At 33.3% G+C, this 72,089-nt stretch overlaps 4 protein-coding genes across 9 annotated transcripts; 2 read left to right on the top strand and 2 right to left on the bottom strand.

Moving 5' to 3' along the window:
• Positions 1-18,092: 18,092 nt before the first annotated feature.
• LOC120270582 (mediator of RNA polymerase II transcription subunit 30) lies at positions 18,093-23,945 on the top strand. 5 transcript variants are annotated; one of them, XR_005539628.1, is made up of 6 exons: positions 18,093-18,490; positions 19,382-19,459; positions 21,984-22,100; positions 23,209-23,216; positions 23,481-23,543; positions 23,659-23,945. XR_005539628.1 is itself a non-coding variant. In XM_039277637.1 (5 exons), exons 1-3 carry the CDS (start codon positions 18,170-18,172, stop codon positions 22,080-22,082), a joined length of 498 nt encoding a protein of 165 aa, XP_039133571.1. In that variant the 5' UTR covers positions 18,093-18,169; the 3' UTR covers positions 22,083-22,100; positions 23,209-23,216; positions 23,481-23,945. The 5 variants fall into 5 exon arrangements, 3 of the variants coding, with proteins under 3 accessions (XP_039133571.1, XP_039133570.1, XP_039133572.1); XR_005539627.1 differs by having other exon boundaries at positions 23,618-23,945; XM_039277637.1 differs by having other exon boundaries at positions 23,481-23,945.
• A 16,264-nt stretch (positions 23,946-40,209) lies between these two features.
• Positions 40,210-43,509, top strand: LOC120270458 (nuclear transport factor 2A-like). Its single transcript, XM_039277466.1, has 2 exons — positions 40,210-40,591; positions 43,315-43,509. Exons 1-2 carry the CDS (start codon positions 40,295-40,297, stop codon positions 43,384-43,386), a joined length of 369 nt encoding a protein of 122 aa, XP_039133400.1. The 5' UTR covers positions 40,210-40,294; the 3' UTR covers positions 43,387-43,509.
• Positions 43,510-44,416: 907 nt separating this feature from the next.
• LOC120270456 (calmodulin-binding transcription activator 4-like) lies at positions 44,417-53,574 on the bottom strand. Of its 2 annotated transcripts, XM_039277464.1 has the most exons (13): positions 53,376-53,574; positions 52,766-52,891; positions 52,544-52,659; positions 51,923-52,011; positions 50,082-50,127; positions 49,125-49,185; positions 48,657-49,058; positions 48,175-48,308; positions 47,285-47,767; positions 46,011-46,663; positions 45,290-45,869; positions 44,875-45,168; positions 44,417-44,799 (listed from the first exon to the last, which is right to left on the bottom strand). In XM_039277464.1, the coding sequence occupies exons 1-13, from the start codon at positions 53,383-53,385 to the stop codon at positions 44,695-44,697; spliced, it is 3,099 nt and encodes a 1,032-aa protein (XP_039133398.1). In that variant the 5' UTR covers positions 53,386-53,574; the 3' UTR covers positions 44,417-44,694. The 2 variants fall into 2 exon arrangements, with proteins under 2 accessions (XP_039133398.1, XP_039133397.1); XM_039277463.1 differs by having other exon boundaries at positions 48,657-49,185.
• A 6,992-nt stretch (positions 53,575-60,566) lies between these two features.
• LOC120270457 (CBS domain-containing protein CBSCBSPB1) lies at positions 60,567-64,796 on the bottom strand. The gene is made up of 14 exons (XM_039277465.1): positions 64,574-64,796; positions 63,769-63,946; positions 63,549-63,681; positions 63,305-63,475; positions 63,017-63,095; positions 62,814-62,927; positions 62,661-62,727; positions 62,055-62,160; positions 61,833-61,891; positions 61,488-61,597; positions 61,269-61,411; positions 61,100-61,185; positions 60,933-61,022; positions 60,567-60,828 (listed from the first exon to the last, which is right to left on the bottom strand). Exons 1-14 carry the CDS (start codon positions 64,693-64,695, stop codon positions 60,643-60,645), a joined length of 1,644 nt encoding a protein of 547 aa, XP_039133399.1. The 5' UTR covers positions 64,696-64,796; the 3' UTR covers positions 60,567-60,642.
• Between the last annotated feature and the right edge of the window lie 7,293 nt (positions 64,797-72,089).

Raw genomic sequence — 72,089 nt, 5'->3', positions numbered from 1 at the left:
AATGATTCTCATTTCTTGGGAACCATTACTCTCATCCAAACATGCCCTGAATTTACATAGCCAACCTACTACTACTCCTCCTCTAGATGTGGAATGGTTGAGAAATTCTCATTCAAGTAATTTGCTCAAACATATTATTAAAGTGGAACATCCTTATCTTTAGCAGTTTTAATCCGTTTCTATTGATTCTCATTAAGATTAAGATTGACTTTATATTCTTATTTTTGTTATATTAGTTCCTGATTAGAAAAATACACCAAAAGGTTTAATGTCCACAATTAAACGTAGATTTGATTTCCTTCACTTATAATTTAATCAAGGAAAATATAGGGATATAACATTAGATCCGGCAATTAGTGTTTGATGCCTAAGTGGACTTGTGGTTTCAATTAACTCATACCATTTCTCTTGTAGATGGTCTCTCTATGTTTTTTGTTAATAATGTTTTTCATATTTTACTTTTGTAATCCAATATGGTGATTAAGATTAGTTATATGTATTGGTACTGTTTATTTAAATATATTAGTAATTTGTCCCATTACTAATATATATATATATATATATATATATATATTGAGTTTTCTAAATATTGCATTAATTAAGGTTCAATTGACTATTTCAAACACGTTTAATTTTAACAATGAGTGTTTAAGATGATAAATAAAATAGGCTATATTAAATTATTTTTTGTCTACATCGTAAGAAATTTAGTAGTATTTAATTGTTGTGTTGTGCCGCCACATATTTTGTTAATAACTTGGTTTACATTGAATGAGAGATGAAAATAACTTATCATGTCATGTTTGTGTCGTACCTAATCATGTCTTAATCATTTTTTTTAAATTTTTTTTTTTGCAATATGACAAGCCACCCCAAACACACCACACATACATTAGGATGGAGTCGAACCCTAAACCATGATAAAAGAGTATAGTTTATAATTTTATTAAACTAACAAGTGACCACATATAGATACATGCACAAAAGCAACAAAGACATAATAAAATTAAACAACAATCAATGCGATCACAATAATAAACGATCCCAAGATTCCCAACTATGTAAATGAAAAACATGAACAATAAAAAAATACAATGCTCCATGTAATAATAACTAAGTAGGATCATTCTTTTATACATAATTTGGGAGACTGCAGCTTGATAAGTATTTGAACCGTTTGGTTATTTTTTGAGGTGATTTTTTATATGAAAAAAAAATCTACATTAACTTCTCTCATAAAAAATCAAAATAATTAAATTAATTTTTATCAAAAAATCCCCTTTTGAAACTATTTAAATAGCTAAAATTTATATTCCAAATATTTAAATTTATATTCAAAATATTTAAATGGAGAAATTATCCCTTTTTTTCATAAAATTTATAATCCAAATAATGACCTTTTAGTGAATCTTGTTAAAATTTCAACAAGAGGAGGATTTTTTTGAAGGAGAATTAATTTTTTTTAATTTAAAAAAAAAAAAGCTAAAGCTGTTTATGAAAAAAAAAAACCACCTCTATTTTATGCATACATGCAAGTTTATGTTTTGCATTAAAAATTTTAAAATTATTTTTTATAACACTATTTATTGAAAATGCTTACTATTAGCAAGGCATCCTTTAAAGGGAAAAATACATTAAAAAAAATTACGAATATCTACAAGTCCTAAACACTTGTACAATTGTTTATTATACTAAAATTTCACAAATAAAGATATTTATGTAAGAAATTTGTGACATATAAGTAAGTAATAAGCAAAATAAATACCCAAATTACCTATAGAAAATAAATAAAAAATAATATCGTAAAAAGAAGAATTATAATATTCAAGATAGTTGTATATCAAACACATATCGGAACCCCTATATATAGTACAATGTTAATATAACGAAAGGATATTAATGGAGGAGAAACGCATCCACATTTATAATTCTCAACGCATCGATCATAACAGTTTTATATAATTTTGCTTATTTATATTAAAATTTATCTAAAATTGACTTGGCACTAACTCCATACAAACTACATTAAATTAATTGCCCCTAAACTTGGGAAAGGACAATGATTCTAAGCAAGTGGCTCTTATATGTTAATCTTGCTTGGTGGATTCAATCAATGCAAGCAATTTAATATGCAAAATGTCATCATAATAACAAATTAAAAAAAAAAAAAGAGGGCATTGAATTAACATCTAATGATCACTTATTTAAGCCATCATGCTGTTCATGTTGAACTAATTAAATGAAATGACACCAAAGTGTCATTATATTATTCTAATCTCATTAATATAAAATTATAACATAAAGGCATATTATATCAACATGTTTAGAGATGCACAGATGAGGACTCTTTGCTACAAATAGATAAAATAGGACTATTAAATTCAGCTGTCTTTATAGTTTTTGTTTTTTAATTTTAATATTTCTTTTTTAAAGAAGGGTCTACAAGGTGGATTGGCCTAGGCGTAGATGACTAAGGCCAATGTCTAGGCCCTATGATTTCTTGGAGCCTCACAATTTTTAAATTTTCTAAAAATTTAAAATTTATATTTAAAGTTTTTTTATTATTCTTTTTCAAAAATGTAAAAATTGTTTATAATAATATTAAATTACATAAATTTTATATTATCAAGACCAGGCCCATTATTAGTTGGGATGCAACAATGCATGATTTTTTTAATAAAAAAGTTTATATTTAAATTTTCATTTTATTATTATTATCCACATAATTGTGGGTAAAAATCTTAATTATTTTTTCTAAAATATAAAACTTATTTTATTTAACTGACTTATGTGGTTTATACTATTTATTTATTTATTATTTTTTATGAACAAGTCACATGTTAGTGCCATGCGTACCTAATTTCTTATAATGTAATTAATTATTTAATAAAAATAAATGAAAAAAATATTATTTTAGGTAGGGCCCCATTTTCACTAAAAGTGCCCCATTGCATTGCCAATCTCTTTATCCAACCGGTGGAACCAGCCCCTTCATCCCTTCCAGCCCCTCCAGCCGCTAAGCAAAAGAGGAGAAGGATGGCCACTAAGCTTTTACTACTGCATGACAACGAAGGATCAGATGATTCAGATCTATGGCGAAGCTTCGACTAAGCTGTGGAAACGAAGGCTTTATTTGGATAAGTGAATAATTTATTAAACTTTATCTGATTTTTATCTGATGTTTAATAACCTTGGAGATAAAGTTTAATAATTCATTAATAACCTTAGAGATAAAGTTTAATAATTAACTCTGATTTTTAATAAGAGAATAATTTATTAAACTTTATCTGATTTTTTTTTAAATAAGGAGGATAAATACTATAGTTACCATGGTTATTCTGTAATGAATTACTATAAATCCTTTAATGAATGCAATGTGAATTATACACACGCATGAAAAATTTTGGGTTTTAAGTTATACACAATGGTCAATATTTGAATGACTTGCTAGAATGGAGGAAACACCATAAATTCATACCAAGCATACTTGTAACTATGAAAAGGAAAAGGAAAGAAAGACCAAATGTTTCTCGTGGGTTAACAGAGGTTAAGTCTAACTATGTTTGCAAAATGCCATGAATCAGGAGATCCCGGTGCTTGGATGCGCCAAACCACTGGTCCTCTTTGTTTTGTATATATCTTGTTAGCATGCTGACTTTAGTGACCTACAAATAATGGAAAACACATATCAGATCACAATAATCTCTGTGTATATATATATATATATATATATATATATATATATATATATATATATATATATATATATATATATACCGCCAAACAAATTTTCTTACTAACTTGATCTAATCAATTGACTAGACTTTACCTGTTTAATTGTTACGATGAATGAATTTTTTTCCTACATTTTGTTTTCAGCCCCCTATCAATAAGTCCTGGTTCCGTCTCTGCCCCAGTCTATAACAGTGGATGTTAATGATGGCAATTTGATGACAAATTATCTACAAACTTTAATTCTCTCAGGTATGCAAATGAATTTATCATTGTCACTATATATTCGGATTTTTGCATAGCACATGAATTACAAGTTTTTATTTATGAATTATAGAAAATATTAATTCATAAAAATCTTATGTTTAAATTTCTTGTTGTATGAAACTAACCATAATGATAACATATGTATAAGCACTCTAATTAAAGCAATAGTTATTTGATTCTGTATTGTAGGCCATTTCTAGACCTACTAAATGGGCCAAGTGAGTTAAGCCCACTTATGGGTTATCTTATTTGCAAGTTGAGTGGCGCGGAAAAAATTTAATGATATTTTTATATGCATCCGCTTCGACATGTTAGATGCATGGGTTCATATCCCTAAAAACTAATCTAATTATAAGGTTGTCCTACCTCTTTTAAGACGAGGAATATTCTAGTACACAATTGATGTGGGACCAAACTTGTATGTAAGTCCATTACTAGCTCCACCATCCAATCTTTAACATCCTCGTCATGAGTTACAACGTGGGTGGGTCTTTTCCATGGTCCGAACTCTCAAGGCCTTAGAAAAATCCCTATCATATGCTTGTACACCAAAGTGGTTCTAATACCACTTATTAGATGGTTGGGTCCATATTTCAAAAGACTAGTTTGATAGAAAAAGTTGCCCAATACATTATAAAGGCCAAGAACACTTTATTGCACAACTGATTGAGACTAAGTCTGTTAGGGCCCATAATAAAGGATAGTGAGTAGGTATTTGTTCGCTTGCTGATATAAAATTGTTATGAAATCTTTTAGTTCTCTGTGGACCTGCTTTTATAAATTTCTTCGTATTGGTTCATTTAAAATTTAAATTTATAGATTTTGAGGTGGTATACATGCAAAAAAAAAAATTTAAGTTTGATTTAATTATTAATACACCTCTAGAGTCTAAAGGATATAAGGAAAAAAAAAAAACACTACGTGTCTACTCATGGGAAGCCTTCACCAAGATAGCACTATTTAGTGCAGCAAATAATAGTATAGACAAAAATAAAAGAGAGTAACCGTATGGTTATGAAAAAGAAGTCCAACACACAAACTAGGGAGCTAGTTTGGAAACAAACGCCTTGCTTCCTCTTTACTTGGAATCTAGTGTAAATTTTCATAGCCAAGAGCTAACATTGCAACTGAGGTTGAGATCATAGTGCCCTCGGTAGCACTACACACTTGAGACCTTTCCACCAATCCCGCCTCTAGAAAAGCTACCTTCCTTGCTGCATTTAACACTTCTCTACACGTTTTCCCCCGCAGTGAGGATGTTCACTACTGCGACTCTTGTCCACCAACATGTTTATCCAATAGACTCTATACGTCCTAAGGTCTTCTCGTGTTGATGATATTCCAGAAGTTGAGATAAATGGTATATGCTCTTACAATGCATAAACAAGTACTGACGTTACCACCATAAACTCCATGCCCAGTGGTGAGGGTCAAAAAGATAGATGAGGGGAGGGCACCCTATAAAAAAGCTCAACACGAGATGTTATACCCCCAAAACAAATACGTGTATAGTTTGTTGGCATCTCTTAAAAAAAAAACTAAACATAAGAAAAGGACTTTAGATAATAGCCCTATATGCACCATCTATATGCCCATCCTAATTGGATCCATAGGTCAAAAAGAAAGCAAGGTAACATATTGTTTATATATAAATAATGTAACATATGTCCTAATCGAACCCAAATCCTAAGTTAATTAAAACATTTAAATCATGGATATGTTTAGAATTAATTTAAACATCCTAATCTTAATTTTAATTGATTATTTGGTTGTCTTGGACTAGAATACCAATCCGAGGCAAATAAAAAAATAAAAATTACAAAATTGCCCTGAGGATTTATCTTGAGGCATAAATGCAAATTACAAAAAATACATTTGTGAACATATCTCAAAGCAAAATACAAATTACGAGATTGCTCTTGAGAACACATATCTCGAGGCAATCTCAAATCTTAGGATAGCCCAAACACACATCCCAAGGCAATCCTAAATTTCATGTAGCTTGAGAACAGATCTCTAGGCAACTTGAGAAAGTGCAAATCCCGAGGCAAATTGGGTTAATTGAATTAAAAAAAAATTAAATTAAAAATAATAATAAATAAATAATAAAATAAAATAATAAATAAAATAAATTTTAATTTAATTTAAAAAAATCAAAATTTGAAATTTTAAATTTTTGATCCAATCGCTATCCAGTGGTGAGGGTCGAAAAGATAGATGAGGGAAAGGTTGAGATTGAAGATGAAAACATGACGAGTCTTTAAAAAGGAAAAAAAATTGAGAAGAAAAAAAATTCGGAAGAGAAGGAAAAAAAAAGGAAGAAAGGGACGAAGGAGAAGGTGCTGATCTCTCCCCTTCTCCCCATATTCACATATACATACATATATAAAAAAATTTCTCGTTGCTGTCGCCGTTGCTTGTCACTGCTGCTGCTTGCCGCTGTCGCCATCGCCATTGCTGCTACTATTGCTGCTTGCCGTGCTCATCGTTGAAGCTGCCGTCGTGGTTGAGTGGCTGAGATAATGCCGCCAATCATACATGATGCTTTCGTTGGCGTCGCTGTCACCGCTTGACACCGTTGTTGTTGTTGTCGCTGCTTGCCATGTTCGTCGTTGAAGCCGCCATCGTGTTGAGTGGCTGAGATAATGCCACCAATCATGCTTGATGCTATTGTTGCCGTCATCGACACCGTCGCCTATGTCGCTGCTGCTTATCATTGATGCTGCTACTTGCTGTTGTCATGCTGTCAACGTTGTTGCGTTCATTGTTGCTGCCAGTGTTGCTACTCATTATAGTAGTCAAAATAGAATATTGAAGTCTTTCATGCTGCTGCTTTTTCTTCATCTTCAGCGCCGTTTGAGAAGAACAAGATGGACGGAGGTCCCATAGACTGCGACAAGATCGGTGACAAAGCTATGCTTAACGGAGGGAAGGAGATGATGCGGAAACTCATCAAATCTTATGTCCTCGTCTCTGGTCTCTCAGGCCTTGGTGCTAAGACTGCCAAGAATTTCGTACTGGGCAAGACCAAGAGAATCCAATAGTTCTATGATGCTTAAAAGGCTTGGACAAGGAAAGATGCTTGAACTTGAGTGTAGGCGATTCGATGAGTGTAACCTAGTGCAAAAGCCACTAGTCCAACAACCATACTGTAGTTTCAGCATGGAAGGTCCTGATGAATTTGTCACTGCTGATCACTTCAGTTGTGTGCTTGATGCTCTTAACAAAGGCTCAACAAGCGATGACAAAGCTAATAATCACACGGGCAACAACTTCAGTGGCTAGGAGAGCAATCAAATTGAACTCCCAGAAAGCTAGTTCGCATCTCCTGTAAGAAGCAACATTTCTGCAATCATACAATGATGAATAAAGTTTTTAGAGGATATCACACCAAACATGCAACAGAGAGGAGGTTTCTTTCTCCAATTCCTTACTAGTGCAGAGGAGGTTTGCTACACTACACGGAATGCGAAAATTTACCCATTAATAATGAAGCAGAAATTTACATGATAAAAGAAGCAGTGGCAGTTGATATTTTAGATTAGTAGTAAATAAATAAATAAATAAATAAAAGTCTTATTATCATGAATGACACCATTGATATTGTAATAGTCTACTCTGTTGCCTTTTTATGCATGCACACGTGCATGAGATAAAAAAATTGAAGCGTGTATACAAGCATGATAAAAAAATATATAAATAAAATGAATGAGAAGCATGCATTCTTATTATTGATGTTGTTTGTTAGCATTGTTATGGGTCCATGCATGGTGACGTTTTAAGTGGCAAACAAGAAGTAGCATGTTTTAAATGATGAAAGACCCATGGTCTAAAAATAATAATAATAAAATAATAATAAATAAATAAAAAATGGAAAAAATGAGAACCATCCCATGGACTTTTGTATATGCATGCATGTACTTACGTGGTGAAGGGATATACATGGGAATATCTTTTTTTTAAAAATTATTATTATTATATGTAAGCATGAACGCACCCACCATTAAAAAAATGAGAAGCATGTATATATAAAAATAAAAAATAAAAAATAAAAAAGTCCCACCATGCACAGGACAAGCATGGATATATATATATATATATATAAACATTCCAATATGTATATATCCATTAAAAATATGGGTGGAGAATAATCATTTTGAGTCGACGACAAAATATGCTCAATTTCGAGACGCAACAAAACATGCGACGTGGTAACAAGGCACAAGTAGCGGTGACTCATTATAAAAAAATATATACAAATTCTAAGGAAGTCATGAGATATTTATTTCAAGACGGCAATGAGGCATGCAACGCAGTGATGAAGCACAGGCAACGACAATGATATAAGGTATATATATATATATATAAGTGATGTAATAAATATGTTTATATAATAGAATAACTAAATTTATAATTCACAAATTTTTCTTCCCTTTTACTTGTACTTTTGCCCTTAATCGGAGATTCCTGAGATTTTAATCTGGGGTAATTAATAATAGAGGCTTTCCTTTATTAGGAATGGAAGAACCCACGAAACAAATATGATATTTGTGCTTCGATGTGTCGTTTGGTGTTTTCTTCAAAGACATGATGCCAGACGCGTATTTTCGATCCCACACATATCTATAATCCCTAACACTGGACACTAACTCTAATCTTGAAGACCAGAACTCATATCTATAATCCCTAACTAGTTAAGGCTACCTTGGGCAACCTTAGCCCAACTTAAGCTTGTTTATCTTTAGTTGGTTGTAGTTTGAGCTACTTAGCTAGGTTTATAGAAAATTATTGGTTGGTTAAACCTTTTAAAATAGGTTTCAACTTGTTAAGCCATAGCTCTTTTTGCATCGTATTTAGAGCTAATTTGCATTTTATACTTGTTATTTGGGCTAAATCAGTAAGTATCTCTTTTTTTTTAGGTGGAGAGACCTCTAGTAAAGGCAAGTTACCGGTGGAGAAATAGAAGATTTCTCCTATTTTTCTAGCCAAAAGTTTAATAAGGTTTAATTTTATATAATTATATATAGCTATGTCATTTAATTTCAATCCTATCAAGGGCTTGCTTATCCTGTTTTCTCTTTGTAAGTATATGTGAAATTCTTTTGATAATTTGATAATGTGTTTTCAATGTGAAATGGGAATGTGTATGTGGCACTTGAATCATATTTACAAAATATTCCTTTCATATATACATTGCTTATAATTGCATGATGGTTTCTTTGGCGACGGGGAGCCTAGAGCTCCATTTACTGTAGTGGGGGTCCTCATGGTCCTACTTATCAAGAGTTGGTGTGGGTGATCGGTTGATCTGAACCCATTTAGGAGGCCGAGAGAAAACCTAATGAGAAAACTAGTGGATCGCCTCCAGTAAGGCTGAACCTTCGTCATTCACAGTGTGTGTGGTCTCAGTGGCCAACGTTAAGGGTAACAACCCTAGTAGGTTTGGACTTAGCCCCTGCCATGACTAGGACCAAGCCAAGTTTTTTTTTTTTGGCAAACCCTCAAAGTTGATTTATGAATCTTTTTTCCATGTTCTTGTTTCTTTTCAATATTTGGAGTTCAAAAGTATGTTTCCTTGTTTGTCTTGATTTTTTAAAACATAATTATTTATTCTGCTACTTGCATATCCACTTGCCGGGTAACTTTTTTACTCATTGCATTTCCTTTTCTTTTTTTTTTTCAAGGCTGCACTCTAAGCATAACGTGTTATTATGCTAAGTTTCTTCAATATATTGGATCATTTGTCTTGTAGCTTGACTTTTTGTTTGGTCTTGTAATGGGGAACCTACAAGGGTACTTTGGAATCTAGTATTTTTAAACTTTGTCGTGTGAGTGTTATGTATTATCTGTACTTGAACTTATTTTCTTCTGTAAATTCTTTGACTACTCGATGATTTAGAAAATCTTTATGTTTTGTACTTTTATATTGTTTTATAGAAGAACTATTCACATGTTATCAATAGCCTAGAGATATTTTGGAATTGTGAATTTATTCATTACCTACTTCAGGATATTGCGACGGTTGCCACATACCTGGCTTTAGGTCGGGGTGTGACAACATTAGCTTAATAGGTTCAAGATAAGACATAGTATCAAATCATTTCATTATTTCGTCATTTTGGAGAGAGTGGTTTGGTTGACATAGAGGACATGGAGAAGAAATTGGAGTTTATAATGGAAAAATAGACTATTTTCCTATGAAAGATGTTTTTAATATGGGTGAAACTAGTTTATTTACAAATACAAACTGATCATTCTCTTGCAACAAAGCAACTTAAAGGAAGAAAACAAGACAAATAAAGGTTTATAATGTTATTTATTGCAATGAGGATGACTCAGAAAAAAATCTTTTATGAATTAGTGGAAGGTGTGCAAAGCCATGTTGCTTGAAAAATATTAATAAGAATAGGTTGAATTGTCAATACCGTGCCAAGAAAAGAGCATGGATGACTAGCGTGCTTTTTGACCAATATGTTTGTTGGTTGTTCCAGAAAATGCATGGTAGAAAATTTTTTGTTAGTAGTGGATAATTGTCCAACCCATCCAATAAATATTGAAGGACTACAAAATGTTGGCTTTTTTTTTTTTTTAATCTTTGCCTCCTAACATGATATCAAAAATTTAACCATGTGATACTAGGATAATAAGAACTTTCAAGATGCGCTACTACATGAGATTTTACTGTAAGTTATTTGAAGGCTATAAATTGCGACAATCTGATCCAGAAAAGATTAATGTTTTAGATGCCATCAGTTATGCAATCTCAGCTTAGATAATAAATGTTCAACAAGTGAGAATAGAAAATTGTTTCCAACACTGAAAAATTCTTCGGGGGGATGAATTAACTTCAAAAGAAGGTATTCAAGAGTTTGAGAAAATGATTAATGATCTCTATTACCGTAATAAAATGGACGCCAATCACTTATTCAATCACTCAAGTGAAAATGATAAATGTTTAAAGGTCCAAAGCTTAGAAGAAATTATGGCTAGTGGTATTGAAAATCCTATTAATGGTGAAGTTGAGGATGATTCAATACCTTAAAAACTATTCACATGAAGGGAAGTACTTAAAGCTGCAACAATGCTTCACAATTTTTTGTTGCAGTTCTAGAACATGATATTGGAGGTTTTGAATACAATGAGAAAAGATAGAGATGAAATCCACCCAAATTTAAATTTCAAGAAAAAAAATAAATATTTGTTTCATATTCTACCAACTTGGCATAGTTGTATTTATAATAAGTGTAATCACCAGAATGGTCCCTGTACTCTAATCATATGGCTCCTTTAGTCCCCCTACTATGATTTAAGCCTTTTTAGTCCCTCTACTTCATGAAACAATGCAATCAAATTCACCTGGGCAACGAACGTCTTCTTCCCATTTGTTCCCATGCTATTGACGTGGCATTCTACCAAATAATTTAATAACTAAACAATGATAAAAAAAGACCCAATCTCATCCTCACGTGAGACTTACTAGCGGGTTCGGACCCTAATCCCCCATCCGCAACCCCTCTGTTGTCCTATCTCCCTCGAGTATGTCGTCCACTTCAACTGTCCCATCTCCCTCGACTTTCCCTAAACCAAATCCTCTGCACTTATCCTCATTGTGAGCAAACCCTAATCAAAACGAGTGTTATCCCACAGTCGAGCCACTGCTACGTTGCACCTACAATCGACAATTCCTTCTCCTCCGTGACAGCTGCATCCTCCATTTCCTCCTCTATCATTGTTACATCCTCCTCCCTTGAACAATCAGGTCTTGATATTAACAAGCTTTCCATTCCCGTTTCTCAAAGCCGACAACTTTACCAAGAGTGGAGATCATACATGCAAGTGTTTATTTTGTTGGCATCATGCTTACATGGAAATTAGGCATAATTTATGTATGCTTGCATGGAAATCAAGCATAAGAATGTTTATGTATGGTTTCATACAAGGGCGGAGCGACAGGGGGAAGGGGGAGGTGGCAACCGCCCCCTGTCACAGGTGGGATCAATAGATCCCGCCTTGACCCCGCCTACCCATTCCCTCCGGCCTTTCTCCCTTGCCCCTCTTCCTCCCGCCGGCCCTCCCTCCATGGCTCCTGTGGCGGAGCTTTTTTTTTTTTTAATTTTTTTCATTATGTTTTTGAGTTCAATGATTTTATTTGTTTATTTATTTATTTATTATTTTTCATTTATTAGATGTTTTGCGTGGTTAAGTTTGTTATGTTTTTGATAGAGTTTGTTATTTATTATTTGTTTCATGCCAACTTTGGAAGAGTATATTATTATATATCACCATGGTGGGACATTAGTAAGAGAAGGGGATATTAACTATACCAATGGAGGAGTTTAAGAATTTGATGTTGATCCTAACAAAGTATGCCATTGGAATTTGTTAGGAGATGTTAAGGAATTAGGTTATGATATCAAGAAAGTTGTGCATTTGTTTATAAGGATGGTGATTGAGAAATTAAACAAATTTGTGATGATGCGGCCATTGTTGGATTGAGTGATCAACTAAGAACACATAGAATAGTAGATGTGTATGTTGAAACCATGGATGCTGAGGGTAATAAAAGCTTTCCTGATACCTTAGTGTCTAGTTCTGATGATGATAGTGATGATGCTAGTAGTGAGGCTAGTAAGGATGATGAAGAAATGTTGGTTGATGTCCCATTTGTACATCATCTCTCAAATCTTGATGATAAAAGAGAAGAAGCTTGGCAAAAAATAAAGACATATGTTGAGATGAAAAAAGTAGTATAACAACATGGTCAAAGTCATATAGGAATGAAGATGAAGGGGTGGGACATAAATTACTTGAATAACTATTGTGCAACCGCAAGCATACAGTTTTGCCAAGCAGTAATTAAGATATCGATCCCACAAAGACCAAGTGTGATTACTAATCTATTACAACAATAGGCTATCTAGGCAATTGGAAGATGTAGAGATGGGAGAATAAAAAATACAAAGCAGGGGAAATTGCACAAATGAGGAATGCAAAGGAACAAGGGTGTGGACTGTAAATCAAATTTAAGTAAACCTAGGCTTGGGAACTCATCACAAAGAGTAATGAAAGATGTGTTTGGATCTCTGCTAGATTTGGGTAGATCAATTGAAGGGTAATAATCCTTAATTACTTGTCACTCTCTTTCAAGAGATAACAAGTGAATTTAGATTGAGCCAACCCCTACTTTTGTAGTAGATGAACTCTTTCAAACCCTATTAAGCTCAATGATTAAACAATAAACCCTCAAGAAATACTCTTCAATAATTTAAAGGTTAACTTAAGAATTTCCAAGACCTAGAATAACCTTTTAGTTAATCTTAGTCCCTATGATAAAGCAAGCAAGTGCTTTCACACTCCAAGCTATGCAAACACAAATTAAAAGCCAACTCAAAGTAATCTACCATTAATTATAAAAGATCCTTACAAAAGAAACAACCACATCAATCTTTACAACTTTGAGCTAATCCCAAACCTAGAGAGAAGTTCTACACTTGCATGTCTCAATTACAAAAGAAAACAGGAAAAGTAAAAACCATGCAAGAACACTACACGACAAGACTTAGAAAACCCCCTTTGTTGCCCACAAAGGCTTGATCTTCAGGTCCCCAGCCCTTTTCTTCTCCTTTTTTTCTCCTTTCAGAGCCTTCAGAATCCCTTTTTCTTATCCAGACGCCACCCTCTCTCTGCCCACCTTCCTCTCTAAAAAATCCTTTCTTAATGCTTTTATACGCAATGTCAAGAGCTGGGTTCTAGGTACTTTTATAGACCATAGATGTGCCAGTTTACTTGAAGGGTTATGTATATTAGAAAAGCTAGCCCACCTGTCAAGTCTTGTCATTTTTCTCCTTGCCTTTGAAACACCCTTAGTTTATCAAAAGTTTTGGGTGAGCTCCAGTTTCCTCCATGCAAAGTAACTAAAAGAAATAGTTTATACAAAAAGGAAGAAGAATTCATTACAAATGCTAAAAAATGCATGATTAATAAAGGATCAACAACTAAATGCATGATGATAATTATGCAGTTTTTATATACAAGGACAACCTGGTGAAGTAGTACAACCTGCCAATACTCATGAAGGTCCTAGTACAACAGGAGTGGGAGATGAATTAGTTGTTAGTGGAACGGTGACAAGATATGTGAGTGACTACATGGACTCCTCAGACCCTAGCAGTTATGATGACACTGGTGAAGGGTTAAATGCAAATGATGCAAGAAGACATAAAAGTAGGCAAAATTACTATAAGCCTAGTACCCCCTAAGAGGATGTCTACATTGGCCTAAAGTTTAAGGGCTTGAAATTATTTAAGGCAAAACTTGTTGAATTTCTACCAAAAAAAGGTTTTAAATTTCAATACATAAAAAATGATGCAAAGAGAGTAATGCCAAAGGTAAGGTGCAAAGGGTTGCAAATGGCTTATCTTATGTTCATAGTGCAGTGCTAAACGTATGTATCTTGTAAAACTTTATGTACCAGAACACTCATGCCTCAAAGGGACCACAAATAACAAAAGGGTTACAGCTTGAGTGGTGGCTAAGAGATTTGGAGAAGTTATTATTACCATGACTTTTATAAAGCCAAGGTACCTTAAGGCCATGGTTAGAAAAGAGATAGGTGTATCCATTTCTTAGAAAGTTTATAGAAATGCCAAAGCAATGATTGTTAAAGCAATTGAGAAGCAATTCAGAGAAGATTTCAATGTATTAAATAATTATGCATTAGAGTTAAAAGGGATTAATCCTGGGAGTAATGTAATTGTGGTATCGGAGAAAAAGAACTTTGCTGAATTACCTGTCTTCTAGAGGTCAAGAAGCACAATGGTTAAAAACCTTGATGAATTACCTATCTTCCAGAGGTCAAGAATTACCTGTAATTGTGGTCTCATCCACACAGTGAGGTCTCTTTTGCCATTAGTAAAGCATAGGATGTGTGCAAGGCACACATCTATGAAAGATAGGAGAATAAGCACAGTGGAAAAGAACTTCAGCTTCAGTTTTGGAATTCTACAAGAACAACAAATCAGCCAGAGCTCAAGAAGCAATTAGGCATCATGAGGTAAATAAATGGAGGATAAAGGGTTGTGGATGAGCTGCTAGAAAAGTGGCTCATTGTTAGTGTCAAGCTTTTTTTAATGTTATTGTTAACTGTGATGTAGTGGCCAATAATATGTGTGAAACTTTTAATAAGGTAATTGTAGATGCTAGGAGTAAGCCTATCATATTTATGCTAGAAGATATTAGGCAATATGTGATGAGTAGGGTAGTGGTGAAAACAAGCTATGCATTAAAAGGAAGAGAGATCCATTAGAGAGATAGAATAGGAGCCAGACAAAGCTTCCTAGGTATGGCAGGGTCATGAAGTGTACGCTTAGCCATTGTGAAGGTTAAAACAAAATTGGTTGTCCACAAAAAAAATCTGTAAGTTTCTCATTGTCTGTGAGTTTATTTATTCAATGGTCCATTTTTTAAGAGACTAATCTTAATTTTTGTGTTGAGATATTTTCAAGTGCAATCATCAAACTGAGTCACAACCATGCAAAGCAACATCTACATCAGGTAGGCAAAGAAGAAAAAAAAATGTTGATGCTACTGGAAAAGCACCAATGGAAACTATAAGTTTGTTATTATTCCTAACTCAATTAATTCAATGGTCTCATTCTTTGATGTTATTAATATTAATACCTGTGTTTATATCTGGTGGGCAGAAAGGGAAAAAAATACTAAAGTTGTTGGACAAGCACCCAGGGAAAATAAAAAGCTAGGTGCTGCATCAACAAGGAAGGACATAACATGGGGTGTTGTTCATGGGCCAATGCAGATTCTAAGAGTAATGAAAAAATTCCATGGAATTTTCCGCGTTCTATAATTTCTTGGTTTGTGTGTTTTTCAATGTTTGTGTATGGCAATTGACATTTGTCATGAATCAGACACAATTTTCTTGAATTAAGTTTCTTGGATTGTTTATGTTCTTAGATAGTATGTAAATGTTGCTCAGTACTATTGGAATAATAATTGTGTATGTTGTATGGCAATTAATAGCTTCAGGGATCAGTATTGCTTAATCTTGTTAATATACAATCTAGGGTGCTTATGCTGGTGGTATAATTGTTGGAAGGGATCGAAGTGCAACATAGTTATGCATTCGTGAATGCTGCAGAATTACAAGTACAAATTGAATTTGATTTCAACCTAAATTGAACACAATGTTTACTTATTTTGTTGGTAATTGATGTATTTTTTCTAGTTACCATGCTTAGGAACAAGTGCAGAAGATGCAAGCTGAAATGGAAAGACCAAAAGAACAAGGAAGTTAGCAAACCTCAACATCAATGGAGTTCCTTGAGTTACCAACAAAATTGAGTGTAACAGTCTCTACACATGAAGGAAATCCTTCAGTCTGAAGCAATGAGAGACTTTGTCAATTGTACTACCCAGGGAAGCAATAGTCCTTTTTTTTTAGGTTTTTTTTTGGGTTTAGAAGTGTTATGTAGGAAGAAGATGACATGCAAGGTTGTTTTTGGTTAACTGCATGTCAATTTTTAAATGGGAACTGATCTTTGGTTTGATGTGAGTAACATTATGAAAACCACAATGTTTTGTCCATTTTTGCTTTGTTAATGAAGATGAAAGAATCCTATGTATCAAATTGTATATTTATTAATGATTTGTTTGAAAATACTCTTGTTTACATCTTGATCATATGGTGCTTATTATGAACAAGTGCCTAACTAATACCATTTTCAAGATGAGATTAACATCAACACAAATAAACAAAAATAGGGTAAATGTATCATTCATACATCAAAAACATATATTCTTAAATAATCCACACATTCTTCTTAAGTTTCCATGTAATAGTCAAAATTATGTAAAAATTAAAAAAAAAATAGTATATCCCACCAATTGAGGGGAAACAAAACAGCTGCAACGATTTTCTTAAATTTTAATCATGACAAAATAAGTCCTTCTATGTACAATGCATCTTCACTATTGGTAGAGTTGTCGTCTCCTAGAAATCAGACTGGAAAGCTTTGCCGGTGTCAAGATCAGGTTGTGCAAGGGATGGAGGAGGATACAGTGATAGCGGAGGAGGAGATGGAGGATGCAGAGGTCGCGAAGGAGGAGGAAATGTCAGTTGCGAGCATAGCTCAGCAATGTCGCAACTGTGGGATAATACTCGTTCTGATTAGGGTTTGCTCACAATAAGGATGAGGACAGAGGCTTTGGTTGAGGGAAAGTGAAGGGAGATGGGATAGTTGAAGGGGACGACATGCTCAAGAGAGATGGGACAACAGAGGGATTGCGGATCCAGTGAGTGATTTGGGTTCGAACCCGTTAGTAAGTCTCACGTGAAGGTGAGATTGGGTCATTTTTTTAATCATTGTTTAGTTATTAAATTATTTGGTAGAATGCCACATCAGCGAAAATAAACAAGAAAAAGACATACATTGCCCGGGTGGACTTGATTGCATTGTTTCATGAAGTAGAGAGACTAAAAAAGCTTAAATCATAGTAAGAGGACTAAGAGGGCCATATAATTAGAGTACAAGGACCATTCTAGTGATTACACCTTTATAATACTAAAAAATTATTAATTTATTATGTTGGTGGTACTATAGATTTACATACTTATTAATTTATTAAAATTATTCAATTTGTAAACTGGTCCAATCGGGATGATGAAAAATATTATTTTAGCAAAGTTATTAACTTATCAAGTATTAATTTATGGAGAGCTCTTGCTTGCTCCTAAAAATTATTATCTTATTAATTTATCAAAATTATTAAATTTGTAAATCAGCCCAATTGGCCCTACTTGTATGCAATTTTTCACAAAAATATATATATATATATATATATATATATATTTTATACATATACATTTTAATAAAATTAAAATTATACAATTGACGATGATCATACACCACTTTGGTGTACCAATTGTATGATGGGCCCAGGCCGTGGCCCAGTTCAACCCACAGAAAACGACCACAAGCAGATCAAGCTAACGGGCCCAGGAAGTTGTACTGAACCAAAGCCCATTACTTCCAATTAAGCACAGTGCTGGTCCATTTTTCCGTTAATCTCCTCCGCGAGTCCATCTGATTGGAGGCTTCCAGCTCCGATAGCAGTCCAGAATTAGGGTTAGGGTTAGGGTTTCGCTTCTCATAGGATGGCGGGGAGGAGCAGGCAAGAGCTGGGGGTGGACGGGCAGAGGCATCTCGAGGAGACCATCGCGGCGGCGTTCCAGATCCTTTCATCGATGAACGACGAGCTCTGTAACCCTGCCCTCTGGTCGGCTACCCCTGCTTCGGCAGGGGCATCCAGCGGTGACGTCTCCACTGACTCCTCTCAGCCCCTCGAGATCGGTTCTGGTGGTGCGGCCGGAGGTGGTGCTGGCGGTGGCGGAGCTCTTGAAGAGGCCAGGCTTCGTTACAAGTCCGCTGTCTCTGCTTTGCGAGCCGTTATCACTGCTATTCCTACTTCCTCTCAGGTATACTCATTTCGTGTTTGTCTCGAATTGCAGCCCAATTCAATCAGCAGAACAAAATTTCATTTTGATTAAAGCTGAAATTTGCAATCGAATTTGGTTCGAAATTGTGAAGTTTAGGTTTAACTTAATTTTTCGACAATCTGGAACCGTGAAATATTGGAAATAATAATTAAAAAAAAAACATAGGACATTGCAAAGTTGAGCTTGTTTTTTCAGTGTTCTTTATTCATTAAAAACTGTGAAGTTTTGAGTTGAAGGGAAATCTACGAGAATTTTTATTGGTTCTGAAACAGCATTTGAAAAATTGAACTTTATTCACTAAAACTGTGAAGCTTTGGGTTGAAAGGAAGTCCATGAGAATTTTTATTGCTTCTGATGCAGCATTTGAGAGATTGAATGGGTTTGAATTATTTTCAGCAATCTAGGAACTAGTCATCACTGGTATCTTCTATGAGGGAATAGTGAAGAAACTTGGGATGAGCTAATTGCCATCCAAGATAGATTCATTCTTCACGTGGGGAACAGAGCATGAAGGATTATAGTATGTAGAGCATTATAAGAATACTCAAAGAGAGAATATAGGCCAAGCTTTTGTTCTTTTAAATTGTTCCATGTTAAGCTTGCCATTGATTTGGCCAGTTCTTGCAGTTTTTCTTTCTGCACCAATTGCATAGTTGTCTACTCTTTTGCTAAGTATGATTTAGGGAAGTTTGGTGAATATTATAGATTTGGATCCAATATTATGCTTTAGAAAGAAAATTCGTTTGAGCATGATTCATCATTAATTAGGTGTTATAAAAGATAATAATACTGTGAATTTTGACATATATTGTTTGTATGTTTTACTATATGGTGCGGGACATGGCGAGTTCAATTTTTCTGGAAATGCAGGAGGCTGGAGTTCTGGAAACAAAATTGGACCAAGCTGAAACTGACAGATTGGAAGCACGTCTATCTGTTTTGAGAAAGGTATGTCTTGCATTTCCTCTTGCTTTGTGCTCCTTTTCAGTTTTTGTTAACTTGATGAAAACTTCTCTATCTTTGAGTATAATTTGGTTTTGTGAATATGGTGTTTACTGGCAACTGAAGAAGCTTTAATGGTCTTCTCTTCTTTATGTGAGTACTTAAGCCATTGGCTTTTCCATGGCACTTATTGTTTTTTTTAAATGTGACTGTATCTTGTGTAGGACTGTCATGAGTGTTTTTATTATTTCTTAAAGTTTCATTTGTATTTTCCTGTTTTTTAGAAGTATTAAATTGGTGTTTTTTTGTCAAACTTTTACTGATTGAAATGTTGGTGGGTGCATATTAGAATGGAATTTGCACTTAAAAAAATTTGACATGACTCTTTCCTTTCTATTTTACATTCTTCCAATGACCTTGCATACAAGATTTTGATGACAAAGAGTAAAAGATATATATAGATATTGTTGCAATTGGTGTCAGAAGTCTGAATATCACATTGTCCTTTTGTTGGAAGGCAAAATGCTAAAGAGGAGACATTTTTTTGTAAATGAACCTAGGTCAATATAGTCATCAGACTGTCTTTATCCAAGATAGCTTCAACTTAGTTTGTTTACGTGCAGGCTTAGTATTAAAGACCAAGTTCTCCCTGTGCAATATTGAACCCAATGGCTTTTGATATAGATGTACTATGCCGAAAAATTCTATTCTATTTGTAACTTGAAAGGATTGATTGGATGTCTTGAGACATAGGCATGTGCAAATGCTTTCGTAATTCTTGTCCCATGCGAAATTTAAGGTATTTCTGATTGAAAACAAGATAGAGAAATCTTTCAAGATGGTCTGGGCATATTCACCTATGAAACATCAGTACTCATATGGTTGCGGGCTTTAAGTTGGTGTGGTCAAATGCGAGAAGTAAAGATCTGGATGAAGATAAAAAAAAAATGACATGAATGTTAAGAATGTAACAAAAGAGAGAGATCTAATTGATAGGGCAAAGTGAAGAGGACGTCTCATTTGATAAACTCTTATGTGTTGTTTAATAGCTTAGAATGGGCTGAAATGGAATTCTGGTTCTAGCTTTTGAATTCCCATGCCCTTGTTTTGGTTATGCATCAGTAACTGAGGATCAACATTGCATATTTTTTATGAGAATGTTGTTTCCCTGGAAAATTGAGAAAATCAAATTTTGCACTTGCTTACAAATTCCTTGGAAATAGATTACTAGCATTACACTAGCAAGATTTTAGGAATTACTCCTATAATTTATAGGCATCATACCTAAACTTGGTTTGCATCTCAGAAAACCAGGAAATGAAGATAACTTTCCTGAAAATATTCATTTGCTCCATCTTTTCATCATTTGTGCTCTTTTTATAGACTTGTATTACATGAACTAGAAAAAAAAAAAAGGCTCATAAATTCTCACAAGAACCCAAGAGACGCACATGGAAACCAACAAACTTAAACTCCTTAATAAATTTAAAACTCCTAAGACAATTAAAAGACTTTTGACTTTGACTGGAGGCTAAAAGGAACAAACATGGGTTTTGGTCTTTGGTCTCTTTTTTTTAACAAGTCTTCAAAGGATGGTTCCATTTTGCGTCAAACTTACATGATGTTTTATTCAATCCATAAATGTACACTAAGACCCTTTATAAAAAATAATTTTGCATGCTATTTTACTAATGTATTTATTTACAATAGGATCATTATAGAATCTTATCAATTTCACATTTTTATATTATGGTCTTTTAGACAAATGCATAATGAAGTTGAGTTATGTATATTATCCATTCAAAATAGATTTTTTGTGCATGTACTCCTCAAATACGTACTTGCATATATACCCCTATAAAGCTCATATATTTGTATTTATGCACCCATAAACACTTTTCTCTATTTATATTCCTTTTCAAATAAAATACATACCTTTGTAAAATTTATAATCATATATGTATGCCTTTACAATACTATGTTCTTTTATTTTAGATTTCTTGGGATTGGAGAGTTCTTTTTTTTACATTCATAAGTATGAAGGATGATATTCATTACTTGTTTTGCTTGAAATTAAAGTCTTATATGAGTTTCAATAAGATTTAAATAAGGAATACAGTTGGTTATTTATAAATATAATTTTAAATTTTCTTTAAGACTATATTAAGTGTTTTTTAGTTGTATCACTATTTTTATTTATTAATTTTAAATAATTTTTTATTTTGGCAAAATTCACTCCAATTCTAGCATGATCCAATCATGAAAATGGAAGCGGCCTTGTTATTTCACGTATCAAGACCAAACAGTGGAATAGGAATGTTCATTTTATCTCATTTTCATTCTCTTTCCATTTCAAATTATCAAAAATGCCCTAAGTAGTTCTTTGGAAGATCAGCTATTTGTTCCCACTATATATTAACATTTAAGATAAGGCCAAATCAAGCATTTCTTGTATGGTTTGTTGTTGAGAAATTATGTGATGTATAATTGCCTTGAAGCTTTTACCAACTAAGCTATCCTTGAAAAGCAGGAACTTGCGATCAAGAACAAACACCTAAAGCTTCTTATTGATCAACTGCGGGATCTAATCAGTGATATATCGATGTGGCAAAGCCCTTGTTCGGTGTAAAACTTGAGTCTGCTTACTGTAAGTGCCAACTGGTTTCTTGTAATTTTGAAAGTTTGCTCTAATGGACAAGTGGTTTATGAAAGGACCAACTAAGTAAATTGCTGTTGTTTGATGCATTTACCCATTTTTTCTTCATCTGTGAACTGGCTCATTTTATGCTTTCATAATCATTGGGAAGATTATTCTATTTATTCGACATCCTTATTTACCATTTCAATAGCAATTACTGAATTTCTAATTCTAATCTACTCAATTTTGAGCACTCTAGTCATACGAAAACTTATGGAATCAATATAGTAATATAATTTGTTTTCAACTCTAGATTATCTTTCTATTTTGGTATCCTGATTGTATAAAATTGGCTAGTTATTGTGCAGATCAAGTCAAATGGAAATACCAAAACTTAAAATTACCAGTTTCAGTCATGGAAGTAAATCTGAAATATGAAAAAAAAAAAAAAAATCATGTAGCTAATGCCTTATAATAAGTGCCCTAAAAATGTTCTACTTTTAACTAATTGATTAGAGGATCAATTAGTTGGGTCTCAATTCCCTATAAGATTACCAAGTTTGAAACATTCCTATTCTCGAATAAATCATTCTGGGTACATAATAGGCTTGCTGAAAAAGTTGAAATTGCCATTGCTCGGTGGAAGAAGCTATAATTGATGGGATGACAATTGCAGTTTTTTCAGTTGCCGGAGAGGACATTGCATGTATTTCCAAGCATGTCCATTTTCTCCCCATATCTCTATATTCTTTAGCTCCCAATTTTCTCATGATATCAAAAGCTTCAACACTTTTAACCGAGAAGATGTTCTATATCCTTGCCAGTGAGACATTCAGACATAGCAAGAGTTATAGTAATACACCCTCACCCGATGAGAAGCCTTTGTAGTGTCAGACAGAAAGACACATGCAAATACATATCTATTCCATCCTGGTTCTTTCGGTGGGTATGTGATGTGGCTTCTCAGTTTTCCTTTTCCCATCTTAGGCAGGTTGGATTCAGAACTGTGTTTAATTGTTCTCTGGTTTTTATCCTTATTTTTAATTATTCAACATTTTGCTCTTTGCTTGTATTCAATTTCCTTGCTGGTCTTCATCAATGTGCTTTCCTTTTGCAGTTGGATATAAAGGGCTTGTTTGGATCAGCTTATAGCTGATCCAAAAGCACTTATTTTATAAGTTAAGTGCTTATGATGGTTTATTGGTGTTTGGATTAGCTTTTTTGGATAAGCTGAAGCTGTAAAATAAGCCCAAAAACAGCTTATTTTATAAGCTACAAAAGACCAGTTTTTTTTATAAGCACTTAACTTACTCAAAAGTACTTTTCCCAAAAGTGCTTCTACAAAAGCCAAAAAAAGCACTTTTTTTATAAGCTAATCCAAACAAGCCCAAAATGGACAAGTTGTCAGATACACTGTCGAATGCTCGTTGTTGTTAAACATCGAACTGTCAGGTAAGTGTACTGGATGAGTGGTTGAAGTTGTTCGACAAGCAGGCGGATACCTTTTAAATTTGTGTTCAGTGCAGAAGACGATTCCTTGATTCTCGGTTTATGTTGCTATAATCAGCCAGTTTGCATCAAGCCTGAATGAAGAAAAGTCGACTTTTGACGGGGATGCATTTCGATAGAGCAATTGATACATTTGTCCAAGACATTCGATTGGTTAGCTTTGTATGTAGATGATTTTGATTTCTTCGATTTCTTCTCAAGAGTATCGGGACTCTTTGTGTAAAGCAATGTATCAATGTTGAAGGGGTTGTATTCTTCTTCTATACCTCTGGATACACTAAATGATAGCACCAGCAAACAGCATGTATTTTTATGCATCTTGGCGTGAAGGCAAGTAAAAGTTTTCATTTTTTTTTTAATTTTAATTGATTTTTTAACTGTGGGCCATGCAAGTAAACAAAAGTGCTTTCGGGTCAAGGACTGATTTAGACTGGGAGTTGCATCCACTCAATTTTGTAAAATTCATTAAATAATATTTAATTTTTTTTATTTTTTTATTTTTTTTTATTAAAACTAAGAAATAAAATCTATATAAAAACAATTAAAATTATCTGTGGATTTATATAAAAAACTCATTTTAAAAAAATTTCCTTCATCTCTCAATTTTGAATCTTATCTTAATCCTCTCATTTGATTTTTTCTATATCTTATTCCTCTCATTTGATTTTTTCTATACTGCATCTTTGAGGTGTGAATTAGAGAGTAGTTTTCAATTCTTGTTAAATCGTCATTCAGCTGTTATAATCCTCCAAGTATGTATTTAAAAAATTTAATAATCAATTTAATGAGGTGAAAATATCAAAATAGAGCTATTTTTTGGTAGAATACCCAGATTAGCCCCTTTATTATAGTGAAAGTGTTTTTCCAGTCCCCCTATTATTTTTTGTACTGCTGGGATCCCTCTATTATTATTTTTGGAAAAAAAAAACAATCTCTTTACCCTAACGGCTGTGAGTTTCTCTGTCTGGTGAGCTGACGTGGCTTAAAATTGGATTAAAATATTCATAAAATAATGCCAGAAATTCAGAAACATGCCATAGTGTCTAATTGACATTAAGCCTAAGTATTAGCTAATTGGATCCGCATCCAAAATCTGGATCCGATAACAGAATTAAACCCCATCTCCTCCACCTCCTTCTCCGCCACTGAAGGGCCACCGATGCTACGAGCACATCCAACGACTGTGTCCACAACCAACACCGGCCAGTCTCATTGAACCCAGAATTCATTCAATTCCACTCAGCCGAGGATTCTTCAAAATCTACTAAAATCCACTGTAGTGATGGTGCTTGCCGCCATCCACCATTAGCCATGGCCAGCTTCGATCTCTAAACTCCGTCCACCATCGCCATCTACTCTAGTGTCGCGACAAGAAAGTTCAATACCTGAGGAACACTAAAGCTTCATCCCTGAACTTGAGAATTGTCTTTGTTATTTTCTTTTGATTTTCATTTATCAATTTGAGGTCATACTGTATTGTGAGATAGTGTTAATCAGGAGATTCAGATGCATTGGTTAAGTTATTTGTGCTTCTCACCAGATATGCTACCAAATGTTGCTCAGCTTTTAGATATGTGTCATGCCTGTTACAAAACTTACAATATGCAGTTAAAAAATTTATGACAAACCTTACAATTTGCTAGAAAAACTGCAACAAATTAACTTGCAATATTAGAAAATCACAAAGAAGACCAATTCATCAAAACATCATGCACGATCAGAATTCATAAACTACCACAACCATAATTCACACTCAAACAAATCATGTTGTACCAATAATTCAAAGGCACAAATAATTCCTAGATTCATAATTAATCAAGTGGACCCATTATTAATTTCAGTTTTCTGAAGACAGCTGATTTAAGTTATAAAGTGGCATATACAAAATTGGAAGAGAGTTTGCTTCAAATTTGTTGCATATTACACCAATAGCAAATAGAGATCTGATTACATATTAGTTTTTTGGATTTCCAAAGCCAGGACAAACCCTGTTATTCAAAAGTCAGTACTACGTAAAACTTCCATAGCTTCAGGTTTGTTTATGTTGTTTGCTTGCATCAGTTGTCATGCTTTCCTGTGTACCTGGCATAGTACCTGTATTCTGAATTTCACCTACTCTTTTAACCATGATAGAATCTCTTGCCTGCACATTAAACAAACTAAAAACATTAGAATAATCCTCATGGTTGCAATTTAACACAATTAAAAGAAAAATTACCATCAATTCTTCTACAGTGACAAAAGAAGAAAAATGGGGAACATCCCTTCCTATTATAATTCCCCCTATGTATCTCTCCTAAACCAAAGAATAAGTGATTCCATACGAGCTATAGTGTAAAGTCAGTGAAGTTATTGTTAAATTGGAGAACATAGATATTACCTTCAAAATTTGGAAACTTCCTATAGTGTAAGAGGGTAAGGAGTTCTTTCCCCTGTATGCAGCTACATTCGCTTGTTGTTTTCCCTTTGGAGTAACTCCTATTTTATCAATTGTTTGGTCAGTTGCCACACTATTAGAATGAGCTACAACGGTTACAAATTTTCTTTTTGTTCTGCCTTTCATGCCCTATTTGCAGATTTCCTGCTGGTGCATAGACACTGTGATCTACAGGATTTACTAGTAACTTTCTCTTTCTCCTAGGTGCACCTTCTCCTAGGTGCAGTAGTCTTTTGTTGATGACCCCTTGGAGCAGACTGTCCTCCATGCCTTGTCTAGCTAGATAAAACATTAGTAACATGATCTATAAAAGAAATGTCACATTCTTGTGGGTTTTTATTGTTTTCCTACAAAGGAGATTTAAATATTAGGACTGTCAAATTTAGTAAGTGCTTTAATATCAATAAAGTAAAGAATTTTACCCCCACTCATATTTTTTTGTGGCCATGTGAGTTTGTTGTGTCCTTTAAGGCTGACACTACACTTGAATACCCTTCCCCTTCTTGAGAGTTTTGTTCTGTTCTTGTTCTTATCTTCTAATGGTTCTCTTCTTTTTTTATTAACATGTCTTCCATGCATCCTCTTAACCATAGGAGGCAACAGTGGTCCTTCTTCATTTGATGGCCCGAATTCTCTATCTTTGACTGGGTTCACTAGAGATTAATAGGCCTTAAGGTAATATTCCCTTCTGAAACACTCAGAGACAAATTCCATAGGGTCTGCACTATTGAAAGCAATAGAAGCGATAGCATGCTGGAAGGGAATGCCAGATTTACTCCATTTTCCACATAATCATACATGTTGCCCTAACATGACTACAAAAGTGTCCCTAACATGTAAGGCCAAGTTGTCCCAATATACTTCATGACTCGCACCCCCATTCCATTCAACTTGCCATTTACCACTCTTTTTCCTCTCCTTTTCTATCTTGGCAACTATGTTTGGTCCACAATCAAACCTCCATTTCCTCACAAACTCTCTTTTAACAACCAATCTAGTCATTACATACTGTTTAATGTCCTTTAGCATTGTTATGATAGGCTTACTTCTAGCATCTAACACAACTCCATTGAATGTTTCACACATATTGCTGTCTATAACATCACACTTAACTACATCAGAGAAAAATGCAACACACCAACCTGTGATAGGCCAGTTCTCCAACAAGTCCTTCACAGCCTCCTGTCCTCCATTCATGCTAGACATCAAATCTAGGTTATTTTGCATCTCTGGCTGGTTGGTTGACCTAGCAACATTCTAGAATGCAATTTGGAGGTCCTTGCCTTGGTGCTTCTTACCCCATCTTGCGTAGATGTGGCGTGCACACATCCTATGCTCAATGTGAGGGAACAAGTCATTAGCTTCACATATTAGACCCTGCAACAAAAAAAAATAGGGTTTCAATTCTATCATGATACTAAGAAAATAAAAAATTCACTTCATTTTGCATACCTTCTACATGTCACTAATCAAGGACCATCCAAGACCATATCCAATGCAGAGATTTTCCTTCAGCTGCTCAAAAAACTAGGTCTAAGCTTCAGTTGTCTCCTTTTGCACCACTACCCATGCTATTGGGAACATTTGATTGTTCCCATCCCTCCCAACAGCTACAAGCAACTGACCCTTCAACAACCCCTTTAAGAAGCACCCATTAACTCTTATAATCCTCTTACACCCACCAATAAACCCTTCTCTCACAACTGTCAGACAGATGTACATCTTCTGGAATGTGGGTACTTGATCTGGCTTCAATCTTTAAGACATCAAAATAACATTGCTCCCTGGGTTGGTGGTTTTCAATTCAAGGGCATAACTATTCAAAACACTAAAATCCTCCCATAACTGCTCTTCAATTTTCCTGGTGACAAAACTCTTTACATTTCTGTAGACTTTGTTTGTGACAAAGACATGCATCTCCTTCCTGACAAGTGACCTCAAATGTCTAGGTTTAATGAAAGGCATTGTATACAACATCTCACCAAACCTCTTAGCAATCACCAAACTCTTTACATTCCTCTTTTGTTTTTTTGTAGCTCTAAGGAGGCAAGTGTGTTGAGAGACATAGTTCTTCACTACAAATGATTTCTTCCCACTGCACCATGAACAGAGAATTAACTATTTACAGTTCTTTCCAGAACATGCAACTCTAATTCTCACTGCATTATTCTTGAGGTATCTAAATTCAAAACCTCTCCTACTTAAGTACTCAACTAGTTCCTTCTTAAATATTTTTAGATCCTTGAAGCTGAGATCAAGGAAAAAATCCTCTAATAGACTAGTGGGATCATAGATCTTCCTGGTAGATCTATGTCTTTGTGCATTCTCTTTGTCTGAACCTTCACTTATGTCTTCATAGCTTCCTAGATCAGATGATGAAATATAATCACTTTCATAACCATTCACTTTCACCAATTCAGAGACACTCTTGGCATTACTCCCAACAAAGCCTTCATATTCTACATTTCCTTCTGTTGTATCCTCAGCCTCATTCTCAGCATTTACTTGCAAGCTCTTCTTTAGCTCAACATTATTCCTCACCTTCTCCCTAGCTTCTTCTTTTTTAGCATTTTCCTCAGAGTTGCATTCTGCAAAAGACACCTGACATAGGCTTTCTTCATCATCCGTACTAGAACCATTGTAACTCTGATTACCCTGCACCTCAACATCCCATACACTTCCTTCAACATTGGTTACCACATCAATAGCCCTCTCATTTTCTTGTGCATCAACTTCATTTTCCTGGCCCTGTTCCTGAAGTGGAACTTCACTCCTTAATGTAAAACTCAACAGCACATCGAATTGCACATCTTCTTGTGCCTTAACCTCATTATCCTACTCCTCAAAGTTAACTACCCCTTCATTATGTAATGTAGAAGTAAGTAAAGCATTGTCTTCAACTTCAGCTGGAATTTCATTCCTCGGAGTAACACCTGCCTCTTTCTTGCTGCACTCTTATTCACTTTCACTTCCCAAATTTGTAACTGACAATTTGGCAGTGTATTAGCATGTACAACATTAGCATCACTTGTTGAACATAAATCTGCAAAGAACTTCTCCTGCACTTTAGGCTTCAGAATATCTGGAAAACCTCGAACATGGCTATCACCAGATAACTCAACATACACATCTACTGCAATTTGGTTTCTAAGTTATTCAGTGAGTCCTCTAATCTCAGCATCATTGGAGACATCCCACACCTATCCATGAAAAATAAATCTACAATTGAGTTTACATCATAGCCCAACACTTGAAGATCTCCTAACATGTCCCAGTAGTAAAGCTTGTGAGGGTCCACACAGAAGTCATCCACTTTCCCATCATTGTATTTTGGCCTCCCTTCTTTCACCAGTGTGCCTCCATGGTGGTATCTAACAAAATATTCCTCAGACATGCTTTGAGACCTATATAGAAAGGTAGAGTTCATCCTTATTCTTAACATATTGAACATAACAATAAAAACAAAGTTTGTGCTACCATGAAAAGCATAAAAGAAAATAATAATAATAATAATAATAATAATAATAATAATAATAATAATAATAATAATAATAACCAAGTCATTTCGTTTTTGATAAAAAACAAAATAGGAAAAAAATTTTAAGAGGACAAAAACATTTTGCTAGGTTGTCTGTGAAGATATTTGCTTGTTGTAGTTGACTTGAACTTATGAGATATCAACTAAATATCATCAGGAAAGGTAAAGACTTTGTTCATCCTCCTGGATGAAGACAGATTAATGAGAACAAAGATCAATTTATTTCCTCAAAAAAGATTGAAGAACATCTTACAAAATTTATTGTTTGCTGCAACAATGTCCTTCCAAAATAAAGGGACTAAGCATCTCATTTATTTTCCTCCACATGCTTCATTAGCTTTGACATAGAGGACCCTACTCTATGGGACCAACTGAACTAACAATGAATAAACAAACTAAAAATATGCTAGAATTCAAGAATAAACAAAAGAATAAACAAACTAAAACCTGCTTCAATACCACATTTGATGAACAATCTCATAACAAGAGCCATATCTCACTCTACACAACTGAAACACTACTGTCATACCCATACATAAAGATAAAGGAAAACCATTGACCCTAACTCAATAATGCTTACCCAGTATAAATCGGGTTGGAATTGAAGGAAAACCTACTTCATATGGGTCTGCCGTACAAATATGGATGGTCTACATTGATGACGACCTCTTCAGCTGATGACAGTAGTGCATGGTCAGGGGGAGTGTTCAATGAGGCTAGCCGGTGTTGGTTGTGGACACAGCCATTGGATATGCTCGCAGCATCAGTGGTCCTTTAGTGGTGCAAAAGGAGTTGGAGGAGAAGGGGTTTAATTCTATTATCGGATCTGGATTTTGGATGTGGTTTCGATTTACTAATACTTGGGCTTAATGTCAATTAGACACTATGGTTTGTTTCTGAATTTCTGGCACTATTTTATGAATATTTTAATCCAATTTTAAGCCATGTCAGTTCACCAGATGGAGAAATTCACAGGCGTTAGGGTAAGGGGCTGTTTTTTCCCAAAAATAATAATAGAGAGATCCCAGTAAGACAAAAAATAGTAGGGGGACTGAAAGGGCACTTTCACTATAATAGAGGGACTAATCCATGTATTCTACCTTATTTTTTGTGTGACTTCTATAATGTTTTTGTGATTCTTTTGCGGCTTTTGATAAGAGAACTAATTCATCTTGTTTTCTAAGACGGAACTTTTTTATTCTTGACAATCAACTTGAGACTTGCATTATTTATTTAAGATCTCATGATGAGTTTAAAAGTCTAAAAAGCATTAATGACATTTTTATAAAACTTGTTGAGGCAAAAAAACACGTTATGTACCTGTTGGTGTATTTGGGAAATTAACTTTGATATTGCCTGTTTTCTACTGTTGAAAAGAGCTTTTCCTACTATGAAGTTTGTAAAAAAATCACCTGTGTATTAGAATGGAAAATTCTTGAATAAATAATTGTTTGATTACTTATATAATAAATGACATATTTTATAATATTGATAATGAAAATTTTTTGCATCATTTTCAAGCTATAAAACACACGCAAAGAGTAATTGCAATATGTTTCTTTCATATGAAGAAAACTTTGATGCATTTGTGTTCTATTATTTTTATATGTAATATTAGTTTGCCCCTTTGAACAAAAATCTTGGATTCATCCCTGTCTGGGGTATATAATAAAATATATTTTTTAAAAAAGATATTTTAGTAATTATCTACTGTATTAGACATATGCAAATAATTTTTTAATTAAAGAAATTAATAATGTAATGTATATAATCATTTATACCGATTTAGAATTATACATTATACAAGTAATACATGTCCCTTAAAAAAAAAGTAACCAACTTTGTTGAAGCTAAGTTTTATAAAACAAAGAATAAAAGAGGAGAAGAGTTACTAGACTTATGAAGAAGCATTCAAAGTTGAAGTTAAATTCATTGGATTAATTCATTTCTTCTATTGGATCAATTCATTACATTGTCATTACAATGTCACATAAGAAGCACGTGGTCTTCCAACCATTACAGCCATGCTGGACAGGATTAGTTACAGTTGAGCTAGATTAAGTTGCCAGCTCAGCAAAGACAATTATAACTGTTAAATTCCTATTGTACTAAAAAAAATAGAGAACTATAAAATGCTCTCATCTTTGTAATTCATCTCTTAGATCATTGAATAAAAATCCTCATCTCTTCTCCTCCCTTCTTCCTTGATCTTTTGGAGTTTTTCACCATGCTTCATGGTTGTTTGGATTTTATCATCAAATTACTTGGGTTTTCTTGCTGGTTCAATTGCTGCAGATTTCATCTCTCAGTGATTTGAAGTTTGAAGTATCATTTGTGAGTATAATCTTGATTTCCTGATCTATTTCAACAAACTTAAATGACCTTTTATTTATTTATTTATTTATTTTTGTATTTTTATTTCGGTCACACAACTTTAAAAAACTTATGATATGGGTTTTTACCTTTAGTTTTTGTCACAATTTGGTCATCAAAGCATACACCAGTGATCACATGTGGCATATTATGTGACACATCTTTTATCAGAGATTGCATTTAAATTGACATATGTCACGTGTGATTGTCATTAATGATGTAATAAAAATTAAAAGGAAACAAAATTATAATTTTACTAAGTGATCAAAATCAGGGTTGTCAAACCCGGACCGGCCCGGCCGGTCCGGGCATGCCATTAAACTCGGGCTTCAACTAACCCGGCTAAAAATTGGATGACCCAGCCGATTTAACCGGAAACCGGTTAAATCGGCCCTGTTAAAGCGGCTAGTTCTAATAGATAATATAAAAACTGAAAAAAGAGAAAGGCTGAGAAAGTGAAGGAGAGGAAGATAAAGAGGAGAGAAATAGAGCTACAATTGGGAGAGACTAGAGAAAGGGGCGGATGGAATCTTCTGATCATGACATGGCGAACATAGTGAAAGGTGGTGGACGAGAGTGACAGAGGAGGAGTCCAAAAGGCTGTAGCGGTGGTTGTTGTAAGGTTCAAGTGGGAAGAAGATGACTAGCCTCTCATGCTTTGATTACAATTAAGAAGAGGATGAAGATTATTAAGAATAAAAAAATCAATTTAAAAAGAGAGAGTGTGTGTGGTCATGTAAAACTTGAGATGCATGACTACTCGGGACTCACATATATCATATACATTTGAGATTTTATTTTTTATTTTTATTTTTTAAAATATTTTATAGGTTTAGGAAGTTAAAAATGATATATAAAATTAAAATATTAAATATTAAATTTAATTAATTATGCTTTTTTAGTTATGAAAATAGTGATTATATTATATTTTATATTTGTTAATTATTATAATTATTTTTAATATTTTATTATTGACTTGGTTCAACCCCGGTTTGAACCGATCAAACCTATCAACTCCTGATCCCTAGCCTTGGCCGGGTTAATGCCCAGGCTAGGTCTGACAACCTTGATCAAAATAGAAACATATGGACATTTTATCAGTATGTTCTAAAACTCTCAATTTTTTAAAAGCGATGCTATTTTTGCTGAATAGATTTCCTGAATAAGTTTTTTGAATGCATGACGTGGATGCCAACTTGTCATCCATATCATCATCCATGGTATTATTTTTATATAAACTTCAAATTTAAACTTTAAAAATCCTTAAATTCTTAAAATTAAAAAAAAAAGTATAAAACCTTATCTAAAAACCTTAAACCCAAATACTACAAAAGTTATACCTAAAAAATCTAAAAACTTAAACCCTAAATAATAAATACTAAGCCCTAAACCCTAAGCCTTAAATAATAAATCATAAATCTCGGTGGTTGTGACTTACACTGTAGGGTTTAGGGAGTGAATTTTCAGTTTATCATTTATGATTAAAAGTTTAAATTTAGGATTTAGATAATAAAAAAAATTTAATTTTTTTTTTAAAATAAGAGATAAAGAAAGAATAACGTGGGATGCTAATATGGATGGTAACTTGGCATCTATGTCATTCAGAAAATTTATTCTTTAAAAACATCATTACTCAGGTAGTGTTTGGATAGGGGATTGATGCATTGGGAGTGAGAATCACATGCACCCAGGCATCCTACTCCCATGTTTAGTAATCAAGAAAGGAGTGAATAGTGTATTAACATGGTATTGGGATTCATGAATGTGGGGGTGTTGTAATGATTGGGGGGTTAGTTCTCCTTTGCACTGCAATTACCTTTTTTATACCCTTCATTCAATTAAAAAAAAATTAACAGTTCCTTTATCTTTTTCGTAGCTTCATCTCAGGGCTTGAAAATAATTGCTGGCCTGAACTATCACATCACTGAGAAGCTGCCGATCTTGACCATCTCAGCGACGAGTAGCTTGAAATATAGCTAATCTAAAACGTCTCGAGAACCCTGCATCTTATTGTTTGCCCAGCTCAAGGTCCACCGCCATCGATCAAGTACTCAGCATCTTCCTCTTCCTCTCTCCAGATCTGGCCTTAATTCCATCTGATTGTAGCCAACTATCAACGCATGAGCTCACATCCCTCTAATAATAAAACTCCATGTCATTGGGACATATTGGTCTAAAGTTGTTACTAGAGAACATGAAAGTTTATTTTGAGCTTATCCTCATCCACCTGTCATTGTGTTAAGGCATTCATATCACTTCTCTTTTTTTTTTTTGTTTTCTCTACCATATTCATTAATTAAGATTGATAAGTGGATGTTGTTTGGAAGAACAAATGCATGTGAAGCTGCATGTGCCCCCCATTCATAGACTAATAGCTGTCAAACATTACAAAACCCCCTTCATTATTATCTCATATTAATATTATTATTATTATTATTGATGATAATTATTATTACTATTATTTGTCCCATTTGTCTCATTTGGCAAATTATTGATCCATATAGTCTCTGATAAATGTGAAGCTAATTCTCTTCTCTTTTTTTTGGATTGGCTTCGGTTGCATTTGCATTGTGGCATTGAAGATCTATAGAATAACAAGTGATCAAATTTTGATATTAGGTTATTAATTGATTAAAAAATCTATGTATATATATATAGTTTTATTTTTTTTCTGGTGAGTATTTAAAATTCGTATGTCAAGGATTTGAAATTTAAATGGAGACATTCCTTAATCTTTTGTTCTGCAATGAGGGCTGCTCATGTGGACTTTTTGTTTTGTTTTGTTATTATGGAAAATGGCAACCATATGCTAGGTTTATGCATTAGAAGAAGAACCAAGATATCATTTCTTAATTGTAGCTCTCCTTGATTACTTTGATCAACATGTGAACCATGAAAAGAGAGGCTTGATTTTTACTATTGTTGATGAAAATGAATGTGAACTTCATGTGTATTTACAGAATTTGTAGAGACTTTGATCAGAAAAATAATTGATAATGGTGAGTCTTTGAAATATTGTTCTATCACATGCAAGCACATACTAATAATTCATTGTGGTTTTAAATTTCGTTTGAATGAGCACTTTTTGAGTTGGAAGTTATAGAATTCCTAATCATTAAACTTATGTTCTCTTCTTTAAAAATGTTGAGAATTTATTCATATATATATATATATATATATATATATATTATGTATGGCTACAAGACTTTGTTTGGTTGTAATAATCTGTGATAGCTATTCATCCTTACTTCATTGATTCCCCTTTGCAACAGGTATTATAAGTGTTCTTTTTTTTTTTTGTCTATTAAGATTAGGTGTTATGTTTTTTTTTTCCCAATACTTGTTATTTATATCATTCCGAGTTATTTGCATTATGTTGTATATTGATTGTACATGTATTATTTTTCATGACATATTATTTGTCCGAATAGATAAGTTTCTTACTATTTTTAGATATGACTAACGATGTATGCATGCATTATTTTTGTTATGAATATCATCGTCACTGTTTGTGCAATAAGTGAGGAAAATGATCAAGACAATGTTATCCATTATGAGATTGAGTCAACATCTTGTAGACATCGTAGACAATATGAATACATGTACCATGTAGTTTATGAAAGCGATGTCAAGTGTATTGATAAACTACGCATGGATCGGCGGTGTTTTCATAGTTTATGTCAATTATTGACATCTACCGGTGGGCTTCGTGGTACGAGAAAAGTCATGGTCGAGGAAATGATTGTGATGTTCTTAAACATTGTGGCACATCACGTAAAAAATAAGATAATTAAGTTTGACTTTGTCAGATCAGTTGAGACAGTTAGCCGACATTTTCATGTCGTTTTGAAGTCAATTATACTTTGCCATGGCTTACTATTGAGAAACCTGAACCTATTCTTGAAAATTCAAATGACTCTAGATAGAAACTTTTCAAGGTAATATCACCTAACAATTGTTTTTAATTTTTAAAAAATATGGCATATGCCTTATTAATAATAAAGTGTTATCTTCAATGTAGAATTGTCTCGGTGCATTAGATGGAACACATATTCGTGTGAATGTGCCAAAAGTTGATAGACCGAGATATAGCACAAGAAAAGCTTAAATAACTATTAATGTGCTTGGTGTTTGCATTCCAAACATGCAATTTATATATGTATTGTTTGGATGGGAAGACTCCGCACATGACAGTCGAGTTCTAAGATATGCTATTACAAAGCCTAATGGGTTAAAAGTCCCAAATGATAAATAAATTGTGTTCCTATTTTTCAAAGTGGTATTAGTAATGAAATTTAAAGACTAATCCATTAGATAACAAAAGACATTTCTTTGCCTAGTAGGTTGCTATTACTTGGTTGATTCTGGATATGCAAATTCACCAGGGTTTCTTGTAGCTTTTTGGGGACAACGTTATCACTTAAGTTATTAGGCTAATGGTCGACAACCAGTTACAGTGCAGGAGTTTTTTAACATGAAGCATACTACTGCTAGAAATGTGATTAAGATGACATTTGGGCTTTTAAAAATTTGTTGGAAAATTTTATCAAGTCCAAGTTTTTACAATATAATCACTCAAAGGCGTATTATTAATGCAAGTTGTTTACTACATAACTTTATTCGAAGAGAAATGACAGAAGATCCTGTAGAAAATAAAGTTAATAACCTAACTATGGAGGACAACATTGAAGATGATATCGATGTCATTATAGCTATTGATCCAATGGATAAATGGACCCAATTCAGGGTAGGCATGGCTACAGAAATATTTACACTTGGCTAACAAATTAATTACAATAATACTATATGCATGTACTTATTATGAATACTTGTGTGTATTGGTCTTTTTGATAAACCTTTATTTTGTATTATCATATCTCTAAGTTAATGATGGATATCTATGAATGATTTTATAACATGAAATGATTTGAATAGCTTCACATATGTTTTCATGCCATCTACTTGATTAACATGTGTTTTATTGAATTTTTCCTTTTAGAATGGATAAAGATTCACAACAAAGGGGTAGGGATGTAAACAAACACTCTTGGACAACACAAGAAGACAAGACCTTGATTGAAGCCCTAGTTAAGTTATCCACAAATACAATGTGGCAGGGAGAGAATGGGTTCAAAAATGGCTTCTTATACCAATTAGAAAAAATGATAAAAGATAAATTCCCGCATACTACATTGAAGGCTGTGCCAAATATAGAGTCTCGGGTGAAATTTTTTAAAACCAAAACAATAGCAATTGCAGATATAATCAGCATCAGTGGTTTTGTTTAGAACAATGAGCATAGTACTATTGAGTGTGAGAAAAGCGCATATGATGAATATGTGAAGGTAAGTTTAGTAACATTTGCCAATTATATTGAAAGATGAATTTGTTAGTACTATTATTGACACTCACTTGAAATTGGTTATAGAATCACAAGGAAGCCACAGGCCTTTATGGGAAGTCCTTTCCATTTTTTTAATGATCCCACTCCGGTCTTCACAAAGGATAGGGAGCAATGCAATGCAAGGGGTTACCTTGGAGATGATGTGGACCAATATATGTATGAAACAATTAACTTGGAAGATAATGCCAATTTCTCTCAATTTCAAAGCGAGAAATTTTTTATACCCATAGATGAACCTACAGAGCCTTCATCACCTAAAACTTTAGATAATGGCTCCTCAAGCTCTACTGTGCAGAAGAAGAAAAAATGTGCCAAAGACTCAAATATCTCAACAATTTCAAAAAATTTTCTAAAATTTGTAGAGATGGTTGGCCCGGGGTTTAAAACAATGGTTGAGTGTGCAATTCGAAATGCTAAACGTAATGCACTCAAGGAGGTAGCTCATAAAGAAGTTTAAGAGAAAAAGAAATTATTAAATCAAGTCATCTTCAACATTAATAGCCTTTCCGAAGATGAGGCATTACTGGTTATGCAATCTTTAAGGAAAAACGAGGAGAAACTCAACATGTTTTTGGATTTGTCAAATGATAAGAGACTGCGTTTTTGTCTACTACTTCTAGGAGGTATGAGTATATCTTTGTTATTTGTCACTTATGGTTGCATTTATCACTAGTTTTTATCATTATTTGCATTTATGTTTATGGGGTCTTAGTTCGTGGCATTGCCATGTTATTTTTTCATTCATTTCTACAAAAGTCATTACATTTAATATTAATGTCATTTTGAATATTTTCTTGATATACTCATTAATTTATATAACATATCATTATATCTAATATTTTCTTGATATGTTCCTTCTACTTGTAGGAAGGGTCACAATGTAGTAAAATGACTTCCATTCCCGGGTCGTACGATGAATGTTGTATGTCTTTTGAATGTTTTTATGATTGTCAAAAACCACTATTGCAAGTTGTCTTTGTATTTTGTTAGTATTATATTGTAACCACTCAATATTTTGTGAAACTTGGTTGTTTATGTGTTGCATTAAAACTATGTTATCTTTTATTTGGTAACAAATCTTTGTCTTCAATTTTCTATGTCATTATAATTGACAATGCAACATTATGGGTGACATTGTTTGTGCCATTATTGATGATGCAACATTGTCAGTGCCATTATTCAAGCATTTCCTCGGGATGACATTTTATATTTGTCTGTGTATGTTTTAATTTCATTGATTAATGTGATGCCTAGGAATGTATCCTGCTAACTTGGGTATTTTTTAATTGATTATAAGGTTAGGAAACAGGTGTCAATTATTTCTATTTTTGTTAGACTGAGCAAAATTTAGAAATGGCATAGTTGACTAGATATTATTGTTATTATTATTTTGGGATTTTGGATAATGATATCAATATTAGTTAATAATATTATTTTATTATACCGTTTTATCAAATTCGTTAATGATATTAAAATTATAATTTGAAAGATTATCTATAACTAAATTTTGTTAAATTTTAATAATTATTTGAAATATTTAATTATGTTATATCGAAATAAATAATTATATATCATGTAAATAGCAAATAAAAATTCACATTAATTATTTATTATTAAATATAAATTATAATCTTATTTATAGATAAAGAGTTCAAATGTAATTTTACCATATTTTTTTTACTTTTTTACATCATTATTTTTCTGTTTTCTTTTTTTCCATTCCTTTTTTTTCCCCTCATTCCCCACGTTCTATTTTTATCAAGGTTGTCAGACCCGACCCGGGTAATGACTAGGCTAAGCCCAAGGTCAGGGGGTCAATGGGTTCGATCGGGTCGAACCAGGGTTGAACCAGGATCAATAATTAAATATAAAAAATATTATAATAATTAATAATGAGCAAATATAATATTAAACCCATAATTATATTATAAAAACCTACTCAAATTTGATATTTAAATTGATAAATGACCTTATATACAGTAGAGTTTTCTAATTATGTCATTTATTTTTACATTTTTTAAATATTTACAAATTTAATATATTAATATATAATTATCGAACTTCTCTCGGTGTTATTTATTTATTTATTTATTTATTTATTTGTTTATTGGTTGATTTTGTTAAAATAAATAAGAAATTAATTCACTAATTCTTATATCTCAATTGAGTTTTTATTTTATTTTAAATTTTCTTATATTTTTTATTTAATTAGAATACTTTAATTTTATATTTTTATAATAAGATTACACTCATTTATTGTTTTATTTTCTTAATAAATTAAATTTTAGAAAGTATTTACATAACACATTAATATATTTTATTTTTAAATGTTTATTTTTGTTGGTATGTTTATAATATATATATATATATATTGTAATTCTATTTATTAATTATAAATTAATATTAATATTAATAAATATACACGATTTTGTGGTTTCTAATGAAAAAATAATAATAAACTATTAAATATTGTAAAAAAAAATTAAACATTGTGACCGAATTGACCCATCCGAGTTAACCGGTTCTCGGTTGAACCGCCCGGATAACCGGGTTAACACTGGGTTTTTTAATATCCGGATCAATGGGGTATATCTGGGCCAGCCACAACCGGTTTACGGGTCTGACAACCTTGATTTTTATTCCGCAATCCAAATGTCCTCTCAAATTTTTAACCCATTCCTCAAAAACCAAACCTCAAACCAGGGACTAATGGACTATTATACAATAAAAGAAACATAAGGACTAAACTGCATCCGAAAGCGCGTGATACTTACGCACAACGATCTCCATCATCCACCATCCACTTCTTTTCACACGAATCTCGATGCACCATTCGTTTCCATATATATTGCCCCCTTTTCTTCTTCTTCTTCTTCTTCGAGCGATCTCGTTTTCAATCGAAAGCTCGATCAATCGAGAAAGAAAGAGCGAGAGAGAAAGAGATGGATCCAGAGGCGGTAGCCAAGCAATTCGTGGATTTCTACTACCAAACCTTCGATACCAATCGCCCTGGCCTTGCTCTCCTCTACCAGGACTCCTCCATGCTCACCTTCGAGGGTAGCAAGATCCAGGGCGCCGCCGCCATCTCTGAAAAGCTCACCGGCCTCCCTTTCCAGCAGTGCCGTCATTCCATATCCACCATCGATTGCCAGCCTTCCGGCCCTTCTGGTGGTATCATCGTCTTCGTTTCCGGCCTCCTCCAGCTTGCTGGAGAGCAGCACGCTCTCAAGTTCTCTCAGGTTTGCGGTTTCTGGATCTGATAGGATTTCTTTGGTTTAGGGTTTGTTGTATTGTGTTTGATGATTTTGGATTTAGGTTTTGATGTTTCGTGTAGATTGATTTGATCGCTGGTTATGGATCTGTGTTTTTATTATTCTTTTGCGCGGTGTTTGATTTGTTTGTTGATCTTGTATTGTTTGTTGGATTGTGATGTGGTTTTGGTTTTGTAGGGTTTATTGATATGCCCCCCAAATGGGTTTATTAGGGTTTATTGATTTGAGGATTTTGTTTACATTAGTTTTTTGTTTGCTTGTTCTTATGATCTCTTGATTAGTCCTTGTTTCTTTGTTTCATGATAGATTGATTTGATGATTGCGTTCATCAGATCCTTATGCCTGCTCCGATCTCATGGTTTTCTTGTTTGGGCTTGTGTTGTGATACTATACCTCTTCCAAAAGCCTCGTTTTGCCGTGAAACCTTGGAAAATCATATAAAATTACTAGCATTAGAGAGATAGATTCTGTCTTTGAAATGATCCAACGTCTTTGAAATTTATGATCAAGTGCTTTATTGAATGTTTATGCTAGTCCTTTATTTCATTTTATATTTTTCGAGTTTGTTTTCCGAGCCCTTTTGATACAATCCAGTCTACTTGTCCCCCAAAAATATATTGATCTTATGCACAACTCTCTTAATCTTTGTTTTTAATCTTCTTTTACCTTTTCTCTTGTCCAAAATTTCTTCTGTACATTATAGTGAATTTGTTATGATGACTTCATGGAGCAAAATTAATTATAAGTTAGAGGAATAAATTGTGATGGATTTAGTGGTAGAGTGGCATTGGCATAGCTTGTTGTCAAGCTTGTCATTGAGAACATTGTATGCCACCAGTATAGCATCCTTGATGTGGTGACCATTGTAGGCTGAGTTTTGGGAATTTTAGTTTATTGCATCAATCTAAGATGTTTGCTCTTTTCAGTGATTGAAAGTAATATGTAGGATAGGAAAGGGAAGATGACAAATAAACTGATTCTTTATGTGTTCTCAATAGAAGGAATAGGCTTCCCATGTTGTGTTGCTTGACTGGAGTGAAATGTAAAACATACATGATCAGATTGAAAGCTGATGCTTTTGTGAGACTGATTTCTTAGGGAATGGTACCTTCATATCAATGTAAAACTAGTGAGGAATGGAGGCTTTGGGGCCTGGTGACATAAAGAAGAAGATGACATAAGATCATACGGATGGATGATGCAGGAAAATTATCCTAGATCCACACAAATTGATAGCTAACGTTGCCTTTCAGCATTGGTGAGGGGTCATTTTAAAAGCCAAGTTTTTGCCTTCCATTCATAAGTAAGTATTTGAATATTACTTAGCTCTCAGGCCTATCATGGTTAGCAGCCTTCACATAGATCACATCTATTATTTGTTGCATTGGCAATTTTTGGATGGTTAATGATGGTTAGAATGATACACAAGAAACAACCTAAGATGCTTCTCTCTCTCTTTCACTCAGCCTCAGCATTTCTCCTTTGACCCACCTGATATATTAGTTGTTTATTATTCTGTACCATGGTTGAAATGACAATTTGAGCCTTGTATCTAAAATAAATTCTTGATTGAAAATCTTTAAATGAAGGAAATTGCTAATTGAGAAATTTTGTTTAAAATTAGAGATATAAGCAAACCGGCAGTGATTTGTGACTGTATTTTCTCGTTTCCTTTTGGTTCCTATTTTGTAGTTTTCTTGTCTTTGAATTCTTTTTGAAGTATGCTTTTGAATTTTTTTTGAAGTCATACAGGTGACCCAAATGCCTTTTGAGCTATTAATACCTTGAAAGTACTTACAAGATTAGTGTGTAGTGTGTATTCATGTATGTTGATCTTCTTTCTTTTAAGTGGTAGGTCAGGTCGATTCTATGTAGTGTGGATTTTTCACTTGAAGGTTATTATGTGTTGGAATGTGGTGTCATGCTACATCAGTTTAAAACATTGCTTAAACTCCATATTGTCCTAAAAATACTAACCCCCCCGCTTGCATGAATATTAATAGAATCTAATGGCCTGCTTTTATGCAATTTTTTTTTCATAATATTCTTTTTTTTCATAATTTTTTTTTTGTTTTTACATTGTTAGAGTTGATCTAGAAAATTAGCTTTAAAAATAAAACTAGAAAATAAATGTTATAAAATTGTGGAATCATTTCTTGTTTATGATATTAAAATAATATAATATTTTGATATGTATACACACACATTATGTTATTCATAACTTTGTATAATTATGTACTTGTTATACAGAATATATTTAAACAGATTTTAAGAAATACAAGTATAAGGTTTAATTATTTTGTTAATGTGTTTCAATTCTAACCGTTGTAAAACAAATTTTAATAACTATAGTAAATAGTTAAAGAATATTCAAAATATAAAATGAGAATTTTTTTTTATAAGAAAACTTTTTCTAGAGTGAGTAGTGCATTAACATGTTTTTCAAAAAACATTTATATGAAAAACAATAACATATTTGACAAATAGGTCGCAAAATGTTTTCATAGAAATCATTTGACTCTCATAAAGTTCTCAACTTCTGCTGATTTAAACATCTCAAATCCAAGTTGTTTTATTTGTATGCATGCTCATTATATTTGTTCATCTTGTATTTCTCTTCCTTTTGTGCTGATTATACATTCTCATCACTGTTGATCAGAAATTATAAATTCTCATTGTCTTTGTTGCAGATGTTTCATTTGATGCCAGGTCCAACTGGATTCTATGTGTTGAATGACATTTTCCGACTAAACTATGCGTGATCACGTATAAGATTGGAACCCCCACTGGCACAAACTTTATCTGGAATTTCTCATTGAAATGATTGTTGGGTTGTTTTTAGTTTGAACATTTGCTATTCCATTTGAATGGGATCTGTGGAAAGAGGGAGGTGTATCAAACATGCTTTAAGTTTTGTAGGTGATGAACCTGTTTGTTTCTTTTATCTCTCAGGAACAAAACAAAAATTGTTATTTTCTGGCGCATTTTAGGGTTCCAGGGTTCCATGTTGCTCGGCGCATTATTCTTTCTTGACTGTATTTTTCTTCAATTTTATTCTAGTTTGTTACTTTGTTTACATATTAAATTTGTCGCTGTGTGGAATGCCTTTTATTCTCTTTTAGATGTTGTGTTTGCTTTCAGTTCTCTGGGTATTAATTCTGGTATCAATTTTCTGTTCACTGATGCATAACAGAAAAAGAAATTCTAGTATTTTTCATAAGTTTTTATAGCTTTATTTTTTTATTTTTATTTTTTATTTTTTATTCTGACTCGCAGATTTGTGGTACCAACTATGTTAACTTCTATAGTATTTTTTTAAATTATCAAAAAATACAACTTTCAATTGCTTTTCTGTAATAGTAGTCCAGAGACTCCGGGACAAGTGTTATACCTATGATGTCATATTATTATTATTGTTTTTAACGAGATGTTAAACTATAAACATTTTTGGTAAGATTTAGGTGTTACAGTAAATTGATATTATATCTTGTCAAACTGAGATGTAGATGTCCAAATAGATTTTGGTAGGTTTAAAAGAAATTCCTGCTTTATAGAAATATAAATGTACGCATATATCCACACACACATACACACAAACAAAGAAAGATGTCATATAAGATCACCAAAGAATAAGTAAATAAGCATTCAATTGTGAATTGTGGAACACCATTAGTGGCTATCTATCTGAAAAACAAATGAAGCAAGAGTTATGTAGAACATTTAAAATTCATTTCTCATAAACAATAACGTACAACTTATCATCACTAACAACCATCACATTTCAGCCATTCATAATGAAATAAAACCTTTACATTAATATAATTTTTTGCCATTCTTGTTTTACATCAATTTCCAGTCTCAAACCTTAACACACATCTCTGTTTCATCATCATTTGCACTCTATAAATCAAACCACATCTCCTATCAAACTATTAACTAATATACACAAGAAAATTTACATTAAAAAGGAAAAAATCATCAGTGGAGAGCAACACTATATGCCCACAATCACATAATGCTGACACTAAATATACTTGAAAACCTGATTACGATGAACATCGGATTCTTTTCTATTTGAACTGCTGGTACATGTAATAGTTTTCGTTTTTCAGCATCTCTAGACTTTCTTCAAGCCTTCTTGTCACTTCATCTGCATTGCTTACATCGGCCTCCGCCTACAAAATCATAAATCTCAAATACAATCAAATAATAACCGAAAAAAACTTTCAAGTGAAAGCATGCGGTGATACCTTTGCTTGGCGATAACTTTCGAGCAAGCGGCGGTACTGTTGCTGAGCCTCGGGGAAGTCTACCATGGATAGCACCCTTGACAAAGCCTCATCAAGAGCTGCATCGACTTTTTGCTTGCGGAAATCCTTAGCTATGTCTTCGTCATTATCATCCTCGTCTATGGCATCCGGTTCAGCCCGGAACCCCCTTAAACCAGCTCTCTTCCTACGCCACCGCAAAATGGCCTTCTCTACAATACCAACAGTCCAGAGAACCTCCTTGTACTTTCTTACCTGATGTCCTCTTACATAAGCCTGGAACCAAAAATAACAAGTTATATGAGATTAAAATCCCACAAGTGATCGATTTGTTCGCATGGTAACTTCTTTAGTTTTAATTATTATTTTTCTCACGGAAGAGAGAAGATCTATGTACCTGTATCTTCACCACGTTTTGACGCAAAGTTAGGAAGTCCTTACGTCCTTTCCAGCCTCGATACTTCTTTTGAATTGATAATGCGGCTTTATCGAAGTATTGATCACGAGGCCTGTGAACCTTTGATACAGCTGAAAGCCTGTGTATTTCCTCTTGAGTCATACCATACTCATCTTCACTTGAAGCGGATTGCTGTTGCCGTTTCCTGAAAGAGTGAGCACGGAAAGCAGATTGTATGCGTGCCGCAGCTTGAGTGGCATTTCTAACAGCTGCCAAAGTATCTTGGAACGAAAGCTGAGCTTCTGTACCACAGACATTCGTTTCGGCATTTTTCTGAGATATTTGTTCTATGCCTCTTTCTGCCTCAACTTCACCGGCTTCAGTAATTTCGCTTTTCTTAAGAATGAGTGATGAAAGATGACTTGTTAAGGCAACTTCGGAAAGGTATCCTGCTAGACCTTTGTGACCGCAGGCAGCAGCGATTGCAGCTGGATTTTTCCCGACTGGATCTTGTGCGGTTGGATCTGTCACTGCTCCAGCTGATGCATTGGCCGCAAGCAGAGCAGTCACCATTGTCTCCCTATAAGAAACCCGCATTCCATCAGAAATCACAACTGTTTAATTGTTCCTTAAGAAAACTTATACATGCATGAAAGCAATTGTGCTATGTCTAAACAAGAGATTCACACAAAGAAACAAAATCCAAAGAACTTCTAGTTACCTTCCGAAGCGAGCAGCCCAATGAAGGGCGGTCCATCCATATGAATCACGAAAATTTATGCCAACACCGGAACTCAAAATTGGGTTTAATGCCCATTCATATCCCAAACCAGAAATTACATGTATAATGCCTTGTTCTTGTTTGGATAGTGGGCAGTTTGTGCTTTTGTTTGTTTGACGTCTGGACAACAACCATTGCTGCAACTTATCCTTTAAAAGTTCTTGCACAATCAAATCCATGATAGCTGACTGCTCTGACATGTTCTCAGTCGGTTTAATTTCTCTGAAAGTTTCAACTTCTGTTCCGAGGTTGAGGATTGGAGTTGAGTGACCGTCGTAACTACAAAATAACATATTTACCAATTTAACCAGTAGCATAAGCTCCTGAGAATCTTTTCTTGAATATTGGAGTTCTGAAGTGGGTTTTCCATTGAAGGTACTTGGGTTCACACGAAATTCAAATTCTCGTGCTTCACTGCAGGGTACTCCGTCCCTGGACGTGACAAACATGTTGACCTTCCCAGTTAAATGCAGAGGAGCATAGCAGCGGAGCACACCTGCTTGAACAATTTCTGCAGGAACTTTAGTTTCACCGAACATAATTGCCCATGAACACTCTGAAGTATTGCATAGAAAGTCTCCAGTAATAATAACCTGAGTGTATGTCATGATTGTCAATAGTAGACTTTGTGATACAAATGTACATAGATCAAAACAACTACTGTACTAAATATAACACAAGAAAATCCAAAGCTCATCAAGGGGAACAAAAGATTGTTTGTTTGTCGCGAAATTTAACTTTGACAAAAACAAGGGGAATACACTAGAACAAATCCAACATTTATCGTGTGGGTAACAAATGACATGTGAGTGAAGAGACGGCAACTTGTAAGGTGCGTTACTTAAACGGTATTCAAATGAAAAGTTCTCCCTTTCTCTCACAATGTCACTTCCCATACTGTTTCCAGTTTAGGGAATGACAGGATATTGTGTGTATATTATTATGTTCATGCAATTTGGAATATAGGCTCAAACTTAGGCTCCAACATGATACAATAAAAAAAAAAATCAAAATTAGATGGCATTGATTAAGAGAACTCTGAAAAGAATGAAATATAAGAATTCTTTATGTGACCTTGTGACTCATTGTTAAATGGTTCTATTGGTATAACCTATCCATTTTCACATCATGTTAGATCTAGTCATACGCTAGAATTGAGAAGTAAAACTCATGAACAGAATATCAACTTGGCAAATAAAAATATATTAGAGCACCTTGGTCCTTTCAGACATAAATGCCCATTCTGGAGAGATTTCACAAATGGTGAACCACTGTTTCTGTGGGACTGCTAAACTTGAATCAACTGCAGGCAGTGTTCCAAATTGGTTTTGATCAAACCACAAACCTGTATAGTCTAGAGAATATGTGCTATGTTCGGTAGTTGGAGTTATAGACCCTATCCAATCAGTACCATTCTCTTTCCCGAGCATCATAGCGGACCTTGCTTCAGGATCAGTAGTTTGATCAGTATAGTTTAAAGGTTTTCCCACTTCTGGAAGAGGTGAATCACAGCCCAACAGAAATTCTCTGGTTGCTGATAACTGTAAACTTAATTCTTCATCAGAAATTCGGCGACCATCAGGCAAATTTCCTGCACTATTTTCTCCATGATCTAGCTGGTTCCAAGACAAAATTTCTGATGGTTCATTCAAAGCTATAGATTGTGTTTTCTGTTGTGAAGAAGACAAAAATGAAACCTGAAAAAATAACATAGATCAGTGTTTTTCTAACTCTAAACACAAAACAAGAAAAGGAAGGTTTCAGAAAATAACATTGTCTGGAGAAAATGATCTGTGCAACAGGAAAAGGAAGGTCTCAGAGAAGTAAAACAGTTCTAACACTAAACACAAGGTGGGGTTAACATAGCATATTTTTTAAAACTCAACATATCATAAAAGATCAAAGCATAATATCATGCTATGATATTGAAATATAATAACTGGTGACGAAATATGAACATTCATATTTGATATTTGACACAAGTAACGCTAGCTTAGATATGCAGTTAAGAAGACTAATAAAGATGGAGAAAAAAAAAACAAAGCAAAGGCATGCAATAGATGACACTTAAACAAAGGATCTAATTATAATGACAGGTCCTCACATCTCTTCCAAAAGCACCCATTACTTCTGAATTAGAACTTAGGTCCAGCGTATAACTCCAGGAAGGTCCTCTGCTGTCAGTACTGTAAACTGAACTATCTGATTGATTTTGTTGCTTCTCACTGTCAGTATCACCTGGAGAAAATGAAGGATTGTAAAAAATGCTTCAAATGCTTGAAAGATAAACAATTAAATAGAAAACATATTGGAAGAATTCAAACATATTAGTACAAAATAGCAATTACAGAAGCATCTTAGCAAAGGATCTCACTTCCAAGAACATAGCACAAAAGGCCAATGACTAACTACAAACTATAGATCATATTAAGACACTTAACGCTGCTACCAAGATAAGTATCCATAAGTAACAAAAAGAGCGATTAGAGTGAGATATAATAATCATAACAATGAAAGAATCGATGAAACACATGGCCCCAAGAAGTTTTGAATATGTAAATCAATAGTCTAATAACAAATAACTACCTGCAACATCAAGCACGTCAACAGCACTAAAGCCACCCTGCTTACTGACATCTTCAATCTGTCCATGCACCAAATCCCTGTAAATGTACGCATCAAGGAGGTCCCCGGGTGTGTCCTGATTCAAACCCAGTGGCTCATAATCAAGAGCTCCTGAGTGTCGTGAACCTTCATCTCCAGCACTGTATGGAGGCAGCTTTTCTCCAAAATAGATGGAACCATCATCATCATCATCCAAACTTAATTGCTCTGCAAGCTTCCGGAGTGCTAGTTTAACCTCGGACTTTGATGTTGAATTGTGTTTTTCTGACCCAACAAAAGTACTCATGCGATTGTTCTCAAAATTTTCTAGCACAAACTTGGAGCAAACTTCTTCAACAGATACTGGACTGGCAGAACTCCGGTCTGGTTCATACAACTCATTAGAACCTGATGTATAGGAGTAAAATTGTGCATTGTTATTATTAGTACTTTGGTTCAGCACAGAAGATTCTCGAGAGACGTTTGATATTGTATGAGAAATGTATCTTCCCTGCATCACAAATATATTTGTTATTACTAAGGGAAAATCTTACAGATGGCATCACTAAGCTTACAAATTCTTTATATGTTTGATTTAGAAAAGGACAGTGGTGGTTGAAAGGTTTATTTAGCAGGCCATACAATCTCACATAGGCTGATACACATTACTTTCTCAAGACAAATGCAAACCGCCCTTTTAGATTTCATATAAAATCACCTTCTTGTCTTGTTCTTTCGCTTAAAATAAAGGTTTAGTTTAACCCAATGCACACCAAAAAAAAAGGGTGAAGAAGAGAAGAAAAAAAAAAATGAAAATCTCGGAAAGAAAAAAAGGAGAACAAATAAATGCACACCTTGCAAATATCAGGTTTCGCTCTGAAGGGTCAACAGGACCACTAATAGCTAAAGTTGGCAGCAAATTCTAAAGAGAGCATAATTTTTATTGTAGTGAGATTCAACCAATGGAATTCTTTGAAGTTAGTTTCCTTATTTTGGTGGATGCTTTACATTCAAACATTAACTTGAATAAATTTGAAATTCCTTTAGTTCGTTTATAGCGTGTCAAGATGGATCATACATGTATATACCCTTTGTTCGCAACAATTTGATCTTCAAAACTTGTATTGGAGACATGCCCATATTGGACATTAACAACTGTGTTTGTGTTAAACATCAGTATCTGTGTTTTTCCAATAAGCAGATGATGCCAAACATTGTTTTAAACCCTAAAAGCGGCTAGGGAAGCCCCCAAACAAATTTATATATATATATATATATATATTTGGGATATAAATATTTACCCAAGAACTTTACACTGAGCATCCTTCTCTTAATTAATATTTTCTTTTCCTACTTGATTCCCTTATTTTATGAGCTAAAAATGCCAGTTCAAAGTTAGCAACAAACCTCAGACACTTCCCTATAATGAACAAGAACAATGTGATCATAGGCCCTGAAAGGAGAAAAAAAATTGAAATTCATTAAACAAAAGTCATTTAAGAATAAATCATTATGAAAGAATTGCAAACAACATTTTACTCCAGTTTCAAGAAGTGAAGGTTGATTTTCAGATGAACTTTATCATATACATACTCAACACAAGACATGTACAACGTGTTACATAAGCAGCAAACACAAGGCACAATGTTCTTCACAAAAGATATAACAAGAAATAAGTAACATAATAAGACAATGGAAAACTACATTTAGAATTACTGACCAGTAAAGCTAAGACTCATTTGCAATGTTTTTAAAAATGGTCAAGTATCCTACTGTCTTGAAGAATATGAAAAAATATGAGCTAAAATTTACCATATAAAGCATACAAGTTGCCCTACACATGTTACGAGAAATGTATATGAAAAAATCAACATGTTGATTGCTCTTCAAGACTTGTGATTGGTGAAGACAAATAATCTTCTCATAAAATCACATCATATGATGTAAAATCAAAGGTTGTGTGTGAGAGAGAGAAAATATCTGAAGCAATCCCAAAAACCATATATGCCCTTTCAGTTCTTGCCGTCATATTCTTGCACTTCCTATCTGTTTTTTCCCTGTATCTTTTAAATCAACTTTTCTTTTACTCCAACAAACCTCATACATCAAATGTTCACACATGAAGGCAGTCTAGCTAATTAGCGATGAATGAGGACAGCTCAAAGCCCCAAGCAGGTAATATCATAAACGTTTTGTTATTCTTATGTACATTTTCCTAGGACTGACACAGCAACCAACATCCTTTTTTTTTCCTGCTGCCTGATTTACTACAGATAGAACATGATTGAAAATTACCCAGAAAGAAGACAAGTTTTTCTACTTCAGTAGGCCTTGCAATCTCAGGCTTGAGCCTTTGTTATTTTCCCCACCTTTATCCCCAGGAATATAAGTTACAAACTCAATATGGCAATCAAAACCTCCTCTAAACACAAGAAAAAGCATAATTGTCCATGCAATACCAACATAGCATATAAATGGCATCATACCTCAAAAATATGCGCCTTCCTAACTTGCTAGTGCACAAAATAAAATAAAAAGGAAAAAAGCATATTTCAAGAAAGAATCACTAATCAGCTCAACCTCTTTGCCAAAAATTCATGGGAAGCCTCAAGTCAACTATCGTTAAGGTAGACATCAACTATATATTATGCCACCTAAGGACCTGGCTATCTTTTATATGCTTGAGTTATATATATATATATATATATATATATATATATATATATATAACTAAGCTTATCTCAACCTCTTTAATTCATGATTTATGTTTATCAATATTCAATAGTTTTTTGTATTAATTAAAGATTATATTTATTTAATTAATAAAATTTTGTAAACAGAGATATTCCTATTATAACTTAATCCAAAAAAGTTGTTTGGTTGGGATAGTCGGAATATGGGATAAAGCCCAAACAAACACCCCCTCGAACATATTAGATTTTTCTAGGACAGCATTACATGCAGTGAAAGTTTCATATGAGCAAATACAGCAATCATGTGAATATCTCACTTATTAAAATCTAATAACATTTTTCATAAGCTTAGTACAACTTATTCAGGACAATGTTCAAAATTTTCAGTGTTCAAGGAAACTAATGATTACTCATTGTAAATTCAAGAAATCTAATAAATGAAGAAGACAATAGCAGATCCTTCATGAACTTGACCAAAATGAAAATGTTTTTGCAGTGAAGTATCTTGGTAACAAGGCACACATTCAACATGCTAATGGAAGCGCATAAACTTACGGATCAAGCATCCAATAGCTCCGCCTTTGAAAATAAGGATTTTGTTCTCCATGAGCATAGTAACAATTCAATGCATCAACATTCCCAACCTACAACAAGAGGCATAGAAGAGAATCATCATATTGATGATAAAGATGCATCATATATGATTAAAAAAAAAGGTATAAAGCAAACAAGTCAAGCATAATTTATCAGTCTAATAAGACAAGATGTAAACAAGTGAACAATAAGGAACCCTGACAAGAGACAAGTAAACATAATCAGAGCTGTGAAATTTATTTGAACAAGAAAGTGAATGAGTTAAACTATGACACTAAAAAGACAGTGATGCCGATCTGCTGGCAGATATGGTATGGCAAGGATTTGATAAATCCATTGTCCTGCATGACAGAACCCAAGGTGAGACTATTAATGAACAATAAGCTGTGATTATGTGACACAAGAATTGTGTTGATTATAAATTCAATTCACTGAGGATTTGCTCCCCATAAACTTATCCAAAATACGGACTTTTAGCTATCTAAAAGGATTTTAGGTAGGATATGGATTCTGCATCCAAAAAGAATCCAACTATTCTCACTCTTTACAAGTAGCACGCTTTAGAAAGTTTTGAATGCAAACCTTAAGCCTCTCATGAGCTTCTCCAACAGTCCTTCCATCCTTCTTTTTTCGCCACACATGACCATCTTTACGAAAAAATCGGAGCACTCTTCGGTTGAAAAGGAACAAAGAGCCACCTATCGATTAACCAAAGAAAATTAGAAACTAAGAACTATCGCATCATTTAAGTGCGTCAAGAAACTAGACTAACGGGCTCCTTCAACAGACAAACAATGTCATTACTCTGTGGTTTATTGGCCGCCTCATGTGACAGTGAGCATCTCTCATGATTCTGCAATATAAAGAAAACTTCAGAAGGTTTCAGCCAGCGAGTCTTTGCTTCTTGCTGCCACTTTTTGATGTCGAAACCTGAAAGAAAGCATAAATAAGAGCTCAAGTACGCAACTCCAGCTAGCACATAGAGACCATGCTATCTACTTCTCAGCTCAAAGAGCAAGCTTGGCAATGTCAACGCACTTAGAACCAGTACAAGTAATCCAATTTCTACAAAACATTGACTTGAATAACATATATAAGAACAAACAAGACTCAAATTCATAAGAACAAATTCACAACTAGTATTGTTACAATCTCGGCTCAAAAATCACCTCTTTTTTACTCCAAATTTTAGGGGAAACCCATATTTTTATTGTTTTTGTCCCTCGTCCAAGATTTAGTAAAATTAAAGCCATGAACCAATAAAAGATCTACATCAATTACTAAAAAAAGATCATCGCTTCTAAAGAAAAAAAAAAAAAAGTAACACAGAGTGAGAGTTACTACACATAAACACCAAGATCAAAAACTCCAAAAAGAATTAAACTTTAAGCTAAAAAAATGGGATTTTGACTACCGGATTGCATTGTATTCTGTCAAAGGAACACCTCGAGTTCACAGCACCGAGGTTGGTAATTCTGAGGGAAAAGAGCACCTAGAATCCTTTAAAAAGCGAGAAATCGAAAGGAAAGGGAGAAGAAACAGCGGAACCAGAAGCGTAGACCATCCTTAGCCGCCTTTCAGACTGATCTATGCAAATTAATAGGAGAATGTCTGGGCAATTAAGAGAGAGAAGGCAATGGGGGAAAATGGTAGTCAAGGTCTATATATTTTTCCGAGAAGATCTTGTGTGTCGAAAAGACAGAAATAACCTTGTTTGGGATTTTTTTTTTGTTTTATTTATTTATTTATTTTAATATTATTTGAAATTTATCCGAAAAATTACATATATATATATATATCTTCTTTTATATAATTTAAAATAAAATACATCACAAATCCCTAATCTGATGAATTTATCATTTTACCCTTAAATAATTTTTTCTTTTAATTTTTCATCCACCCTACCTAAACCTAATGAGTTCACTCAAGCGAGTGGAACTCATTAGAGCTTGCTCAGCTTAGGAAAAACTTTATAAGACTTTGTGAACTTGCTAGAGTGGACCTACGTTGGGCAAGCTCGTCAAGATCAAGTGATTTCTCAGGAGCTACCAAAGTTGGGTAAAACTCTCCTGAGTTGGGCAAGCTTGCTAGGCTTACTTAGACCCTAGTGAGCCCTAATTGTACAAGATGAGTTTGCTCAATTCTGGCAAGTCCGTTTAGACAATGTGGTGTTACAAGAGTTAGTTGTGGTTTGAAAATTTTGCTTAATCATACACTAGCCTACCCTGATCACCCCACTAAAAGGGCTCAGTGTAGCTCGATGAGCCCTCTCACCAACCCCCATAAGCTCCATGACGTATGGTGAGTTCATGGGGGTCGAGATGGGACAGAGAAGACTTGCACGGCCCCATCGGGCTAAGTGAGCTAGTGAAGATAGCACATGCACAGGAAGAGCTCTACCCAAAGTATTGGGAAGGTAAGTAAGTGTAAAATCCTAATTTTTGAAAAAATAAATTTTACAAAATTAAATTATATAGGGCTCCCATGGGAATTAAAAAGGTCTAAAATCTAGATAGTCATGCGTAAGTTTGAGAAGGACTTGTAGATTTCTTTTTCTAACTTTTATTTTTAGGATTGTGACTAATTTGTGAAAGTGGAATGAAAATGAAAAGAATTAGTCTATATAAAAATATTATTTTGAGCCCCTACAATATAATATGATTATTTATACATCTCATAGATTATTTTAGTTTTAATATAATAGGAAACACAAAATATATTATATTGTAATTAAAATCTTGTGATTTTAGGACCACAAAAATTATTTTTAATTTAGTACAAATATAATTAAAATGTTTATGAAGATTAGTACACAAGTTTCTTATATATTTGCATACTGTAGGGATTAAAATGACATTTTCTTTTAATTCTAGAATAAGAATCAACATTTCTAATAAGATTTTCATGACAATTAGTACATTGGATCTTATTTGATTGTGTAATCTTATAAAGTACAATTATAAGTTGGACTAATGTGAGTTTTGTCAAAGAATTTAAGCAACATAAAAAATGGTTATATAGCTAAAAAATTAAAATAAAATTAAAGAAAGCAAGGCATAAACTACATAAGCAACAATATACCATCGGTTAGGTTTTGACACCATCATTGTAACAATTAATATTCCTGCATAGTAGTTATACTATAGTTTTAACCCAGCTCATTATTGTAAGAATGTATCGATACACTGTAGCTAATATTATGATTTTGATATGGTCCATTACTATATCTTTCTAGCTAGTCAACGTAACTATATTATTGTGGCAACTGTGCGTTGAAAACGGTTATGTTAACCTAACTTGTCACTGTGCTACTAGAACAACTATGCTGTTGAGAACAATTGTTTTAATCTCGCCCATTACTGTACCTTTACAACTAGTTATTGTAGATAATATTTTCTATTGAATTTGGGCCATTTTTGTGACACTGTATCAAACTACTACAAGAGTAGTGTACTATCCAGAATTGTAGAATATGATGATGTATTATATTGTGTACAGTCACTATAGCATATGATTCCATGGTCTCACTATGGTTTTGAGAAGAGAATAGGGTGTTTTATGAGGGGACCAGTGGAAAGGGGGAAAAAAGAGAGAGACTAAGAAGGGGATGCCGATCGGAAGCTTGAAGCAGCGGTGCATCCACCTGGATGGGTGACCAAAGGCCTACCTGATTTAAGAAGTATCATCTCCAAATACCTTTAGTAACTAAGTGACATTAGTAGTAAATCCTTGGAGTATGTAGGGAGTGGTCACCATACTAATGTTGGTGTTATTGTTGTTGAGATTATACTATTAATGACTGTAGTGACTTATATGTTCTACCTCTATTTATTAAGTCTTCTTATATTAAGTCTTCTTAGTTATGATTGCAAATATTTCTTATATACCATTGACCTAAAAACCAGGGAGGCTTTACAAGAAGCATTGGGGTATAAATTAAAGCATAAGTATGTCTATATATTTTGAGTGATGGTATGTACCAAAAACATATGTGCGTATTTGAATGTTTGATTTGAAAGGAAAACTTATGACTAAGAGTAATGTGTCTATTGAGAGCTATATACTGTAACATTGGATCCGCCAACGGCATTGTAGTGCACGGTGTTATAGTACATTGATCCCTATAGTCTCGATTTCTCTTTTCACAAGAATATCGGGAGGATTGTTAGTGAAAATACTGGCAAATAATGGTTTGTTTTTAGTAGAGATTGAAATTTAGTGCTTGTTTAGGGGTTAGAAATCCTAGTTCGGAAAAAGGGAATAAAAGAGGAGAAAGAAAGGAAAATGGGGAAAGGGAAAAAAGAAAAAGGAAGGGAGGAAGAAGATGAGAGGTTACTAGTGGTCACTAGCACTTAGTTTCGTGGAAACCAGGAATCGCTGTAGAAAATATGATGATGCTTGTGAATTCATGGTTTTGGTGTGCCTTTAACATAATATTACTTCTTATTTAGTTGGAGATTTACTAGTGTGCATCTGTGCAGTCAAGAAGTCATGAAAGGAGCCTTGAATCAGAACTCTGAGAACCTTGTGAAGGGTGTTGAGGATATAAGTTGGGAATAATCCAGTAGAATGTTAAGTACAGGTAATACCCTAGATTTACAATTTAGTATTGTAGTTTCAATCTGGCCTGATATTGTATTACCATAGCTAGATAATGTAGCAAAAGCTAGGAAGTATTGTTGTAGCTTTGGGAAAATATCTTTTCCTTTTATGTTTAAGTTACATGCTTAAATGGTTATAACAGTGGTTGAGCATTTTCGTGTTTAAGAAACTATGTGAGCCTTAATTTCTCTCTCTCTCTCTTAAGAAGGATACATAGGAAACTTGATTCCTTAGTTAGGAATTCTTGGTAAATATAATATGGACTCTTTGTAACTACCTTCTAGTGCTAATATTGCTTACTCCACTTTACCTATTTGATTTGAAGCTTTCATGCTTATTATATGTTACATTTAAAGTTTTAGTACCTATTTAGTAGATGCATATGCATGTGTGTATATATAGCCATGACACATTCAGAATTTCTACATAGCAAACTAAAGTAGTATTTGGTGGTATGAGGTATATCCTTAGTTCCTTATGATGCTATTATGATTATGGGATTGTATATTATATATCGGAAGACAACATTATATTAGGGCAAAATTCATTAAAATCTAATATTTTGGTACCGTTGTGCATCTGTGGTTCTGTCACTACTGTGCATTTGATATTCTGGCACCATTATGCATTTGTGATTCTAGTGCTATTGCGCATCTAGTATTCTATTACTATTATTCACATGTAATTTCATCATTATTGTATATCTAATATTCTTGCATTATTGTATGTCTATGGTCTTGGCACTATTGCGCATTTGGCATTCTATATTAGGAATGTGGGAAATTTTGTTTGGATTTTGTTTTGGGACTACTAGTACATTGGAGGAACGAGAATTTGGGTATGAGAGAAGACCGTGTTGTCCTGGAATGTTCTGAAGTGACTTATATAATTTTTGTAGGTTTCAACTAATGGCATGTTGTGTATGTATAGGGTAATAGTAACTGGGTGTGTGACCTAGTGGAGCCCTTGTACAGTGGCTCATTGCTATGCTATAAATGTATATATATATTATTATACTATTATGTAGAATTGAGCAAGGACACATTTTATATCTATTGCGTCATCGACTACATGTTAACTTTTGTTTACATTGTTAGTTATTTCTATATTTGTCATTTGATGTTTCACATACAATGTGGGGTCATCCCCATACGTATGCGCCTGGTCTATCTAAGTCTTTAATCATATTCAGGGTGTGAAAAATGTCCAACAAAACACAAACCAAGATATTTGAATATGCTCAAATAAAAATTAATCAAATGTTTATGTTGCTAGTCAGCAAGATGATCATTGGACATAATATGATGATTTGTTCGAATATGAACACAATTCAAGATTAATTAGATAGTAGTATCCACCCCATCTACTTATGTTAGGTTCACACCTTTTTTGGTTGGACTAGATCCATGTGAAGTTGACTTAATTATATTGGATCTATATTTTAAACAAGGGGATGATAAAGGTGAAAAAAGTAAAAGAGAAAACATAAGAGAAAACTCAACAAGGAGAAGAAGAATGAAAGAGAACTTCTCTTCTACATGACTAGGGCTTTATTCAAGGGATCATTTTCAAACTAGAGATTAAGACATAAAGAAGTCTTTATTCTCTTCCATAAGTGATTTGGAGGTTAAAGGAGGTTTGCTATTGAAATATACTTGTTGGTACAGTTCTCTTATGCTTCCAATTCTTTTATTTTCCTCGTTTGCTTATCTTTGTGTCTTCTTGAGTATTTGATTAATTAGTATTACCATCTACATTTCCCTCTTGGGATGTGATGAGGTTGTAGGATCCTTTATTTTCAAACAATTATAACTCTTGCTACGAATTTTAATGCTAATGCAATAGGGAAGGCTCTATCGGTAATCAATATAAACTCAAAATTTGTGCAAAAAGGTCTTGAGTAACCCTATTTCTTTTTCTTTTTGTTTTTTTTTTTGTTTGTCATAATTATGAATTTAATTGTAGTTAATTGCATTACAAGTAGTTTGAAGAAGAAGAGAATGTTTAAGATATTTTTTTTTTATCACCACAAGGATGCTACACCTATTTTTACACATAACTCATAAAAATATTGGTAAATAAGATTACAGTTATTGATATATGAAATTTTGACGTACAACACAATAAAACTTTTTTTGTCCCTCATTCGATAAGCAAATAGGGAGGGAGTATAGCATAAAAGGGTGTTTGCATACAACATAACTTGATGAAATTTCTATATCCAAAAACCTCATAGAAAAATCACTATGATACAACATAACCAAAAACATAAGTGCCCCAGTTAAAATTAAAAAAAAAAATAACAACAATACCATCCAGTGTTTCTATTAAAAAAAATATATATATACTTTATAAATATATAAATTTGGTGAATCTTTTATAAAAGAAAATCTAATTTCTTACTGTAAATATTTTGGTAATTAATCGTCAATCAATATACTTTTAACATTATAAAAAATATATAATTTTGAACTAATAATTTAATTAATCATATAAAACTAAGTGGTGAATATTGAAAAAACAAGAAAAATTTATAAAATTTTATCTTTAAATTTTGAAATTGCAAAATAAACATAGAATAATACAAAAGACATTATAGTAATTTTACAATTTTTTTATCTAGTATTTGTTGAATTAAGTGGGAAATAGCAAAAAAAAATTTGTATTATCCATTGAACATCAAACATAAAATAGTGCAAGCACTTCTGCGATACCTTAACCATTTGCATTATGTTGTATTATTTATGTTGTTCTCATTTGCGAATCAAACATATTTGCACTATTTTATAATAATCACATAGTGCAAATGGTTAAGGACATCATTTAAAAAAAAAAAAAGTGAGATGTGTTAAGTTTGTTTGAGAACAATATAAATAATACAACAGTACCTTATTAATAATACAACATAATAATATAGGGACATCATTAATAATGTGAGACATGTTATCAAAATCAAGGGAGCAAATAAGTCAAAAATCATGGGGCCTTGAGTTAGATATTTAAGAAAAATGCTTAGTTTAGAGTTTTTCATCAAAAATTTAATGAGGAAAGCCATAGTAGGGGTCCAGCATTAAATGCGAAATTATTTTTTGCCCCTTTGGAGGATGAGCACTTCTGTAAAAATTTAAATAAAAATATTGAACATAATAAATAAATAAATAATCAACGATCTCTTGGCCTATTGGTACCAGGTTTCCTACTTATGGTATTTATGTATCTGCTAAGAAAACGAATTCAAACTTAACTCACACAAGGTGAAGAAACAAATGCATCGAAGTATTAACTCTACTTCTATGTATGTCTTAGATGTGGCTTGACCATGAACATAAGTAACCAAACTCATTTAAAAAAAAAACCAAAAGTAATGGAGAAAAATCAGTTCATAATTCCAGCCATTATTTGTTAAAAAATACCTACACAAAGGACACTAGAAATGACGGTTAAATTGTCACATAACTTAAATGCAAAGGCAGTAGAAATGATATAACAAAAATTCCAAGGAAAATTTTATTTAAATTAAGGAGAAATCAAGGATTATTAGAACCATATTTTTCATGAGTAATGGAAATCCAAGTTTTATTTTAATCATTAAAAATATTATTTTATGACTGCTCTTTCTACTTTGACTGTGTGAATAGGATTTAAAGTGGACATATGTATCTTTCCAAAGCTAAAGAGACAAATATGTTTTTCCATGACTATATATATATATATATATTAGAAGGGTATTATGGTCATTATCTACTATAATGTGAAATTGTGTGGAGCTTCTTCTGCACACATCAAAAACGTGGGAAAAGAAGAAATAAAACAGTGGCAGGGCCCTCCATGTTATTTCACTAGTGCTTTCATTTTCCTTCTTTAAAATTAGTGGACAACAACATTCAAATCAAAGCGTGCCTTACTTTCATATGATTCAAAAAGTACAACAGAAAAAAAAAAATAGAAGAGAAAAAAAAATTTACATTTTATTTTTATTTTGGTTCTTTTAAGCATGTGATCCTTTTCAAACAACCATTACAAAGTTTTGATTTTCTTGCATGGAATGTAATACTGAAGTTTGAGATCAATGATTCAATCTATAAGCCTGATCTCTTCAAGTATGCTATCACACCGAGCCCGGCAACCAGTGCAGCTCCGGCCGCCATCCCGCTATATGCGGCCGCCCACGCGTCACCATACACAAAATCCATAGTTCCAGAGCCACTGCCACCGCGCCTTCTCCGATGACCTGATCCTGAGTAGTCTAAATGCAGTCTTAAACTCTGGAAACAATGAACATAACGATTTAACAGAGACGTAAGCCAAACAAACTAAACTCTTGATATCATTTCAAATGATGGTTATTCTTTATTAAATGTTGTCTTACCATCCAACCGGCAAGCTTGGCATGGTCCACAGCAGTTGCAAGGTCATCGTCAGACGCGAGTATCACCTTATCATGTTCTTCATCCTCGTACTGTGGAACATGACAGCAATTTAAAGTGACAAAGACAACCGAGCTCATGATCATGTTAAATCTGAATGAGCAAGTACCAAAATTTGTGGTAGATTGTTTCTGTCAATATCCTCGCCGACTCTTTGAAGAATACTGGTTATAAGATATGTCAAGCTCTGGGTGTCTACAAAAATGTTTGTGTAATCTTGTGAGAAAATTTATATTGATTTTAATTTTGAAAAGAAACTGATGGGAATTAGTGCGTACCGCAGTTGAATCTGTGCATCCTGCCTTTCTTATCCTCGAGCTTAAAGCCGAAGGTGGTTACTAATGCAGAAGATGGATTTGATGGATCAGAAGGAGACCTCATTGTGTCTGCTGACTCGCATGCCAACTTCATGGATCCATCACTGGAATTCCATGTCATGATTAAAATAGGTGTTGTTCTTCAGAATGGGACGATTATATGGAGTTATAATTATTTACCTCCTTGTATCCTCATCGTCATCAGAAGGTCCAATGGCCATGGCAGAATCCCAGAACTTCTGCATCATGGATATTGTTGTCTCATTTCCAGCTCCTCCACTGTTTTCCACCTTCATTGATATGAGAAAAAGGAATGCTTTAGAATATCTGGTTGGTAATTGTATTGATGAACAGAAGTTTAAAGGTGCAATTCATTAATTGGAATTTGCTAATTTTTGTGCCTAGAGTGTATGTGGCCAATTTGGAAAGATATGACAAACTTTTGTGTATAGAAATGAAAGAATCAATCTATGCATACAGACGGTTTGATAGGAAATTAGCAGGTAGCAAAACAAAATGACTCACAGAGGCTACTGCTGCATTTGTAACTTGAAGTACATCAACAATTGAAACAATATCTCCATCTGCATTGAAAAGAAAAATTGAGGAAAACCAACAAATGGTATAGTTGCAAACATAATCAATGAAATGAGAACAATATGTTAAACGATAAATAAAGCCGATAAACTAGTAAATACAAGAAGTAATTTACTTGTGTATGATTTACGTTTTCTTATTGAAGGTTACCTCTATCCACTACAGGTAGATGTAAGAATTTTCCATCGTGAATGGTGTGAAGAGCGTCGAGGACTGGAGTATCGACTGTTCCGCAAACGGGATTTGGAGTCATAACCTAAATACAAGACATGGATGCCATTTTAGTGACGGTATCTAATTTTTATGTTGAACACTCAGGTGGGATTGATGAGTTCCAAATCCACCATATTTCAAGACCAGTGAGTTTCTTGTTCAAATGTGAGATTAGTCATCCAAAATAAAAGAAATTCAAATGAATTCAGATGTCCTTCAAATAATTTCCAGTGTTGACAGATGATATGTTGACTCTGTTTTTCTACGATATATTTATACTAAACTTCATTAAAGAAGCTTGGAAGCACAAAAAAGCTTAATCATCATGCATGCTTACATCTTGAATCTTCACTTAAATATATAAATTTGCAACAAAGGAACTGATGACCTTGAATATGATTAGTGAAATATTAACCGGCCTGCTTCTATCTGCTAGCAAGCATGCAAACAGTATCAGCTCTTAAAATCACATTCTTATCTGAGTTATTATGTGTCATAATGTGTGTTATAAACAATTAAAAATTAGAAGCAGAGGTTAGATACCTTCTCCACTGAGGTCAAGCTTGGAGGAAGTTGTTTTGCAATTACCCGCATCAAAATATCACTCGAACTGATAAAAAATATCAAACAATAACAACTACGTGGTGTGCTAGGAAATATGAATAATATATAATAGCCAAAACATGGGTCACTTACGTTAGTATTCCCCGAGGTTTATTTCCAACTGTTACAATGGCAGAACTCATTTGAACTTCAAGCATCTTCTTTGTGGCAGTTAAGACTGAATCAGAAGGTTCCACTGTGACAATCCTAACAAATTGATTCCGTTATCAATTAATAAATTTTTTATTAGTTCAAAGTTCTAAACAGCACTGATTCCAAACGAAGTAATTGCCCACTTTGTATTTACTGGAATTATAGTTGACAAAGAAGGCCTGAACATTCGTTCTTGAAGAGCTTCAATAAATGTATTAGGACCTGTGCAAATAAGGAGCGGCAGTGAGATTTACATCCTCAATAACTAATTTCTTCTGAGCTTAATTCACAGAGGCATTAATTCTATAACATCCCATTACAGTTCCTTTCTAGAAAATATTGACAAATGTACAAGACTGATAAAAGAAATATATGAATGGTTTATGAATAACCACGCTGGGCGGTAGTACACTGTCCACTATCTAACTCACCAGAAGTGGAAGTTCCCCAGTGCCTCTCAACACCTTCTACAGCAGCTGCAATTGCTTTTCCCTTCTCAGCTGCTCTTTCCATTCTTGCAATAGCATCATAAAGGCATTTTGCAATATCAAGCAAAGCAATAACCTCACCATTCTCCACAACAGGCAAATGTCTGAATTTCCCTGCAATAAGTTTCAGCATTAATTCAAAGGACAAATGTGCAGAAACTCATTGACTCAAAGGATCCAGTTAAACCTTGAACCATCTTCTGTAGTGCTTCAACAGCTAAAGTGTCTGAAAGAACAAAAACAGGACCTCGTGTCATGACTTTGGAAACCGGTGTTTCCTCGAGCTTTAGCTCCTGAGCAATTACTCTTGTAGCTATATCCTTCAAGCAATACAACACAAACATATACGGCCATCTAATTCAGTGATTATGGTTTTATATACAATCATTAAAAATCAGGGATCTAACTTTGTCTGTTAGAATTCCACAAAGCAATGCATTAGAGTCAGTCAGCAACACAGCATCAACCCGGCGAGCAGCCATCCGCCTGCAGGCATCATGAACAGTTGTATTCTCAGGCAAAGTTAAGGCTTTCGATAAGCGCAGCCTCTTGACAGTTCTCTCTCCACTGAGTCCACCCACAGTTCTGTTCCAATAAAGTCCATTCCAAAATCAAATTCTTGACTGACTTCAATAGCCAACAGATTTATTAACCAATATTTGTCACAAGTTTCTCACGCAATTTCAACTGTGCACAACTAGAAATATTTTTATTTTTTCCAGATAAATAAATAAAATATATTCCTGAAACATATTTCATAATTTGAGGTTTTTAATGCAGAATTTGTATTGTATTATATACATTTCACAACGATTGCTTTCCAGGAATTCTTCACCCTATAGACAAGAACAAGATTGAACACATAAAACCTTTCTGCATACATTACAAAGAGAAAACACAAGCAATAAAAAAACAAAAGCACTAAGCAACATACAACTCTTAGAATTTCAAAGAATCCACAAAATGCTCACCAAAATAAAATTTTTAACCATGCTCATTATTCATAAATAACAAAATAAGAAAATTACTCATAAGAAATCAAACCAACATAAATCCAACAACCAAACAATCTCCACTCACACCTCTCCCCAACTAACCACATGAAGATCCAACAAGCAAATCCATCCTTAAAAAACCAATTTTTATCACACAAAACACATTTACATGCAGAAATAAGCACGATTAAAATGAAATCAAGGCGATGGGTCTCACATTGATCTAGAGGATGAGGATCTCCGGGGGCCTTCAAGGACACCATTGTCAAGGAGCTTCTTCGTCCTCCCCGACGAGCTGGAAACCGACAAGCTCCTCCTGGACAAGCTCTGGCCGTCCATAATGGAAGGGAAGGAGGGCAGCCGATTGCAATCTCCGGCGAAGGTGAACCGTGAAACCCTAGTGGAGATGGCGGGAATTGGATGCCTTGTTCTTCTCTCGGCCTTCCATTTTCCAAAGAAAAGAACTTGCCTTTTTTGAGTCGTAAATTTTCATTTTAACCCTCATTTTTTTTGTTTTAATATTTATAATATATACTTTTTCTTTTTTTAACTATAAGCCCTTTAAAAATTAAAACTATTTTTAACCATTTTATTCATTTATTGCGTTATCTTTATGTGAATTTGAAAGTAAAATAATACTTAATTATTTTGGAATTTTCTTTACTTTGAAATGTTTTACCGAATACTATTTTAAACATAAAAGAAATTTAAAAGCTTATTTATCAATGTATATTCTTACATATAAATTGGAAAGTTTATGATTAAAAACAAACTGTTAATATAAATTCTTATTTTAAGAAAATGAAAAATCAAAGTTTGAGAAAATTTATTTATTTTTCTATAAACAATAATAGCCCTTCTTTATGATTTATATATTAAAATGATTAAAATATATAATATATTAAACGTTAAATATTTGCTCTATAATTAGGGATGTAAATGAAGCGGGGTTTTCCCGTTCCCCTTGGGGACCCGCCCCAGTGGGGCGGGGAATGGGGGAAAATCCCTCCCCGTCTCGCGGGGCGGGGGCGGGGGAGGGGAAGGCATTCCGGCCCCATTCCCCATGGGGATCCCAGCGGGGATTCCCCTATTTTTAATAATATATATATATATATTTTGAAAATAACTCATATGATTAGTTATTTATTTTTTAAAAATAATTCAATATGAATATAAGATTACAAGGACCAAATATTTGGGTTTTAAAAAAAATATTTTTAGTATTTATTAATAATGTTTAAGACTTTTAGACTTTAAGTAATACTAGTATTACAACTGTGTGATGTACGAATATAATTATATGAAATTTTTAAAAAAAGTTTTAATAAATTTTTTTTTTATTTTCTATAGAAATTAAGGTAAAATTATGATTAAATAAAATAAGCTATTTATCAACATAAAAAATATAATATTTTTATAAAATTAATTTTATTATTATTATTATGAGATAAAATAATAAAAATTAGTTTAAAACAATATAATTTAGTGTTATGTTATAAATATTTTAATATTATTAAAATAATATTGGTAAAATTTTTATGAGAAATTGACAAGTGTCAAATAGATTTTCTACTTTAATATATATATATATATATATATATATAGATACATAGTATTATTATAATTTTATGTAATAAAAAAATTGGCGGGGTGGGATTCTCCGACCCCGTGGGGATCCCCGTGGGGGAGTGAGTGGGGATAATTTCTTTTTCGCGGGGAATTTGGAGGCGGAGAATCCCCGCCCCATGGGAAGCGGGAATGGGGACGGGGATTCCATTCCCCGCCCCGCCCCGCCCCACTTACATCACTATCTATAATCCATAATTTTCATTTGTTTTGGTTAACAAAATTTTTAAAAATTTCAAAATTAATAAACATTTAAGTTTAGACCATTATTTATGAGTAGACCAGTTCTTGAATTTTCTTTTTATGTTGGATGATAAATCAATGCCCATTAATGAGTTAATATTTATATGCAGAATAATTTTTTGAATATAACTATACCAATATAAAAAATATATTAATAAATTGTATTGGTTTTCCTCTAATATCACATTTTGTAATAATTCTTTATAAATAATTTTGTGTAAGTCACTAATATGTTAGAAATAATTAGTATAAATTTCTCAAAATATGTAGAATTGGTGGATGTCTGGTGTCTACTAGTAAACTTATATTTATACAAATTTCTAACGAACTAGAGAAACCTTATCACATATCTTGTGTGATTTAACTATTTAAAAAAAAAAACCTTTTACTATAAAAAAATTGTTATAACTTTTATTTTAAGAAAATAATAAAAAAAACTAATTTTCATCTAATTTTACATTAAATAGTATAAATAATTAATTATAATCATTTTATATCTTACATAATTTTTTAGCTTATAATTGTTTTTGTGACAAATTCAACTAAATTTGACTGTTTTTCTTTGGAAATATATATATATATATATATATATATATATATATATATATATATATATATATATATATATATATATATATATAACTCAAATAAATCATTAATTCTCATACACATAAATTTGTGATAAATTATCAATGAGTTTAATTAATTAAAAAATGAAAGTCTAAAATAAATGTGATGTAACAACTTATACAAATTAGCTCTACTTTCCACGAACCAAATACCAGTTAAATTAATATAATGTAGTATTGTATTTTTCTTTACACAGCTAAACTTGAATATAGTGAATTTGCTTGTTAGAATAACTTCAAGTTAATGTTTATTATAGTTTGAAACTATAAAATTGTCAGTTTTGGCTTTTTTTTAAAAGAATAAAAAAACAAGTAGTGATTCATTTGTGTATTGGCCAGTGGTACCGCACCTTGTATTGTGATAAGGGATTTCGAGTTTGAACCTCTTAACTTGTAATACATATGAGTCTCATGTGGGAGGTCTATATGAGAAGTACTTTCCTACCTTTCGAGAGTTATATGGCAAAGGAAATTTATCTCTAGGAGATTTCTAAATCACTATAATTAATGTAATTTCATAACTGCTTGTTGCTTGACTAACAATGTTTGGTTTTGCTTTTGTAAAAAAATAAAAATCATATTTTGTCACATTATTATTATTATTATTATTTTTTAAAAATGTATAATTATATTTTAAAAGTAAAATCTCAAAGAGACGTTATAGTTTGGTTGGCACAACATGACATGTGTCATGTGATTCCCTGCGTCCATTGCATGGCAACCATTCACATGTCTCTAGAGATTTTCAACCGGGTATAGATTCACTAAGGATGCATTCTTCCATCCCCACCCCGGATTTATAAGTCTATCCTGTTAGTTTGAATTCTATTCTGAATTAACTTCGTGATGATATTAATCCAATCTGAATTCAAACTGAATAAAGTGGTCCACGACTTTATCTAATGAAATCCTAAATTAACTCTATTTGACACTTTGGATAATGATCTACTTAAACTTTGAGTGGAGTTAATCCTTTGATGGTAAGGATTATATATAGTACAACATCAAGGGTCCCCAATCTAACATTCTCAAGAATACCCATCTCCATCGACAGAAGAGAACTGGATAGATTGGAAGAGCCCTTGATTTCTTCAAGCATGGATTTAAAGACTTTCATCGCCTTCTACAACTTGCTATGGTTGGAGGTAAGTGATTCTGCTTCCACATATGGTGGTACGACATAAATGTCGTAATTAAGTTCTGATGAAAATTCTAACAGTTGGCATTAGAGCCAGTTTTTCGTAACTCTGCCTAGCTGGATTATATTTGGACATGTAATTTTGATAATGACATATTATTTATTACTTGAATCCTCTTGATGTTTAGGCATGTTTTACAAAATAAATTATAGATGTTTTAGGGTTTGAAAGAATTGGGTATTAGGCCCAAAGTCAACCCATCTTGGACAAAGTGTGCAATCACACGTGCAAGGCGGATCCGATGCTGTTGTATGTTGCAATTAGAAGCCTTGTACGGTATAGGCAAACGGTTACTAGGCCTGGGCAGGGCGCAATTGGGCTTGCGCGCATGGCGCGCTGCTGGATAGGCCGCGGCTAGGCCGCGCGCATGCTGTTGGGCCGAGCACATGGTGGATGCTGGGCCATGAGTACATCTGCTCGTGCTCGAGGACTAATGCGAGCCGCAGCGCTTGGCCGCACATCCGGCTGGCGACCGCCCAGGACTAGTCCTACAACGAGTAGAGCCTGGCTGCCGGGTAGGGCACACACACTACTGGCCATTCCATGGATATCTCCCATGCATGCTCGTCTAGCCGTGTATCCGGCCACTTCCAGGCATGGCTCGGTCTTTCCGCTACCGATTAGCAGTGGAAAAAGGATAGACACCCTATCATTGATTTATTGGTTTTTTTTAATTTATTTTGTAATTTCAATTTATTATGTTTTATTTTTATTCAATATTTTGAATATGCTTCACCAGATTGAGTGTGCTTTTGCATGTTAAACCTTGTTATTTATTTATTTATTAATATTTTTAGGGTTTGTTTGTATGAATTATTCATACATGAAGTGGATTAATTATAATTTATATAATTAATTATTTACATTTAATTTGTTCATATATATGGTTTGTATGTCAAGTAATTAAATGATTTTTTGTTAATTATGGAGTGGCCACAACATCCATGATTTTATTTTATTCTTTAAATTACACATTAAGAGTGATTAATCACATTTACTTTAAATGACATGAATTGTAATTAATTATGATTAGTATAATAATTTTACCCCACATGGATTTTGTTATACTTCTCGTAATTAATTAGAATAAAATAATAAATAATTTTTATTACTTAAGTCGTCCATAGGTATTAAGTAGTTTTAATTATTTATTAGTTTTACCAGATGGCAAGTTGTGATTAATTATGTTCGATATAATGATTTTGCCCAAGAAGGATTTTGTTATATTTGCAATTAATCAAGATAAAATAATGGTTAATTTTTATTTTTTAAGTTACCCACAGGTATTAAGGAATTTTAATTATTAATTAGTTTTATCGGTGGTTGTGAATCTATTTTTGTATCTATATCTTTGCCCACAGGCAGATTGCGATAACAAATTAATTTATGTTTACTTTTAGGTATGGCTTGCATTGGTAAGCATATTAACTTATTTTATTTGCATTGAATTTGTTTATGCATATTGGTATATGTCACGTGATTATATAAACTAGTTTACTTGGAAGTATCATAGCATCCATGATAATGTAAATTATACATTAAGACTTTGCAAGATCACATTTAGGATTATTGACATATATTGTGATTAATTATAATTAATAAAGATACCTTGTTTGTATCAAGTTTTGTTTATGTTATTGAATTTCACTTGTGCATAAGGTTATCTGTCATGTGATAGTTCAATTTTCATTGATTATAGAGTTGCCACAACACCTGTGAATCTGTGATTATGAAAAATTATACATCAAGCATTCTTATAAGATCACATCTAGATTGAATGACATAAATTCATATTAATTATAATTAATATTTAGGATTTTTGTTTCTATTAAACATGGTTTATATTTTATGTTGTTAAATCTTTATTTACATATAAGGCTTTATGTCATTTGATCGTATAGTTTTGATTGATTATGGACTAGCCACAATAACTATGATTATGAAAAACTATACATTAAGAGTTTTTTTACATGATCACATTTAGATTAATGACATTTGGAAATGCTTTCTTTCTACGTGAAATTGATTTATATTTTGTACACAATTATTGAACTTTGTTTATGTCTGAAGTTGGATGTCATGTGATCGTGTGTATTCAACTAATTGTTTACACAATGATTATGTAAAATCACACATTAAGAGTATTTATGATCACATTAAGATTAAATGACATACATTGTGATTAATCATGATTAATATAATGATTTTTCCCGACAAGGATTTTATTGTATTTTTCATGAATAATTAGGATAAAATAATGAGTAATTCTTATTTCTTAAGTCGCCCACATGTATTAAGAAATTTTATTTATCCATTAATTTTATCAAATGGTAATTAATTATAAGTAATGTAATAATTTTTGTCCACAGGAATTTTATTATATTTTCACAATTAATTAGGATAAATTAATGACTAATTTTTATCTCTTAAGTCACCCACATGTATTAAGAAATTTTGATTGTCCATTAGGTTTATCAATAAAGATGAATCTATTGTGTGTTAATATCTTGGCCCACAGGCAGATTATGAATGACACTTGATTAATGTTTTATGTATGGCTTGCATTGGTAAGCATACCAATTTGTTTCTTTACCTCAAATTTTGTTGGATAATCATAGTTATTTTATTTGTAATAGTTTGAGTTCCAAGGTTTTCATATGATCATTGAATGTTCTCTATTTAAGTGATGATAACTATATAGTTTAAAAAGGTGAATTCTTCTCTATTTAAATATATGGCCAATGTTTACACTATTATGAATTTTGAACTACATATTGTTTTCAACACTAGTATTTAGAGGGTGATTGTCTTGTATAATTATTATGAGTGATGTGATTACTTGAGAATAATACTTATTAAAATCACATAACTACTGGTATACGTAGTTCAATTCTTAATTGTGAACATATTAAGAATTTGTTAAAGACTATTGATTTCTAATTTAGAACTTTGGATAAGTCATTTCTAGTATACTAATATTAGAGTTATCACCAATAAAGTTCACTATTAATAAATATGTAAAATAGCATATCATTAAGAATGATAATGACTCATTTGAATCTCTTGAGGTTAAGTTAATCTAGCTTTCTTATGTATCTTTCCATCAATAACTCTCTTATTATTACTTTAAAATCTCATATAACACATATAAAGGTAAATGGTTAATCATAGTTTTTAACCATGTGTGTTTATAAGGAAAGGAGTTTGATAATAGAGAATTGTGAAAATGTATAAGCAAAGAATAAAGGACAATACCTATTAAAGTTAGCAATAATAAAGAATTCTAAATGTTTCTTACGGTAAATTGAGACATATAAAGAAGGATTATTCTAAATATAGTGTGTGTATACTTAATCTCACATATATGAAATTCTTCTATATTGTGGCATTGGAGATTAGGATAATCTCTATAAGAAAAATAAAAGATGATGGAGTAATTGATACTCTTGATGTGTTAACTTTGAATTTAGTATGGTGACAAATGAGCCTCCTGAAAAACTCTCAGCCTGAAAAACCACTCCTATACCCTCCTCCCGGCGCCCCCCGCGGGGCCATCTCCATCCTCCGCTTCTCCATCTGGTACCCGCCCCGGCGTCTCTTGAGCAAACGTCGTCAACTCAAACTCGAAGCCCTCAACTGTTGAAACTCTAATGCATTTACAGCGCGAGCATTTTGACAAACTCAAGAGCTCTTTAAAATCCTTTGTTACTATTGATCAAGATCTTTGGTCTAATGGCAGAGAGGCTATGCAAACTTCTTTGTATGCTAAGTTCTTGGGTAAATCTCTGCCGCTTGATCAAACCAAACTTGCTCTTGCACATGCTTAGAGAGGTCTCGGCACTTTCTCTGTCGCTAACCTTCCCAACGGATACTATTATATCAAATGCAAATCGCTGGACATGGTTAATCGCCTCCTCTGGGATGGGCCTTGGAAAGAAACCTTCCAGTCGGCTTTTGAGAAGCTCTCAATGGCCGCTGTTTGGATTCAAATTTTCCATCTTCCGATGGAACTTTGGACTGGAGATATTCTTGAATG

The sequence above is a fragment of the Dioscorea cayenensis genome, chromosome 10 (genome assembly GCF_009730915.1).
Source record: "Dioscorea cayenensis subsp. rotundata cultivar TDr96_F1 chromosome 10, TDr96_F1_v2_PseudoChromosome.rev07_lg8_w22 25.fasta, whole genome shotgun sequence".
In the NCBI taxonomy this organism is placed as follows: domain Eukaryota; kingdom Viridiplantae; phylum Streptophyta; class Magnoliopsida; order Dioscoreales; family Dioscoreaceae; genus Dioscorea; species Dioscorea cayenensis.
Note: the sequence above shows the minus strand (reverse complement) of the source record. Positions and strands in the feature narration are given on the sequence as shown.

What these genes read in the sequence shown, in the direction of transcription:
- LOC120270456 (XM_039277463.1), bottom strand. An exon ending in AAGCTCATGAGAGGCTTAAG is followed by an intron (nt 52,012 to 52,543) that starts GTTTGCATTCAA and finishes CTCTTGTTGTAG; the next exon opens with GTTGGGAATGTTGATGCATT. An exon ending in AGCTATTGGATGCTTGATCC is followed by an intron (nt 50,128 to 51,922) that starts GTAAGTTTATGC and finishes TTCTCCTTTCAG; the next exon opens with GGCCTATGATCACATTGTTC.
- LOC120270458 (XM_039277466.1), top strand. Translation starts at nt 40,295, where the DNA reads ATGGATCCAGAGGCGGTAGCCAAGCAATTCGTGGATTTCTACTACCAA. An exon ending in ACGCTCTCAAGTTCTCTCAG is followed by an intron (nt 40,592 to 43,314) that starts GTTTGCGGTTTC and finishes TCTTTGTTGCAG; the next exon opens with ATGTTTCATTTGATGCCAGG.
- LOC120270457 (XM_039277465.1), bottom strand. Translation starts at nt 64,695, where the DNA reads ATGGACGGCCAGAGCTTGTCCAGGAGGAGCTTGTCGGTTTCCAGCTCG. An exon ending in AAACCTCGGGGAATACTAAC is followed by an intron (nt 62,728 to 62,813) that starts GTAAGTGACCCA and finishes ATTTTTTATCAG; the next exon opens with TTCGAGTGATATTTTGATGC. An exon ending in GACGATGAGGATACAAGGAG is followed by an intron (nt 61,412 to 61,487) that starts GTAAATAATTAT and finishes ATGGAATTCCAG; the next exon opens with TGATGGATCCATGAAGTTGG.
- LOC120270582 (XM_039277637.1), top strand. Translation starts at nt 18,170, where the DNA reads ATGGCGGGGAGGAGCAGGCAAGAGCTGGGGGTGGACGGGCAGAGGCAT. An exon ending in CTATTCCTACTTCCTCTCAG is followed by an intron (nt 18,491 to 19,381) that starts GTATACTCATTT and finishes CTGGAAATGCAG; the next exon opens with GAGGCTGGAGTTCTGGAAAC. An exon ending in GTCTATCTGTTTTGAGAAAG is followed by an intron (nt 19,460 to 21,983) that starts GTATGTCTTGCA and finishes CTTGAAAAGCAG; the next exon opens with GAACTTGCGATCAAGAACAA.